The sequence below is a fragment of the Lactuca serriola genome, chromosome 2, assembly GCF_051521515.1.
Source record: "Lactuca serriola cultivar US96UC23 chromosome 2, Lser_US96UC23_V15, whole genome shotgun sequence".
Lineage (NCBI taxonomy): Eukaryota > Viridiplantae > Streptophyta > Magnoliopsida > Asterales > Asteraceae > Lactuca > Lactuca serriola.
Window position 1 is genome coordinate 197,893,348 of NC_136409.1, and position 72,089 is coordinate 197,965,436.

Sequence of the window (72,089 nt, forward strand, 5' to 3'; positions counted from 1 at the left end):
TCTAAATAATATTTTGTCAAAAATTCATTTTCGACCCCTATTATCTCTAAATTGACTAGCCTGGATCTACGGGCGTTACAGATCTAAGCCTTTAACTCGAAATAGCTCTTAATCATACAAAAAATGCCGCAAATTTCACATGATAATAGATCTAAATGCGAAAGAGCCCAAGAAACAGATTATTACCTCCAATATAAGTTCCAACTGAAGTAGATCCCGGATCTACACCCTTCCTTCGCAGCAAACCTCTTGATCTTCAAGCCCCTTTCCACCAAAACCACTTATCAAGGCTCCAAATTGCTTCCAAGGGCTCTTACTCACGATTTAGGGTTTCTGGAACTCAAAAGGGTAGCAAAGAGGCTGAGGGTGGGTTATAATGTGCTTTATATAGGGCATAACCCCTGGGATTAGGGTTTTCTCTCTTCAGCACTACCTCGTCGAGTCCAAGCCGCCGACTCGGCAAGTTGGCCACTTTAACCGCGACAGAATCCCGCTCCGACTCAGCGAGTAAGCGGACCTACTCGTCGAGTCCCTTTCCTAAATTTACACTTTTGGCCCTTCATTGAACATTAGAAATTTGGGGTGTTACTTAGACCCTTTGGCAATTTTGGAGAGCCCACTTATTAATTTAGTGCTCATCATTTTAGGCTGTCAGGGTGGTCGGTGATATAGCGGCGGGAGACCCAGTTCAGTTATGTAACGACGTAAATTTCAAAACAAATTTTCACTTTTTAATAATGTAATTTCATTCATAAAAATTCTCAATTCTCAATGTATCACATAACAATTCCATAAAATCACATCCCAATATCAAATGTATGAAACTCTGTAGTGTGTACTGGTCATGTCGCCGCCTTCCCGCGATCCTCACTGGTACCTAAAACACATCACACAAACACTGTAAGCACAAAGGCTTAGTGAGTTCCCCAAAATACCACATACAACACATACGCCACTCGAGGCTACAGTACGACCCTCCGGTCGATGTATCTCAACGGGACCCTCTAGTCCCGTAGCTCGTTGGACCCTCTGGTCCGGTCATAGCTCGTCGGACCCTTCGATCCAGTCTGTATCGTTGGACCCTTCAGTCCGGTCTATATCGTTGGACCCTCCAGTCTGGTCTATACAACATACCGCATACATACAACCAAAATGCACATAATCTCAAACATACACATAGCATACAAGACCCTTCGGTCTACACATAATACCAATCTAGGTAATGTATAGTGAGAATACTCACCTTGGGTATCTCAGATAATCTCGCACACGAACACACTGGTCTAGCCCCCACCTAAACACATAACTTAGCATCTGGTTCTTGGTATGTATTCTGTTATTAAATCTTTAATTATTTTGCATTTTTGGCATTGGACTCGGCGAGTCGAAGGACTGACTCACCGAGTAGAAACGGGATGAGACGTGGAGTTTAAGTTACGGACTCGGCGAGTTGGGTCCCGGACTCGGCGAGTAGCCGCTGTCTGGACAAAAACCCTAATACAGGGGTTTATGCTCCCAAACACCCTAATACAGGGGTTTGCACCCTATTTAAACGACCTTATGCAGCCTCCATTCCCCCCTTTATGCTCCCAAACACTTCTCATAGCAAACCCTAGCCGTTCTTGAGAAAATCTAAGGCTTTTAAGTGATTCTTGTGAGTTTTGACCTCAAGGAAGAAGGAAGAGCATAGAAGGATCAAGAGGAGACTAAAGGATTCAAGTTTGGTTCATCATTTGCAGTCTACAGAAGGTATAAAGTCTTAACCTTGCTCATTCATTTGTTAGATCCCTCTTTGAGGTGATTTAGGGCTTTTATAAGCCATTTTTGGTGGCCAACCATGTTTGCAAATATGGTTGGGGGTTTGAGCTTCTGGATCATGTCATTATCGGAGTCACAAGACAGATTTGGGTTGCTTTTGCACCCAAGGAAGGCCCCATGCACCAAAAGAACCATTTTAAAGCCTTTTAAGCTCAAAAGTCCCATGCATGCACGTAAAGTTTGTAACTTTACGTGCTAGATCGAGTTTAAGGGCTTGGATCTATCTTTTGGACAAGTGTTGTACATCAGAAATTGAAGTTTTAAGGAGGGGATGTGACCGACTCGGCGAGTCCAAGGGTTCTGTCCCATATAGGGATGCAAACGGGGGCGGATATTTGCGGAGATGGCAAAACCCGCCCCCGTACCCGAATTTCAATCCCCATAACCATCCCCATCCCCGCCCGACATAAACCCGATGGGTTTGGGGTCAGAAATCCCCACCGGGTATGAGAAACCCGACGGATACCCATTTACTAAGCAAATCCAAAAGGTTAGACTATTTTTTCCAAGCCAATTTATTTTAAATTATTTTGCTTTATAATTTTTAGCTACGCAAAGAATTTATCAAAATACTACGAAATATTAATTCACAAGTAAATTGAAGCGTGAATGGTAGTATAAATATGTGAATGAATGGTAGTACAGATATGTGGTATGGTTCCATGATACTTATAAAGGCTTCTTACGTGGTCTTTTTTTTGTACAAGGACCAATGTGGGATGAGTTTTTATGATTTGTTATTATTTCTTACAATTTGTTTATATTCATAGTAATCCCACATCGTCATACGCTTAAAACTAAAAGGTGGACAATTACATTATAAGAGAAGCATTGCAGCGCCACTTACACAAGTTAAACTCAATGCACTAATTAAACCTATATATAATGTTGTTTGTTAATCATGTTATAGTATAGTTTTGTTAATCGTATCTTTTTTTAAGAAAACGAGTGGTGTTTATATATATATATATATATATATATATATATATATATATATATATATATATATATATTCGGGTATTAAATCGGTGGATAGTATCATACCCGTCCCCGCCCCATATCCGCTTCGGGTATGAAAACTAATCCCCGTATCCACCCCATTACCCATCAAGGCGGGGAATCCCCACCCCGTTAGGGTCGGGTAACCGCGGGTATCCGAATCCACGGGTCAAAGTTGCATCCCTAGTCCCATATCAGTGAGGGTCAAAAGGACCAGATGAATGTGGAAAGGTTTTAGGGAGTCCCGGGGAGTGACCCAACGTTCTGGACTAAGCAAATTGTTCTGGAAATGCATGGTACTCGACGAGTGCATGAACGGAATCGGTGAGTCCAAGGAAATCTTCATAGAACTCGACGAGTTGTTCATCAACTCGGCGAGTCGAGGACATAACGTGTTCATCGGATGAAGATTAATTCGATGAGTTGTTCATACAACTCAGCGAGTTGGATGAAGGACCATTGAGTATCAGTTAGGAAGTGAACTCGTCGAGTCAATGCCTAACTCGACGAGTAAAGACGGGAGTAAAGACAATCGAATGGATATGGACTCGACGAGCTGGCAAGCCAACTCGGCGAGTCGGGTCAACCGGAAGTTGACTTTGACTTGTCTTTGACTTGGAGGTCGGGTCATTTTACCCTAGGAATAGTATCAATGTCTGATTAAGTGTTTTATGGAAATATACTCGGGGGACCGCCGGAGCAGTTGTCAGACATTTGTGGATCAGCTTTTCATCAGCCAGCCTTTGAGGTGAGTTACCTTCCAGTAGCGGTGGGTCCACGGCCATAATTTCGGCCCACCAGTAGGAGTTGTATGTTAGATGATTGTCTTTGTGATATTCATCTAGGTTTGCTACCACTTGATATGTTTATTTGCTAGCATGTTATTATGTTATGTGATAGTCGTAGTAGTAGGGGTGAAATAGTCCCCAGTACCCGGTCGAAAGGACCGAAGGGGAGGCCGACACCCAGATATGCGAGGCAGTGTCCGGTTGAAAGGACCGAAGGGGAGGCCGGAGCCCATATATGCCAGACAGTGTGCGGTCGAAAGGACCGAAGGGGAGGCTGGCACCCAGATATGCCAGGCAATGTCCGGTCGAAAGGACCGAAGGGGAGACCGGCACCCAGATATGCTAGGCAGTGTCCGGTCGAAATGACCGAAGGGGAGGCTAGCACCCAGATATGTTAGGCAGTGTCCGGTCGAAAGGACCGAAGGGGTAGGTCGGGCACCCAGATATGCCTGACAGTATTTGTATGTTATGTGATTGTATGGTGTGTGGTATGATGGGGGAACTCACAAAGCTTCGTGCTTACAGTTTACAGTTTTGTTTTCAGGTACCTCTTCTTCGAAGGGGAAGGAGCTGGCGCGGTAGCGGCACATCATACACACACATTGTTTTCCGCACCATGAGTTATTCTGGGATTTGTACTCTGAAATTATGGTTGTTTTTATGTTTTGGTTTTGGGACACGAAATATGTTTATGAAATGATAGGATCAAACGATGTTTATTCACAAATGTTTTCCAAAGTATTGATTAAAAAATGAAATTTTTGGACGTGAAAATTGGGTCGTTACAAGTTGGTATCAGAGCCCTGGTTTGAGGGATTCAGACACACCTCCGGGGGTGTCTGAACTCAAATCAAGGGATTAAAGGATTTCGAAAAAGAAAAAGTTTTCTAAAGGATTAAGTAAAGGGTTTTGAGAAAGAACGAAGTGTGTGATGTGCATGACCAGCCGAGCTCAAGTAAGTATTCCCCAAAGTACCCATACAATGTTATATTATGTTCATCAGATTCAGTAGAACAACATGCTAGAATAGGACTAAGGATCTAGGAATGATGCCTTATGTGCCTTCTTTATGTGCTTCAGCTTATGAGAATTGCATGCTAGTATTGAGTAGGCAGTAGTAGGATAGACTAATTAGGTTATGTCTGGTAGTATGAGCTTAACATTATATGCTAGTTCAGCTTCTCATTTTGAGGACAGATTTGCTTGAGTAGTTTTCCTCCGTCCGAATGCTGCTTACTTTGTGCTACGTGGGACTCTGCGTGGTGGAAGTTAGTAATTAGGTGAATACATCACATTACATGTGATCAGGGTTGAATAATCTCAAAGTACTGGATTTGGCCCTATTGCGCAGCTCTTGTTTGAGTTTAACAGTTGTAGGGACGAGTATGTTACTCGAAGGATTATCTGAGCCTCATCACATGTGATGGTATTCAGGTAATGGCTAACTAGCATTACAAGGAGGCCTTCAGCGGCTGAGGATCGGTTTGGGTGGGTCAGAGATTTCCCTAGGGCAAGCCTAGAATGGGAATAACAGAGGATCAGTAGTGGAGAAAGGGATCTGGTGGAGTCAAAGCTGTCCTTGAGGAAGGTACGGATAGATGTGGAAGGTAGTATGGGCCCATACTACTGAAAGCAGAGGATCCGTACCCGAATTAAGGAAGGCTGAGGAAAGACCAGGGAACTTGTAATAGATGTGATCCCTTAGAGGTATCAGTATCACTAATGGTTGCTTGTGTGTATTGCAGAATGGTGGTACTACGTTAGAGGCCAGCAGGTGGCAGTTCTGGAGAGGCATCGGGTTCGGGATCAGGATCCGAGCCAATAGATGAGAGGCTATGCGAGTTCATCGCGTCAGAGATCACCAGAGGCATCCTTGAGTCGACCCCCATCATTTTCGGGTCGATCAAGGAAGGGATAGTTGAGCTGATGGAGGACCGCCTCAGGGAGTTCAGGAGTGACATGTCATCTGGCCAGTCAGGATCTCGCACATTGTCATTTAAGGACTTCAGGGGAAGTGGTGCGTCGTACTTCCATGGGGCGAAGGACCCCATTGCTGCCAGACGATGGATTGCGGACATTGAGTCCGCACAGCTGACCAGTTTCTGCCCCGAGGGGTCGAGGGTGAGATACGCAGCAGGGTGTTTGAGAGACAGAGCTAGAGACTGGTGGGATTCTGTTGGTGACTCATTGGGAGCCTCGGCTGTTGAGGCTATGACATGGTCGGATTTTGTGACCCGGTTCCGAGCAGAGTTTGCGCCAGCGGTAATGCTTCAGCAGCTGGTCAGGGAGTTTTTGGACATGAGACAGACTACGGAGACTGTGGCGGAGATCACCGCCAAGTTCCGGGAGAGGGCATTACTGGTGCCCTAGTATGCGGGAGATGAGGATATGAGGAGGACCCGCTATCATGACATGCTATGAGCTGACATTCGGGAGTATGTTAGTTTTTCAGCTTGCCCTACCCTGGATTCCATGATTGCCAGGGCTAGGGAGAGGGAGATTGATCTGGAGCATATCCGGAAAAGGAAGGCAGAGGAGGGACAAGTTATAGGGGCTTCGGGAATAAGCCCAAGGGAGCAGATGCTGGGCCAAAAGGCCAACAGAGCCGAGGCCGCTGTAGGAAATGCGGCAAGGCACATGAGGGAGCGTGGAGGTTGGGGATCGTCGGGCTGCTACAAGTGCGGCAAGACGGGGCATATTAGCAGGGATTGTACCGCCCCTACACCTGTCTTTTCGACGTTTGAGTTGCTGTGTTTCCACCGCAACCAGAGGGGCCATAAGAAGGCCAATTGCCCCCAGTTGACAGCACCATCAGCGCTAGTGAAGGCACCAGCTCCAGCGACCCTGAGAATCACAGATGGCCGGTAGGCCAAGTCGGAGGCTCCAGTGGTGAGGAGTCGGGCCTTTTAGATGACTATAGAGGAGGCACGTGCCACACCCGATGTGGTGACGGGTATGATTTCTTATTTATGCTTTATGTTATGTTGCTGTAATTTTGATATGTTATATGTATGTGCTTTGTTTAGGATCGTTCCATGTGAACGGTATCCCAGTTAAGGTGTTGTTTGACTCGGGGGCTACCCAATCGTTTGTTTCTCTTGCGCTCAGCAAGAGATTTTCCGAGTCTTCAGGCATGTTGGATTGCCCTCTAGATGTAGAGATTGCAGATGACCGTTCAGTGCGAGCATCGGCGGTGTTCCGAGATTGTGTGCTGAGGTTATTTGAGGAACGTTATCTAGTGGATATGGTTCCCATACCTTTGCGGGGGAACAAGGTTATTATCGGTATGGATTGGCTAAGCCCCAATGGGGCAGTGATCGACTGCGCGCAACAGTTGGTACGGATCAGGACCCCAAGTGGAGGAGAGCTGGTGATTCAGGGCGAGAGGCCACATCGAGGACCAGCCCTATGTTTAGCAGCGAAAGTTAGGCGTTACCTCCAGCAGGGTTGCGCAGGTTATGTCGTGTATGTTATGGATACCCAGGAGGCGGGTAGAGCGACGGTGGGCGAGGTTCCCATAGTACGAGAGTTCGCGGACGTATTCCCCGAGGAGCTGCCTGGGATACCTTTAGAGCGCCAGGTGGAGTTCAGGATCGACCTAGTACCTAGTGCGGCTCTGATAGCCAAGGCACCCTATCGGGTGGCTCCTCCCGAGATGCAGGAGTTGTCTACGCAGCTGCAGGAGCTGCTAGACAAGGGATTTATCAGGCCAAGTAGTTCGCCTTGGGGATCCCCGATTCTGTTTGTGAAGAAGAAGGACGGGTCACATTGTATGTGTATAGACTATAGGGAGCTGAATAAGGTAACGGTGAAGAACCGTTACCTACTCCTGAGGATTGATGACCTCTTTGACCAGCTACAGGGAGCATCTTGGTTCTCCAAGATTGATCTGCGTTCAGGATATCATCAGATGAGGTTCAGAGAAGAGGATGTGCAGAAGACTACGTTTCGGACGCGCTATGGCCACTACGAGTTTGTGGTTATGCCCTTCGGGCTCACCAATGCTCCTGCCACGTTCATGGACCTCATGAACCGTGTGTGTAGACCGATGTTAGATCGGTCAGTGATAATGTTTATCGATGATATCTTGGTTTATTCCAAGACGCAGGAGGAGCACGAAGAGCACCTGCGGGAGGTGCTAGAGACTTTGAGGAGGGAGAGCTTGTATGCCAAGTTCTCCAAATGTGAGTTTTGGTTACGCGAGGTGTAGTTTCTTGGGAACCTTGTCAACCAGAACGGGATTTCGGTAGACCCGGCCAAGGTGGAGGCCGTGATGAGATGGGAGGTTCCGAAGTCTCCATCCGAGATTCGGAGTTTCCTGGGATTAGCGGGCTATTATCGGAGATTCATCCAGGATTTCTCCAAGATATCCGTACCATTGACCAGGCTAACAAGGAAGGTCGTGGTCTTTCGTTGGGGGCCTGAGCAGCAGGCAGCGTTTGAGACACTAAGACAGAGATTGTGCGAGGCACCAATCTTAGCCATGCCAGAGGGCATGGAGGATTTTGTTGTGTACTGCGATGCGTCCATCTCAGGTTTCGGTGCGGTGTTGATGCAAAGAGGGCATGTCATCGCCTACGCGTCGAGGCAGCCAAAGCCTCACGAGGCGAATTACCCGACGCATGACTTGGAGCTGGGGGCTGTTGTGTTCACCCTCAAGATTAGACATCATTACCTCTATGGGGTTCGCTGTACCATTTACACGGACCATAAGAGTTTGAGGTACCTCATGGATCAGCCGAATCTAAACATGAGGCAGCGTCGGTGGATGGATGTGGTAAAGGATTACGATTTCGAGATACTTTATCACCCGGGTAAGGCCAATGTGGTGGCCGATGCGCTTAGCCGCAAGGCGGCGCCGATCAGGGGTATCTGCATGTGGATGACAGTGGTGACTCCGCTATTGGAGCGGATTCGGGGGGCCCAGCAGGAGGCCATGAAGGAGGAACATCGGAAGAGTGAGCGCATAGTGGGTCAGGTTTCCTCCTTCGACTATGACAGCAGGGGATTATTGACATTACACCACAGGGTGTGGGTGCCATACCTCGGAGGCGTGCGCCAGATCTTGATGGAGGAGGCGCACAAATCCCGATTCTCCATTCATCCCGGAGCGACGAAGATGTATAGGGATCTTCATCTGGACTATTGGTGGCCCTGCATGAAGCGCGACGTTGCATGGTACGTGGAGCGGTTTGAGCATCAGAGACCTCACAGCAAGGTGCAGCCGTTGGACATCCCGCTGTGGAAATGGGAGGATATTACGATGGATTTTATCACCAAGCTTCCCAGGACCGCGCGGGGAGTGGATTCGATATGGGTCATCGTGGATCGATTGACCAAGAACGCCCATTTTATCCCAATTCAGGAGAGCATCTCGGCCGAGAAATTGGCCGATATCTATATCAGAGAGGTGGTGGCCCGGCACGGAGTGCCAGTTTCGGTGATTTCGGATAGGGATGTGCGCTTCACATCCAGGTTTTGGAAAGAAATTTCACGAAGAGTTGGGTACTCTTCTGCATTTCAGCATCGCCTTTCACCCGCAGACAGATGGCCAGAGCGAGCAGACCATCCAGACTCTGGAGGACATGCTGCGGGCATGTGTTTTAGACTTCAAAGGTAGTTGGGATACCTACCTTCTGTTGGCGGAGTTCTCGTATAATAATAGTTATCATGCGAGCATCGACCGTCCTCCCTTCGAGATGTTGTATGGGATGAGGTGCAGGACCCCGATATGCTGGGGCGAGGTTGGCCAGAGGGTCATGGGGAACACCGAAGTAGTGCTCAAGACGACAAAGAAGATTCAGCAGGTCCGGAGCAAGCTTCAGACTACTCAGAGTCGGCAGAAAAGTTATGTCGATAAGCGTCGATCCGACCTGGAGTTCCAGGTCGGAGATATGGTTCTCCTGAAAGTGTCGCCTTGGAAAGGCATCATTCAATTCAGGAAGCGGGTCAAGTTGGGCCCAAGGTATACTGGACCGTTCAGGGTTATAGCCCGAGTGGGCAAGGTGGCATATAGGCTGGATTTGCCAGCCGAACTCAGTCAAATACACGGGACTTTCCATATCTATCAATTGCGGAAGTGTCTGGTGGACGACTCATCAGTAGTACCCTTGGAGGACATTCAGGTTGATGGCAGCCTGAATTACATCGAGCGACCTGTAGCGATCCTCGACCGGAAGTCAAAGGATCTGAGGAACAAGAGGGTTTAGCTGGTAAAGGTGCAATGGCAGCACCGGAAGGGCTCAGAATTAACATAGGAGCCGATGGATGAGATGATGGAGCATTACCCAGAGCTGTTCCAGGATCGACCGCAGACTTCGAGGACGAAGTCTAAAATAAGTGGGGGAGATTTGTAGCACCTGATTCTTGGTACGTATTCTGTTATTAAATCTTCAATTATTTTGCATTTTTGGCATTGGACTCGGCGAGTCGAAGGACTGACTCGCCGAGTAGAAGCGGGATGAGACGCGGAGTTTAAGTTGCGGACTCGGCAAGTTGGTTCCCGGACTCGACGAGTAGCCGCTGTCTGGACAAAAACCCTAATCCAGGGGTTTGCACCCTATTTAAACGACCTTATGCAGCCTCCATTCCCCCCTTTATGCTCCCAAACACTTCTCATAGCAAACCCTAGCCGTTCTTGAGAAAATCTAAGGCTTTTGAGTGATTCTTGTGAGTTTTGACCTCAAGGAAGAAGGAAGAGCATAGAAGGATCAAGAGGAGACTGAAGGATTCAATTTTGGTTCATCATTTGCAGTCTACAGAAGGTATAAAGTCTTAACCTTGCTCATTCATTTGTTAGATCCCTCTTTGAGGTGATTTAGGGCTTTTATAAGCCATTTTTGGTGGCCAACCATGTTTGCAAATATGGTTGGGGGTTTGAGCTTCTGGATCATGTCATTATCGGAGTCACAAGACAGATTTGGGTTGCTTTTGCACCCAAGGAAGGCCCCATGCACCAAAAGAACCATTTTAAAGCCTTTTAAGCTCAAAAGTCCCATGCATGCACGTAAAGTTTGTAACTTTACGTGCTAGATCGAGTTTAGGGGCTTGGATCTATCTTTTGGACAAGTGTTGTACATCAGAAATCGAAGTTTTAAGGAGGGGATGTGACCGACTCGGCGAGTCCATTCCTGGACTCGGCGAGTCCAAGGGTTCTGTCCCATATCAGTGAGGGTCAAAAGGACCAGATGAGTGTGGAAAGGTTTTAGGGAGTCCCGGGGAGTGACCCAACGTTATGGACTAAGCAAATTGTTCTGGAAATTCATGGTACTCGGCGAGTGCATGAACGGACTCGGCGAGTCCAAGGCAATCTTCATAGAACTCGAGGAGTTGTTCATCAACTCGGTGAGTCGAGGACAAAATGTGTTCATCGGATGAAGATTAACTCGACGAGTTATTCATACAACTCGACGAGTTGGATGAAGGACCATTGAGTATCAGTTAGGAAGTGAACTCGTCGAGTCAATGCCTAACTCGACGAGTAGAGATGGGAGTAAAGACAATTGACTGGATATGGACTCGACGAGCTGGCAAGCCAACTCGGCGAGTCGGGTCAACTGGAAGTTGACTTTGACTTTGACTTGACTTTGGTTTGGAATCGGTCAGGGGTAAAGTAGTCATTTTACCCTGGGAATAGTATCAATGTCTGATTAAGTGTTTTATGGAAATATAGTCGGGGGATCACCAGAGCAGTTGTCAGATATTTGCGGATCAGCTTTACAGCAGCCAGCCTTTGAGGTGAGTTACCTTCCAGTAGCGGTGGGTCCACGACCACAATGTCGGCCCACCAGTAGGAGTTGTATGTTAGGTGATTGTCTTTGTGATATTCATCTAGGTTTGGTGCCACTTGATATGTTTATGTGCTAGCATGTTATGATGTTATGTGATAGTGGTAGTAGTAGGGGTGAAATAGTCCCCAGTACCCGGTTGAAAGGACCGAAGGGGAGGCCGACACCCCGATATGCCAGACAGTGTCCGGTCGAAAGGACCGAAGGGGAGGTCGGCATCCAGATATGCCAGGCAGTGTCTGGTCGAAAGGACCGAAGGGGAGGCCGGCACCCATATATGCTAGGCAGTGTCCGGTCGAAAGGACCGAAGGGGAGGCTAGCACCCAGATATGTTAGGCAGTGTTCGGTCGAAAGGACCGAAGGGGTAGGTCGGGCACCCAGATATGCCTGACAGTATTAGTATGTTATGTGATTGTATGGTATGTGGTGCGATGGGGGAACTCACTAAACTTCATTCTTACAGTTTACAATTTTGTTTTCAGGTACCTCTTCTTCGAAGGGGAAGGAGCTGGCACGGTAGCGGCACATCATACACGCACATTGTTTTCTGCACCATGAGTTATTTTGGGATTTGTACTCTGACATTATGGTTGTTTTTATGTTTTGGTTTTCGGACACAAAATATGTTTATGAAATGATAGGATCAAACGATGTTTATTTACAAATTTTTTCCAAAGTATTGATTTAAAAATGAAATTTTTGGACGTGAAAATTGGGTCGTTACACATAAATAGCACTCACAAATAAATAATGGCTCTCAAAGGCTAGATTAAATCCACTCCTCCAATTCCACAGAAGGGTAAAAGAACATTTTACCCCTCCCTGACCCAAAAGTCCAAAGGTTGACCAAAACCCTAAAAGTCAACGGAAGTCAATAGGAGGCAGTACGTGGCGCGTACCTTCTCTGTACGCAGGGTGTATGCCGGCGAACCACAATCGGGGTCTCAACCCCTTACGCTGCGCGTACTGAGAGTTACGCCCAGCGTAAGTCTCAGTTTCAGCCTTTCCTTGGATTTTGGTCTTAAACGGTTAAGACACTCATTCAACTTGCAGATCTGACTTACCCTAAGCCTCTTATCCCATAAAGTCGGAACCTTTAAGCCTTTGCATGGCTGTAAAGGTCCTTACACACTCTAACACCTTTCCTTCTTCCTAAAAAGGTCTAGATCTCATGCATGGCTCAATATTCACGTCCAAGATTGCATTTTTATGAACATACAACTCTTATAGTCCTTAAATATGGTAGATCTAGGCCAATGGAGACCATTTTCTCATAAAGTCTCCACCTTGGGACCAAAAACCCTAGAAATTGGTCCAAGAAGCACACAACACAAATGACAAGGAAAGTTTTGAGCTTTTTACCTCAGAAAGAAGCTCCAACCTCTGAAAAGCTCGGGTCTACTCTTGTCTACAAACTCCTAGCTTCCAAAATGGCCTCCTCTTCTCTTTCACCACCTTGAAATGGCACTTTGAAGCTTAGAACACAACACACTAGCTAGAAACGAAGGAGGACTCTCTATTAGGGTTTCACTCTCTGAAATGGTGGTTGAGGATAAGGCCTTAACATTCCTTTTATAGTGCACAAGCCACAAATTAGGGTTTACATTTGGGCACGATACGCCCAGCGTAACCCTAGGTACGCCCAGCGTACCGAGGCGAGTCCGCGTCCAACTTAAGCGCACGAGTACGCGCAGCGTACTCTTCAGTACGCCCAGCATACTCACTTGCCTAACATTTCATTTTAGGGGATTAACTTGACAACTTGGGAAAAGGAGAAGGGTTTAAGAGACACACCTGAATTCGGGATGTTACAAGTTCTGCACTACTTGCGATGTGAGTTATCCTCACTATATCAACAGGGTATAAGGCACCAAGGCTAGCCCTTTATGGATTGTATTCGGATTATTATGTGATATGCCCACTGATTTATATCCTGTAGTTAGTATGCTATGTTAGTGACCTGTTAGGTTGGTATCCTAGTTTAGGATTGTAACAACCCGATATTTCAAGTCAATGTAACTATCTGAAGCCAAGTATTGTTACATATGTTTGGAGATAATAAAAAAATAGCTTCAAAAATGAAATGTTCAAAAATCCCATTTGGATGTACTAAGTGGTAGATATCGTAACAAGGTTTTAAAAAATATAAAGAACACAAAAATCTGAGTTATAACGAAGAAGTTATGACCAATCGAAGATCCGCAACAAAACCGGTAAAACACTATTAAGCATAAAACGCGAATTTCAATGAAATGCTTTTGAGCCTTAGGTATCTAAATGAAAGTCGTAGATATCATTAAACCGTAAACGTATATAAAAAGAATGTCCAAATCTGACTCCGTATGAGGAAGTTATGATTTTTCTAAGTTTCGGATATAACATTAGACAACTAAAAACTCAAATTAGAGATCGAGTGACTTTTAGCTGGCACAACCTAAACGAGAATCGAAGATGTCGACAATAGTAGTACAATGGTAAAAAGACAGACGAAAATGAACGTCGGATGAAGAAGTTATGAATTTTTAACGGACTTTTCTTGTCCCGGCCTGTTAAAAATGTAATATTAAAAATAAAATTCAAAATTAGCCGACGAAGTCTAAACGAGAGTTGTACGCTATATTCTCACCTACGCGTGTATATAAAGAACGTCAAAATCGAAACTTGTATTCGAGAGATATGAATTTCCGAAGTTCGGGACACGAAACCCCACATTGTCAGGCGACTCACGACGTGAGCCAGTGATGGATGGGTTCCAGAGTCGGGTTGTCAGAATTCAAGTCAGCGGATGGATAAGATCAAACTCACGACGTGAGCCACCCCATGCTCACGACGTGAGCTCCAAAATTACACCCAATAAATAGAAACCGAAGGTGTCGGGTTTAGGCTGCTCAATTCTACTCTCCTTTCTACTTTTACTCTGTTTTAAGCATCCCGAGACTACCCCGACGCCCCGGTTACGTATCCAAGCCCCGACGGAAGCCCGAAGTCCCGAAGTTCCCGAGAAACTTGCTTCTTTCCAGTCGAAGTGTTATCTGAGTTAAACATCGTCTTCTTCAAACCGTCATTCTTACCAAGTGAGTTCATACTCCTATCACTACACTTTGAAATGCTTTTAAATGATTTTAAACACTTTTAAGGGGGGGGGGGGGGGGGGGAGAGATACAAGTAAACACATGGTTAAACTCGTGTGAAAAACATCAATCTTTTGCTATACTTTTCATACTATTGTTATAACTATCTTATAAAGTTGTTAACATGCAAAACATCACACATCACAACTTTACCCTCATGGGATACAATATGTTTTATAAATAGAGATATGATTTATTTATTTTCTTGCATAACATATCATGACAAGGGTAATCATTTTGGACATAAACATATACATTTCAAAATACGTGACTTAATTGAGAATATGTGAGTCATTTGTCTTCATCGTACCTATCAAGGTATACAAGAAAGCCCTGTTTTATAACCAGAGTCTCCACCCGGAGAATGTGATAAATGTGTATAGATCTATACGGGACTGATGATCCCGCACCCTGACTGTTAGCTACAGTCCGCGGGGTGACAAATATCATAACGCTTCAACGCCTGAAGAACGTCGCCGCAGACAAATCCATCATAGTACGGTTATGAAAACTCACAGGATAGCCAATTATTATGGTATTATGTTATTACGGGAAAAGTAATATTACAGTTATTTTTACGTGAAACTACAAGCTTCCTATAGTTTTGTTTACTAATAAAACTATACATCATTATTTTAAGTATGACATATTTACTTACAAGTTACAGTCTTGGGCATTTAAGACTGCTTCCCACTAAAATATAGGTTTTTCCTGGTTCAATACATTCATTTCATACAAACAACGATTCATAACTCATTTTATAAGAAAATATCAGATTTTCTGGAAAACAAACATGAACTTTCGAATGGCATACATTTACACAAATATCTACTTATGAACTCACCAACTTAATTGTTGAGACTTTTTCTTTGAAATAACTTGTATTCTCAGGGAATCGCTAAACACCGGGTTAGCAACTACTTTTGGGGACTAATGCTCTGGCGTTAATAACATCTTTTGGAGCTTCATATTGTATTTGACTTTTGAAACATGCAATACAACAATCATATAAACTTTTCAAATATATATTATGGTGGTGTGTACTTTCTTTACTATTCATTTGTTATGATACTGTACACGACGTCCTCTACCCCCCGAACGTTTCCGCCGTTCAGGTTTGGGGGTGTGACAAGGATCATTGCTATGTTTGTGATGTGTTAGATTGGTTGATTGTCATATGCATGTTATTGTTTGTATGTTATCCATGTGCACATGATTGTTTGTTTGGGGGTTGGGTTGAGGCGGTCATGCTTCGTGTTGTAGGCCAACATTCTCGGGGTGGTTCGGATAGGTTGTAGGCCCTGAGGAGGCGGTCCAGTCAGGCCGAAGGCCCGACGGGTGGTCCGGATAGGCTGTAGGCCCTGCGAGGCGGTCCAGTCATGTCGAAGTCTCGGGAGCGGTCCAGATAGGCTGTAGGCCCTAAGGAGACGGTCCTGTCATGCTGAAGGCTCATTTTACATGATGTTTGTTATTATTTTACTGGGTGGTATATATTGGTATTTTGGGGGTAACTCACTAAGCCTTCGAGCTTACATTTATTATTTTTGGTTTCAGGTACTTCAGGTGATCATGGCAAGGCGAAGGCGTGACGTACACATCCTCACATTTTATGATATGGGATTTTTGGGAACTCTGATATGAAAACATTTTGAAAACAATTTGTAAACTATGTTGATGTTTAAATAATTTTATTTACCGGATTGGTTTTGAAAAGTTTAAAATTTTAGTAAAATTTTGGGTTGTTACAATGACAAAGGAAACTGTATCGGAGTTGAAGTGGAATTGAAATAAGTTTGTTGGTATGATATTTGTAGTGAACTTTGAGTATTTAGTAGGTTGATATTAACCCTCATATTAAGTGAATATCATAGGAGAGGTTGTGTTCGAATGTGAGTTTGAATTTTGTGGAGGGGTGTTTGGGTTTTAATATAATTTTTATTTTTTGAGGTATGAAACTGTATAAAATAAATAGAAAGAAAAGAATGATGTAAAAAATTGAGTGGAATGATATGTTTTTATAGGTATTTTTTAAAAAAATCCAACCATTTGACCTACAGTCATATGATTGTTCACTTTTTCCTTGTGTTGAGCAGCATCAAAATTTCTATGAGAGTCACCGACACATTATGATGGGGAGGTGTTTCAATGGCCTCCATGGCGTTAAAGCTGGCAAACTCAGCCTCCTCCACATTGTTTCTGACCCATACCTAACAACCTTAGGTTGTGAGGAGTGGTGTCGGCATTGCCAAACACCACCTCATCTTCTTCCCCTCTCCACGTAGACTTCCAACCTTACAGAGGAGAGAGACTCGACAATGGGCTGCCGAGTTATGCGTTTTTTCTTTATTTGTCGAGTTTGGGGGCGGTGTGCCTTCGACGTGCCGAGCCCCACCTCAGCGACGCCGAGCTCTTTTCGACGCCTCTCCATGTAAGGTTATATTAGGCCATCAGGTATGTTCACATTGTAGTCACGAGTGAAAATGACTCCACATCATCATCATGTATTGTTCACAACACATTTGTTTGGGGATGGTGTTCACTAGTAGGGGTGCAAACGAGCCAAGCTACTCGAGAGCTACTCGGGATCGGCTCGTTAAAAGCTCGACTCGAAACTGGTTTTAAACGAGCTCGAGCTTAATATTAAGCTCATTTATTAAACAAGCTCGAGCTCGAGCCTATGTCACTAAGCTCGATTAGGCTCGCGAGCCTAAACGAGCCTTATATATTATAATTTATTATTATTTTAATATATATTAAAATAAAAACATATTTGGGAAAATATGGATTTCGGGTATTAGTAAACGAGCTTCTTAACGAGTTTGAGCCGAGCTTAAGCTTATTTAGGCACATCAAACGAAAAACGAGCCGAGCTCGGTAAAAGAAAGCTCGAATCGAGCCGAGCTCGAGCTCGAGTCTCGTATAACTTAAACGAGCCTGAGCTGAGCCTGGTCAGGCTCGGGCTCGGCTCGGCTCGTTTGCACCCATATTCGCTAGTGATCAAGAGAGAAAAACCAATGAGAGTTTGGAGCTAGCCAATCATAATCCCGAAAGAATCCGTAAAATTAACTACTTCACATAAAATTCTTACGCGTGAAAATACATCCCTACCTCTCATGGCCTCATAGAAAGATATTGTCACCAAAAAAAAAAAAGTACACAGCTAGCCCCAAGTGATATTAGCAGGACCAACACCAAGGCCAATGAGAAGGACACCCTATAAAGCCTTTGAACTGCAAGAAATAAATGACATTACATTGCTAGTTTTAGTTGAAAGAAAGTTAGCAATACCGATGTTGACTCAATTTTATATTGATATTTGGTAAAGGCCCCAATTATTACTTACCTGCATGGACCAATATCTAATTCAATTCTTCACATTGGCCCCTATAGCTTCATAAAGTTCTCATTTTGGCCGTCATGACTTAAGTTCTTGCCTTTTCTAGGACTATAATTTACATTTTTAGGGGGCAAGAATCGACATTAGGTACATATTGGATCCTAGGGCGGATCCAATAATTTTTTGAAGAGGGGGTAATTTTTGTTTATTATTTGGATCCCTTTACACTTGAGATTATGCAAGTTGACTTCCCATTACTATTGTTTTTCAAAAACCTATAGTAACACCATACTAACAACAAACAAAAATTGTTAAAAGTTAGTAAGCTTCATGAAACTAAAAATCAAGCTTAAAACATGATATTATTTGAAGCTTTTGGAGAGTTGAGCTTCAAACAACTAGGTTTGTTGCATGTGATTTTATTACAAGCAACTTAGTTATCTACCAGATGATTTGGTGTCAACATTGACGTAAAGGCTATAGCAAAACGGAGAGCTAGATCTTATTGATTTCTATTTGGTCATTGTCCATCTCTTTTATCAGCATCACAACCGTATACAACTACCTCATCCATTTTCATTTTGTTTTGGTCAAAATAATTATCAATCCAAGTTCATCATTATTATCATTATTACTATAACCATTTTCATCTTCTATCTAATACATACATGAATACATGATGATGTTCAAAGTGTAACCTTCCACACTCCAAATCTTTAAAATCGCACCTTGATAAAAAGAAGTACAAAAACACAATCAAAATCAAAGATTCAAATCATTTGATATCCATCTAATCAACTTATCTTCTAAAACTTTGCGACTTTATTGTAAAATCTGAAACTATAGGTACTATATTGAAAATCCCTTGAACCGTAATAATTGTATGTTTGAAATGAACAATAAACAAGTATTTCATTTATTCATGTTCATAAGGGTGGACCCAATCATTGTGTAGCACTATATTAAAATTGTATATTACTCAATTATCATTATAATATCTTGAGAAGACAGACGCTAACATTGTTGGATGATGATGTGTGAAATGACCAAAAAAACAATGTTTTGTATATATATATTTTTTCAGGAAATAATATTAGGAATCAATGAAAAAGCAAAATAGGCAGGAGGATTAGGAATGAATGAACGTGAGCAAGAGACTACACAAACAAACAATAGAAAATTCAGGACCGCCCGCCCATAATGGGCCCGGTTCATCCAATAACAACAGTGCCTATATTTATAATACAGAGCCAGCATATAACCAGACAAACCATCCTGACGCTTTCTCCATTGATACGCAACGCAAGGCTTGGTTTGGTTGCGTCTTGATATCTACCCAAATCTGCCAGCCAATCCATCCCTATTAGTATTAGGGGGAAGGATTGAATCTTTAAGAATCTATCTTGAATCTAAGATATAGATAGCTAGATCTCTGTTTCTCATTATTATGCTGGCAGGTTTTCTAGATTCGTGACCAAATAAACCAATACCGGAGAACAAAAAAGACTCAGATACCGTTGATAACCGAGCGTTGATTCCGATACCCAATTGTCTGTAATTGAGATTGGGTTTTCTATTTGATGGGTTTTGTTGCTGAGTCAAATCAGGGGGCTATTGGTAATGGAGGAAAGTCAGGGTTAAGAAGTTTGGTGAGGAGGAAACGGGTTGATTCGGTTCATTCGAAGTCATTAGAGACAGGCCATCATCAATTGGCTAAGGAATTATCGATTGCGCATCTCATCGCCATAGGTAAAACAAAAACGAAACAGAGAATTCTGTTATTTTATCGTACTTCAAATTCTGAAATCCTCTCGTTTTCGTTCCATATTGAAAGATCTGTATTAATATTGGGATTACGAAATTTATCAGGTGTTGGTTCGACAATCGGAGCTGGGGTTTACATTCTTGTGGGTACAGTTGCTAGAGAACATTCTGGCCCTGCTTTAGCCTTTTCTTTCCTTATTGCTGGTATAGCAGCTGCTCTTTCTGCCTTTTGTTATGCTGAGCTTGCAAGTCGCTGTCCTTCAGCTGGAAGTGCCTATCATTATTCCTACATCTGTGTTGGAGAAGGGTAGGTTCTTCATCTTCAAATTCTTAATAAGCTATGATATTGTAAAAATCTTGAATGCTGATATTACCATTTTCTAATTTTCAGTCTTGCTTGGATAATCGGATGGGCTTTGATTTTGGAATATACAATTGGAGGATCTGCAGTTGCTCGTGGCATTTCTCCTAATCTGGTATGTATATGAAAATAATAGGCAATGATACTACTTTCTGGACTTAATTGGCATTTCTCCTACGTTCAGGCATTGCTCTTTGGGGGCCCAGATAGTCTACCATTTTTTCTTGCACGCTATTCTATTCCTTCACTTGGTATTGTGGTGGACCCTTGTGCAGCTTTCTTGGTGTTTATTGTTACAGGGCTATTATGTGTTGGAATCAAAGAGGTATTCCTTCATTTTCTTCCAAAGATCTTTTTTTTCTTCTTCACTAAGTTGTGTTGGAACTGTTGTTGAACATGTTTGTTTCATGAAATTTGAATGTTGCAGAGCACTTTCGTGCAATCAGTGGTCACGACTGCAAACATATGTGCTATGATCTTTATTATTTTAGCGGGTGGATATCTAGGGTTCAAAAGCGGATGGATTGGGTATAGACTTCCTGTTGGGTACTTTCCATTTGGAGTTGATGGGATGCTTGCTGGAGCTTCTACTGTATTCTTTTCATACATAGGGTTTGATTCAGTTGCCAGCACAGCAGAAGAGGTGCTTGATCATCTATATATCTACTCCTTCCATCTCCCCCTGAAAATTGCAACATATATGACTAGTATTTGTCAAATGTCTAAACTAACCTTATGGAGGAATTGTACAGGTGAAGAACCCTCAAAGGGATCTGCCTTTGGGAATTGGAGCTGCACTATCTATATGCTGCATGTTATATATGTTGGTGTCTGCAGTGATTGTTGGTTTAGTGCCATATTATGCCATGGATCCTGACACCCCTATCTCTTCTGCGTTTGCAAGTCATGGTGTTCAATGGGCAGTGTAAGTAACGATCAACGTGCACAAAATAAATGTCAGATTCAATATGCTAATAATCAATTACTTCACAGGTATATCATAACAATTGGAGCTGTCACTGCTCTATGCTCAACTCTTATGGGTTCACTTTTGCCTCAAGTAAAATCATCTTTTCTTGATCATGAAATATAAGAACACTTGTTTCTATTGATTTTTGGTCTCCTGACTGAATTTTTTCTTTTTTTGAAGCCACGAATCTTGATGGCAATGTCTAGAGACGGTTTACTCCCATCATTCTTTTCAGAAGTAAATAAACGCACACAAGTTCCAGTAAAGAGCACGATTCTGACTGGTGTGATTGCTGCTGCCTTGGCATTTGCCATGGATGTTGAACAGCTGGCAGGGATGGTATGTGGCATCTTCTTTTTTTTTTTCTTGAAATGACTCCATAAGTAAAAATATTGAACAAGGTGTTTAAGTTCATTTATGTTGCAGGTGAGTGTAGGTACACTTCTAGCATTCACAATGGTGGCAGTTTCAGTGTTGATACTTAGGTATGTCCCACCGGATGAGGTCCCACTTCCATCATCACTACAAGCAGCAATAGATTCGGTGTCTTTGCGTTATAGTAACAACATTAGAACCGAGGAAATTGATGTTGAGATTAGCAAAAGTCAGACTGGGGAGAAAAATATATCTAAAAAAGGAGAAGCATCAGCTGAATATCCTCTAATTGCTAAAATATCAGCTCAAGGTTTATAATCCAGATTCCTTACTTGCTAAATGATGATGTTTCATTAAAAAGCTATATAATAAAATTATGTGAATCTTGCCAGCCAAATGCAAGGAAAGCAAGAGAAGAAATATTGCAGGGTGGGCTATAATACTTACTTGTATTGGAGCATTGATTCTTACATATTCAGCCTCGAATCTTGGCATTCCTAGGTTGGTTTATTTCTAATTTCTGTGTTATCAAAAAAAATCCCATATTAAAGATTTTTTGGGATTCTGGTCAAAAAGTGAGATCTGTGATGATGGATTATTGAGTTTGTTGGTTGTATGATATGGGCAGATCTTTTCGGTTGACACTATGTGGAGTTGGTGGACTTCTGTTATTATTGGGTCTAGGTGTGCTAAGTTGTATAGACCAGGATGAAGCCAGACATAATTTTGGGCACTCAGGCGGTAATATTTCTGTTACTTAATGATAATGTTGTTGGATTTAATATATATTTGACTTTTCATTGATGGTCAATAGATTTTGGGGTTGAATGCAAGAAATAGTTTCGTTATAGCATCTTACTTTCATTTCTTCATATTACAACATTCTACTATGAAAAAAAAAATCGTAGCAATTTCATTAAAATACATAGCAACTTTCACAGCTATAATCGAGTAGAAGTTGCCCAAATAAGAAAATAATTGGAAGTACAGTTGGGTAGATTTTTTGAAGGAGAATATAGAAAAAATACAAGTGTGTCGTTATTTCTTGCATTTAGCCATGTATGTATTCTAAGAATTACTTATTTGTGTTCAGGTTTCATATGCCCATTTGTTCCTCTCCTGCCTATCCTTTCGATTCTCATCAATGTATATTTGCTGCTAAATCTTGGGTGAGTTTATTTATATTAGTTTTTAAGAATGATATATTAAAAAAAAAAAAGTGTTTTTTGATATGATTGGGATATTTTAGGGCGGATACATGGATGCGGGTATCGGTGTGGCTGGTGATTGGAGTGTTTGTGTATGTGATTTATGGGCGGAGTCATAGCTCCCTGCAACATGCAGTTTATGTGCCTGCAGCTCATGTGGATGAAATTTACAAGAGCAGTGCCGAATCATTGAATTCTTAATTCAGATTGTTTGGCATCAAATAGGAACACTTGTACTTTAAAAAGCTTTTTGTAATATATGTGCCAAGGGAAATGTTTATCTGATGTAAATATTTATTTATATATACATATATGTATTTACTTATTGAATTATTATTATTATTACTAGGGTTTGTGGAATTAATTCCCTGTCGGGAATTCCAGAATGTAATGTATAATTTCTCTTTCTAATAATTCTACGGTAGTTGAAAGAATTGTAGTGTTTTTACCTTGACAAGATCTGTTAATTTATTTCTGTTGATAAAAATTCAGTTTACTTTCAATCAGGCTACATACATACAGATAGAGTCCATTATCAATCAGAACATGACTCCTGACACATACATACCATAACTAAACTGCAGTCTGAAGCCAGCAACCACCATCCATGTTCAACAACTGACAGTCTGACAGGCACCACTAACTAAAACTCTACAAGACATTTCTAGGGGCAGACACAGTATGGCCACTTGCCTCATTATCAACTCAATATCGTATTACATAAATCTTTCTTCATCTTATGTAATCAAATATCATCAATCATGTATTACGTGATGTTGATATTCCCTCATTAATTGCACTTCCCATCATTAATCCATAATAACTCATTATTATCAATCATTCAATCATCAAATCTGTTTTACATCCTTATTAAGTATTGTTATTATCTGAATCCATAAAATCTTGTTTTGATAGCATGTTTGCTACTTGCCAATATTTGTAGTGAAAAGATCCTCTTGTTTTAAACTAAATTCCAAATGTTAATAATACCCGTACACTGTAGTGCATCCTTTGATGCATTCCATTACCATTCATAAACCTTCTCTTCACTCAATTATCATTTTTCAACAAGTATCACAAAATGATCAATCCGTCTTCGAATTCACAAGATCACCTTCTCTGCGAAAAAAGTTCTTGAAAACATAGCGGACAAACTACATTTTTGGCTACGTATTTAAATGACCTTTATTTTTAAACAATTCGCTTCTTTGATAGAAAGTGTTAATGCTTGGCAAATTCATCTTTGTAGATTTTTTTTTTGGCTTTACTCCCTTTCAATACTTTTTTTTTTAAATTATTCTTTCCTTCTTTCAGTAGGTGAAAAAACACCGAATCCAACCTAATCCGAATCCAGTTTCAGGTGGATTTTGATCCGCTCCTAATCTGGATTAAAACCATTTTTATCCAATATGGGTGGATTTGGTGTTACGCCCCGGGATCTAGATCTCGTGACAGGACCTGTACTTGTACTTCCTACAACCGTGAGTATTACTAACACCTAATCCCCTATTGAGAGGAGACTAGGTTAAACTATTCTATGAGATTAAAAGCAATTGGCTTCAAGCATAATTTTATTTCATGAACAACTACCCTTTAAATAGGGAAAAACAAAAGACTCTACTAAGGAAACAAAGATCACCCAAATCGACTCAAATACTAAATGATCCTAATTACCAAATGTAAAAAATGAAACAAGATAATTCCCTAAAATAAGATATTTTACAGAAATTAAAAATACTTATTATCCATATGATTCATAACATTTGGATCCAGATTTGGGCCAATCCAGTTTCTGATCTGGGGTCAAATTCGGCTGCAATCGCAGAATATGAATCTGGTTATAATCCAACGGATCTGATTAGTACTATCCAGATTTGGCGAATCTGGTTTCGGTTTACACCAATTTTCAAATCGGATCAGAATTTTCTGCCCAATCCAGTTTTTCTGTGGATCTCTACTCTCTCTATCTCTCTCCATCATGCTTTTTCTCTATCTTTCAAAACCTCTTTTACACAAGTTTTTGTACAAAGGCCTCCAAAATATGGATGGTTGTAATATTTCTTTGTTTGTGATGATTGGGGGTGCTTCCAAATATCCAAATTCATTATTTTATGAGCAATTTGTTGACTTAATAAAAGTTGAATTAATATGACATCTCAAAATTCTAGCGGAAACAAAGAAATTTATAAACCAAACTTATCAGAAGAACACGATTTTAGTCAACACATAAAAGTCGCAATAGCTTACAACTGACATATAGAAGGGTTCTAACATTCCATTACAAAATCTGTTTCCTAACCTCAAAAGATGGTTTAAGTAGAAACAACATACCAAAACAAAAAGGAAGGGGGTGTCGATTGAAGTTTGAAGCATATGAGGTTCATAAAGCATGATGGTTGGTTGAGCTCAGCCAAATGTCGCAATTAGGAAGCCTTTGTAGATGCTCATGAACTTAGCCACAAATGCTGCAAATCACAAGACAGAAATAAAACATCAATCTTTTCACTTGAAAGTTGCAACATTTCCTTTTTCAAGAAGTTCTAGGGCTGAAGTTACATATTTACCCCTTATCACCATTGTAAATAAACTAAAGGTAATTAATTTGGATCCACAAGGTTTCTTTACTTTAACTTTACTAAAGGGTATTTTAGATATTTAAGAAAAAGTTAGTACAACAGTTTTGAGCTATATGTGTCAACCAAAAGCTACTCCCCATTTTATTATAAACACAAACAACCTTCATGAGCTATGACATCAAGGAAGTATAAAAGATAAAAAAAACTTAATCAACGCACCGATTCAATCTACTGCATGCATGGTTGATAGCAATCACTATAAATTATTATAAAATTCGTAAGAGAATATAGATAGATGTACCTTCAATGTGAAATATGGCTTTCTGTCCAAGGCGCATCCTATGTTCCTAAAAAGAAAAATAAAATAAAATATATCAATACTAAAAGAATAATGGTTTTAGAAAATCTTTCATGGGACAATAGCAAGAACAGTGAGCTCACATAATATGCTGCCCAATGACAGACCTCATGCTTCAACTCAGAATCTAGTTTCTTCAGCAATTCATGAAGCAGTCTCTGAATCATAACAACAAAAATCTTCAATTTCAATTACAGCAAAACCAAATTCAGACTAATTCTATGAGAGGAGAGATTATAACCTTCAATATAACTTCAGGAGGGATACAATTCACAAGTAACTCATACAACTTCCCTCGAACCTGGAACAACCTTTATAAACATATACACATAAAAATAAGTAAAAAAAATATATAATGAAAGCATATACATATAGTGTACAATATGTATAAAGATACAAGATATAAACCTTTTAGGGCTCTGCTCTTTCATAATGTCAGCTGCTATCTCAGATACATATTCTTCCCAGTCCATTGGGGGAATTACTTGATTATTAGTAAAAGGGTACCTATGAGAATAAAAAATCTCATATTAGCATTCTTTTAAATAACACCACAACAAAACACAAGAAAAAGTGCAAGATTGATCTTAACTGCTGGACACGACATGTCTCAAATGACAATATAGCCCTCCTTAAACTCCGACCAGATTTTTCTGCTATGCGAGCAGCAAATCCAGGAGGAAGTTGTAACCCCTCCTTTTTGCCAATAAATTCCAGAACCTTAACAATCTGAATAAAAAAACAAGTTTGGCATACATCCCTATTAATACTCCTATGTATGTATAATCAATCAGTTATCCATCCCTACTAAGACTGAAACTGCAAATACTGACCTGGTCTTCTTTTGGTGCACTTATTCGCACATTAAGACATCGAGAGCGAACAGCTTCAGTAACCTTTGATGAGCTGTCACAGCATAGGATCAAACGACAGGAGGCACTATACTTCTCCATTGTTCTTCTTAGAGAGTGTTGTGCTTCTCTTGAAAGTTTATCAACCTCATTGAGTACTAATACTGATACAGCATATATGAAACACCATGAGCATATTGGTAGGACAGATGTCACATATATAAGAATACTTGTTTGCAAACCTTTGAAACCCTTCTTTCCTTTAACGTCAATTGGTCTGTTCTTTGCCATTTCTTTAATGATTTCTTGAACAATGTACCTATCCTGGAACCCAGCATCACTTGGGTTCAGCTCCACATGGTGGGAGCTTGAAAGAGTCGTGAGTTCCAAATCAATAGTTCTACTTCCGGCCTGCAAAAGAGCCATGTTTCAACCTTGTTATATACTGCGTGATAGTTACCTCTGCATAATCAGGAATAAAAATAATTCAGAAGCGGGATACTTACATCAACTTTCCAGGTTTTGTTCTCCACTTTCACCTGTAAATTAACCAAATTCAGGAAGAACAGACATTTTCATCATCCGACTAGAGGGCCATAAAATTAAACAAAAGAGAGAAGAGATAGAATTTTAGAGAGACCTTCTCGGCACTAGCCCCAAACATCTGCCTGAGAAGGGCCATAATTAGGGTTTTCTTCCCGGAACCCGATGGGCCATAGAAGAGTAAATGTGGGCAATCCTGCTCGGTGACCTAATACATATATGATGAAAATCACAACGATCTAAATGAGAAACCCTAGTTTTCGGGGTAAACATCTAAATTCCAGAAAGTTAAAGAGGGTGCATTAAGGAGTACCAATTTCTTGAGATTTTGAGCGACATCTTCGTGTACAAGAACCTTGTCCAGAGATTTTGGTCTGTATTTGTCCACCCAAAGCATCTTTCAAGGAGACGGAGAGGATGCGTGCGTATGAATTGTGATAGTGAAGAACTGGCGGGAAATGATATGAGCAAGCCAGCAGTAAAGGGGTTGTTCTTGGAGCCATTTTAAAGGGGCCATTGGCAATGGGCCCAAATCGTGTATGTCGTCATTGTGATTTGTGTGTTCTAATCTTGATTGGTGTAAAATTTATGGGTGGATGTCAGGATGTGGATTGTTGATAATAGCTAAATGAACAATAGTTAAACAATAAACTTTCCAATAATTAAAGATTATGATAAAACCATTTTAATTATTTTTATACACAATGTCAAAACTACTATGACCATAATTAAAATCCTAGGAAGTTGACGTGTCTACAAACTTCTATTCTTCCAACTTCAAACTAATAATCTGGTTCGTCTTTTTAACTAAAACTACATTTCCTATGGTTCAGACATATATCCTTCCAACATTAATCTATCGGTTCAGTTTACGATATTTTTCTTTAACTTTAATTGTGTTTCCTTCAGTTCCGACTACATATCTTTCAACTCATTATGCATGTCAAGAAGCAAATCTTTATAGCTTTGTAAGTTAGTTATCCGTTTATCTATCTAAAATATTTAGTTTTTTCTTGTGTCATGTAAAAATATCACGTTAAATGTAGTTGAAATAAACAATAATATAGATCGATTACAATTACTACCAAGATATTTGTTATACAAAGACTGAAATTATGACATCCAGAAAACTTTCCATCAGATTTAAAGAAGTCTGAGAAGTAAATAATGGAATTTTGTCATCACAATAACACTTTTTGATTTCACCATTTCTGATCAACTGCATTCTCATTTGGTAGCTTCATACTAATAATGAAGAACATGACTATAAAGTAAATATGTTTACATCGTGAAAATATTGCGGCTACTTCACAATGGCCAACACATGCACGAGCTTTTAAGTGTTACATGTACACGTTAATAGCTTGTGTAGCTCACGAGGAGTTTCATTTAAGCATTTATTTCTTATGCATATGTTAATGGAAATCACAAATAATTCGCATAGTTCACCAGGTTGTTTATTAGTTGTTTGTTTCTCATGCAACTATTCTTATCACATATCATTACCATTGAAATGCAAACCCCGAATTGTCATAGAGAGTTCATGTGGTTCATTTTTTTGGCTTGACCGAGTGTTGACTGAAGATTATAGATTAACCAAACTTATGTGTAAATTATATCTTGATCAAGACATGGTACTCTCAAAACATGTGGAAATGTAGAATAACTACCAATGGGGGAATCCGGAATAGGTCAACAAACTCCCTGTTGTCCACCTTCTCTTATTTTCATTTTAAGTGGTTCTTTTTCATTAGGCACATCTACTTTGTCAAGCACAACTTTTAATTCCAACAAAGATCTATCAACTCTATCATACGCTTATTTTCATCAACATCCTAAGAGATCTATTAGAGTATTGAAAGAACTTTAGATGTTGCAAAAATAGATTTTCATGCATCTATACTGATGTGACTCGTCAACATTATTCTCAAAATATCCTTTTGCGGCTCACCATCAAACATTAGATCACACAACATCGAAATCAAATTTATGTATATATATCACGAAACGACGAGACATTGTCTCATATAATTCTATTTATTTGCTTTTAACTTATGCATCCTCATTTGACACCTTGTTTCATATGAAGTGTCAACATAATCAAATGTCATGTTTCTATGCATTAATAATCAAATTATCGTTATAAATTATTATTATTAGAATAACATTCTAATCTCGTGATATACTACGTATACGTTAAACAAAAATTTTAGAGCAACGACATGGAATTATAATGTTTATCTATTTATTTATTTATCTTGTGTATTTTGCTATTGAACTTTCTAACTTAAAAAAGTTTTGTTTTAGCTTTTGGTGACACAACATTAGGATGTCTCCTTAAAAGCCCTTTAGAATGTTTAGTATTAGAATTAGGATGTTTTTTATAACAAACTTTTAAGAGTTTTTATCTTTTAAGAAAATCTTCGATTCCTAACAGAATTTTACAATTTTAAAAACCAACTTCAGTAACCTATTAGTTTTGCCAAACAGACGGTTAATGTACAAGTTAATTGGATAATTAACGGGCCATGTCGCTTCTATAATCGCTTGTGCGCATGTACGGTCAACAATCATATCTTCATTTTTTAAAGTAAATGTAGGACATAGACAACAAAAATAGAAAATCTACAACTCTCCAGTTACATTAATTTCCTAGCTGGGATCGTGTAAATCAAAAAAAAAAAAAAAAAAAAAAAAAGAGTGCAAATGCATCCATATATTGTTGTATGACTACAATGATAATTAGCGGAAGTTGCAATACGCATGCACCAATACCAATTTGAATGAACACAATATAACAACAACAAACAGGCTTAAGTCAGTCACACTATTGGTTTCTGAGACAAAAATACAGCAGCGTCAGTAGCTGGTTTGGTTTATAACTAGAGTTTCTAGTATCCCCCACCCCAACTTTGGTCCTTGGATGGTGTTGTGAAAAATGTTGTTTAAGTTAGTTTATACAAATCCCCGCATCCCTTCTTGGCTGATGAATTGACACCTCAGGCTCCTCCCTCCTGGCAACATAAAATAATCAACCAGTCAAGCTTTCATTAACATTAACTCCTTACCATAACATTTCTATTTTGGGAAACTTTTCGTGTCACATTTCTATAAAATTAATGAGTTGGTACCTCTACCCTTTTAGTTTTAGAGAGCAGGTCATGATCCATAATAGCTTTCATGTGAAATTACTCTTTTACCAAATGTATTTGCACTTTTATCCATTAACTTGAGCCTCCCCATTAACTAGTGTATTTCCACTTTCATTAGATGCAGATGCAGCAGCAGGGGTATCAGGTTTGGTGGTGCTTGTTTTTTGCTCGCTTTTGCGGGACCCGGACCCAACATATCTTTTGATAAACACGCCTTCAGGGGCAGGGCTCTTATCTTTGCGTTGACCTGAAGAAGTCTCTTCTCCTGTTCCATCACCCATTCGTCTAAATTTGCTTCTCTCTGTATATTTCTGTGGGCTCCCACTCCCGCTCTCCTTTGTCGCAGCACCATCTGTACTCCCCTCTGGAACTGGAAGCAGTGCTTTTCGGCTTAGACGAAGTTGCCCTTTTTCATTGATCTGTAATGTATGTATATTATTGTTACAACTTTACTAATTTAAATATAATCATCCTTAGTTCTTACACACAATCATACAACCCCCAAGGAAACAAAACTCAAACCTCAATCAGCTTCACATCAACAATGTCTCCAACCTTAAAAGCCTGAAAACAAAATTAAAATAAAATCAATCATACCACCAACACCAACACCTCATGAATATTTATTCGTTATAATAATAAAAGGAGGTGATATATATATATATATATATATATATATATATATATATATATATATATATATATATATATAACCCTTACATCTTCTGGTTTTGACAGCCAATCTGGACTCAACTCACTAATATGGCAAAGTCCCTGAAATGGAAGGGACAGGAGTGAAATTCCATTTCAATTTTCAAAATTAAAATAAATAAAAAGTTACTAATTAATCATGTAAATTCACACTACCTCACGCCCTGGTACTATTTCAACGAAAGCTCCATAAGGAACAATGGATGTGATTTTACAATTCCTGATAACCAACCAACACAAAATCAAATACATAATCCTGTAGAAACTAACATAATAAATTAATGCCAACCATTCATTTCCAGACCTATATACATCACCAACAATCGGAACCATGGTCAAGTTACTGATAATAGCTTTTGACTTTTCTAAGCTTGCCATATCTCTTGCAGTTATTTTAACCTGCAATAATACATACATACCCATTCAGACATGTGAGAAATGAGATTTCATGAAACCACTAGGCATAAAAAGCACACTATGTCATGCTTATCTTACTATTCCATTATCTTGTGTGTCAATAGAGTCCACACCAGTCTCTTCAATAATACTCTTCACCTTTTTACCCCCAGAACCAATAATCAGATTAACCTTCTCAGGTTTAACCTTCATTACAAGAATAAGTGGAGCATGCTTGGAAAGCTTCTTTGAAGGAGGAGGGGAACATTTCAACATCTCAGCTGTAAACATAAAATACAATCATGCTAAATGACAACAAAAACATATCATCATTTAAAAAGATAAAGATTGAGTATCTTTTATAAATTTTACCAAGAATACGTTTTCGCCCTTCCTTTGCTTGCATTAAAGCATGCTTCATTGTTGATAAAGTGATCCCTCCTACCTTTATATCCATTTGGAATGCAGTTACTCCATCATCATTTCCAGCAACCTGCAATCATTAAAGTCAGTAAGTTCATAAACCCTATCCTTCCTTTATTTTATTTATAAAAAAATAGACCTTGAAGTCCATATCTCCAGAAGCATCCTCAGAGCCAGTGATGTCAGATAAAATAAGTGGGGTCCCATCTCCCCCAAATTCCTTTGTGTCCAAAACCAGTCCCATTGCTATACCTGCAATAGGACTCTTTAATGGCACTCCAGCATCTTGTAATGCTAGGCATCCCCCACAAACTGATGCCATACTATCCAAGACCATCCATCATACACAACAAATGAATGTCAAATAATGTTCTGGAAATATTTATTTTCATGGAAATGCATTTCTTATATATGTAGCACCTTGAAGATCCATTACTTTCTGTTATGGTACTCTCGACACGTATAGTATATGGAAAATCCTCTTCAGAAGGCAATACAGGTTCAAGAGCTCTTTCTGCAAGGGTACCATGACCAATTTCTCTTCTACTTGGTGCACCAATTCGCCCAACTTCCCCAACACAAGATGGTGGGAATGAATACTGTTGTATAGTGTATATTCAACAATTTGGAAATTTGTCAAACTAAACTGCTACAGAAATTGCAAAATAAGATTTATCCAAGACCTAAAAAAAATAGTCATACTGATACATACCTGAAGATAGAACCTTTTCACATCTTCTACACCTGCAAGGATGTCTATTCTTTGAGCCATCTGTCTATCCCCAAGGGTAACCACTGCCAACGACTGTATTGCAACACAAGAGACATGAAAAAAAATAGATTATGAAGAACAGATGAGAAAAATTACAACACTTTGTGTTTTTAGCACAAACCTGTGTTTCCCCACGTGTAAAAAGAGCACTTCCATGTGCTCTAGGAAGCAATCCACATTCTGAGTCAATAACACGTATCTCCTCTGAACTTCTTCCATCGCTTCTTTTTCCTCCCTTAATCAAGAAAATACAAAATATAAAAAAGATGGCCGATTTGTAAGCTTTTGTAATATAAAAACATGGTCAACGCGCATACCTCCACTATTCGTTTTCGAAGGTATTTGGATGTTACACTCTTGAACACCAATTTCACATCTACCTCTGCGTAAAACTACATAGGAAAGAGGGATAATTAATAATCATGTAGGTGATAAACTAGCAAAAAGAAAGGGTAAAAATGGTAATGAAATGATACCAGGGGAACCGGTTTTTTAGAGACAGGTTTTATGTGAACATCGCCTTCATCAAATTCACCATCAACAACAAATTCCTCTTCTTCATCCTCATCTTCCAACATGTCTGGAGTTATTTCAGTACCAACACTAGTTTCACTTTTACTAACATAACCCTCTTCAGTAAGTATACACATAACTTTTTCCTCTAACAATGAGAGTGCTTTTCTTCTTGGTATTTTGCTTTTAAGTTGCAGCACTTTGACCAACTCATCACCAACAATTTCCTGAAGCATTATAGTATCAGTTATATAAAATCAATAAAAATATATATATATATATATATATATATATATATATATATATATATATATATATATATATTCAAAAAGATGAAAAGAGACACGTACTTCCACATGTTTATACAGCTCAGGTGGAGGTAACTTAATTGAGTCAAGCATTTTGGGTTTCCCACACTTCTTTACCAAATTGTCCACCTCTTTGCATATGCCTCTTACAGCATCATGGCCAATTTCTATTGCTTGAAGCAACTTCTCTTCAGGAAGAAAGTCACAGTAACCCTAAAATTGATAAAAATCCAGAAATATAACAGACTAGTGTCAGAATGAGTAACTATCAAACTGACTATCTATTTAAATTCAAATGATGAGGAGTTAACAACAACCTCTATCATCAATATCCCACTTTCTGATCCTGCTAACAATAAATCTAGTTTTGAATTTTCCATCTCCATGGTTGTTGGATTCACAACAAACTTATCATCAATTAAACCAATTCGAACTCCTGCTATAGTGTTTGTATTTGGCACTTCTGACAAAGCTCTGTTTGTACATAATATGGCACTAACTATAATTAGGTAGCTGAAATTATAAAAACTGATGATGTGATCTAAGAGAATCAATGCTAATTTGTTGATGAATCTTACACTGCAATTCCAGCTGCTGTAACAGCTAGAGAATCTGGGGGGTGCAGACCATCATAGCTCAAAACCTACAAATTCATTAAGTATTCTCAAAAAGAACAAAGAAAACTGATATTTTAATATTTGACCATTTGGAAAGTACATACTACATACCCATGATAGTATTTGAGTTTCATGATAGAAGCCCTTGAGCATGGTTGGGCGTAATGGTCTATCAATTAGTCTACAGATAAGTACCTGTATCCCAGTAATAAATACCATTCAGAATAACTAAAATGTAAATACAAAAACTGAAAACAAATAGGGTCATTCTATTGAGGGATTTAAGAACAAACTAATACCTCATGGTCCTTTGTCCTTCCTTCCCGCTTGAAAAATCCTCCACTGGAAGCAAGAAATAAAGATCAGAATATTTGTATTAAATGATATTCAACAGTAACTTTAGGCATTGCTAGTTAGTTTTGACACATTAAAAAAGCAAACAAGCATGATATACTTGCCTAGTTCTACCAGCTGCTGAAAAACGTTCTTGATAATTTACAGACATAGGGAAAAAGTCAGAAGGCTCACTTGGAGTATCAGACAAACAAACAGATGTATAGAGAATCTGCATAAACAAAATAATCCATTTTTCAGAGACGTATTTGAAATGTACATGACCTATTTGAAAAGGCATTGTTTCTGCAATCCCGTGGCATAACATGATACAAAGCAAAATATAAACACATTTATTTCCCTGATACTTACAGTTTCTCCATCTCTTACAATAACAGATCCACTAGCTTGTCTTCCTATTTGACCAGTCTCAACTATTATCTGCAAAAGTAGGAACACATATGACAGCTATAAGAGACAATGAGAGATACTTGTAAGCTTTACAATACAACCATTGCTGCCACCATGTTTACACAATATGATTAATATGAAGTTCATCTACCTATGAACCAACAACCTAAAATAACTTCTAGCACTTTCAAGACAGTTCACACTGGATAGAGATATATGTACTAAAATCAAATACATTTCTACCCTACCACTATGAAACCAACCCCTCAAATTGCAAAACTGACAAGTATTAAGGCAACTGTTAGCTATATCGCCAGTTCACCACATTGAAATGCAATTATTTCCACCTATAAGCGTGGGCATCTTTTGATTGATGGAAAGATTGGACCTTGATGGCCATTTGCAACCGAAAATGGTAGTCCCTTTTCATGGAACTCACCAATCAATTCCTCAGATACCATCAAAACTGGTTTCCTACAAATTTAAACAAACTGGCAAAAATATAAAATCCTACGCAGTTGGGACCTTGGGTGTTCAAATCTCGTAAGACACACGGTCGTGTGAGTGTGTCACATGAAAGAAAGGAAATGCTTGAGCAGGCAAAAAATAGAGAACAAAACACAATACTACACCACCACCACACACCGGAAAGTAATTTCACCTTGCTAGTATCTACCGTCTAAACCTAGCAATCCAATATATTAAATTCATTTCCGAGAAAATTCACAACCCTACGCAATTCGAAAATAACTTAAAACCATAACTGAAATGGCCAACTTACGTGTCTATCTCCGACGGGAATTTTAACGGAATGGCGGTGAGGGAAAAACGGTATTGCTTCTTTTTCTGCGACTGAGTCGCCATTAGACTCGCGATTTAGAGCCCGTATTTTGAACCGATTCGAGGTTATTCTTCTTGACAAAAGGAAAGCACAGACAGAAGGAATAGAGTGGGGTTTTGTAAGGGGGAAGTAGGAGGAGATAGGGGGTTTGTTGTCTCTACTAGTTGTTGAGTGTGCGAAGTGAGAATAAGGTCGGCCATGGAAGCTACTGCTTGCTAGCATTTCGACAGCAATCAGTGTGACAGTGTGTGAGAGAAAGAGAGATTGGTGAAGACGATGGTGATGGAGGAGGAAACTCTTATCCGTTGTTGCTGGCGCGCGGCATGTGCATAAAATCTACTCGCCCCGGCCCAGCCCAGTTTATGGAAAAGATGGACTAACGGGTCTAGACAAGTGACTCTTTCACTTGGACCCTATCTATCATAGTAATATAAACTTTTTATTATTATTTAAAAAAAAAACATCTGATCCCTCTGGTTACCCAAAATCAGAAGTTTAGTCCATGTGGTTTAAAAACCTCATAGATGGTCCCTGTGTTTTCAAAACTTTTGATGATTGGTCCTTATTGCTAACTCCGTTAATAGATGGGCATTTTCGTCATTTCACTTCTACAGGGACTAATTTTAATGTTTTCTCTTATTTTAAAAAAAGAAAAAACTAAATATAAATATTTAATATATAATCTCTCTTTCTCTCTCTCACACACACACACAGCAAGCCTTAATCCCCACCCAAACACCATCCCACGAGAGAGACGGTAGGTTTTAAGAGGGTGGTTGCCCCTCTCTTGCCAATACACAATCCAATATCAGATCATGAAAGAGTAGATGATTTCATCCCCTATTATTCGCTAATAATCAATAGTCCTTGAGGAATGAATTTAAAAACGGAAGATTAACTGCCATTTCTTTATTAAATTGTAGATGGATGTCTGGATAATGATGTTTTATGTTGCTTTTTGGTACTTGTTTCTTGAGGCAGTGATGACACTGTTATGGATCCAACTTTTTCGAGCTTTAGTTTCGGCGTTGGGTGCAACTCGACCCATAACTTGGCGGAGCAACACCAATAATGTTGCAGGCATGACAGTGTTTGATCCCCTTTCTTTGATTCCAAATGTACATATCTGAGCCTCTCATTCAAAATGAAACCATATTCTCGAACTATAAAATGCAAAACAAAGGTAAGATCTGTATTTCGTAACTTGTAAACAATTCCACTCAGAAAAGATGAGGTAATTTCAGAGGGGACGATGAATATGGGTTCTAAGGATGGTTTCCCTTTCCCCACTCTGTTCAAATCAAAATCCAATTTCGACTTTTTCTGTCAAAGATTGTTTTTCTAGGCCGATGATTCTCTTCATAAACCAAAAACCCTTCAAATACTTCTCTTGATCTTATTATTATTATTATTATTATTATTATTATTATTATTATTATTATTAGGGTTAATATCATATTTAGGAAACAAACAATTCTCAATTGTGCAAAATTTATTGTTCTTCACGTATAATTTTGTTACACCCATTAACACAGGTGACCAATTTGAAATGGGTTTTTTTCATGGAGATTTGCAATGGGTTCAATAACCCTAATTTCTTCTTCATGTCAAAGATGATGGATATGTAGAGGGTTCAATTTTAAGAGAGTGTGTATGTTTGATTTTCTTCAAGGAGGAAGTTTGGAGAAGAGAGAGACCATTGCATACTATTTCATTTTTTATTTTTTTAAAATAAGAGAAAACATAAAAATTAGTCCCTGTAGAAGTGAAATGACGAAAATGACCCTCAATTAACGGACAAAAATTAACGGAGTTGGCAATAAGGACCAATCGTCAAAAGTTTTGAAAACACATGGACCATCTATGAGGTTTTTAAACCACGGGGACTAAACTTCAGATTTTGGGTGACCACAGGGACCATTTATGATGTTTTTTCTTATCATACATACTTATAAAGCTAGCATTTTTTCTTGAATCCCATGCATTTGAAACTCCCATTCATTTTTTCTTTAACCACATTCTTTTGAAACTCCTATGACTTTTCAATTTCTTTCTAATAATAATTATAAGCTGGTTAATAAGCTTAAATAAATATAAAACCTAAAGTGTAATCATATATAAACTAAATTTCAATATTAAAAGAATATATTTTTTTCTACTTATAAAGTTATGTTTTTAACATTTAACATATTATACTTAATTTATTAGGTCTAATATGTTGTTGTATGTAAACCATTATCATTTTAAAGCTACAACTTTTGAACAATTTGTATAAAACACTTAAATTGTTATTTTAAATATAACCTTATAAGATCAACTTAAATATAAATTTTAGTTCAACTTAAACAATCTAAATAATATTTTGTAAAATAGTTAAAAGTGATAAATTATAGTATCTTTCTAATAATGATTATAAGTTGGTTAACAAGTTTAAATAAGTATCAAACCTAAAGTGTAATCATAAATAAACTAAATTTCAATATTAAAATAATATTTTTACTTCTACTTAGAAAGTTTTGTCTTTAACTTTTAACATATTATACTTAATTTATTAGATTTAATATGTTGTTGTATGTAAACCATTCTCAATTTAAAGCTACAACTTTTGAACAGTTTGGACAAAATACTTAAATTGTTAATTTAAGTATAACATTACAAAGTCAACTTCAATATAAATTTCAGTTTCAATTAAAAACTCAAAGAATGTTTTGTGAATAGTTAAAAATGAAAATTTGTAGTGCTAAATGCAAAAACTAAATTGTAGTATCAATTTAACTAAAATATTTCCTAAAGATATTCTTATAATCGTTAAAAGTTTTTAAATAAGTAGCTTAAAATAACTTACAATAGCAATAGTTAAAAATAACTCTATATAAATGATTATATTGTTACCTTTAAAATAAAATAAAAATTGTTTGATGTTTTAAATAATTACAATGATAGAAATTAAAACTTTAAGAAAATAAATTTTAAAAAATAATTAACAATAACAGCAATTATAAATAACATTAAACCATATATTATATTTAATTTTATTCATGAATAACCCACGGATAGAAGTCATTCAAAAGATTGAGATTATGCGGTTTTAATAGATGTATATATTATCATATAATTCAAATTAATCAATATTTTATATCAACTTAGTAAACGAATTATTATATCAAATTTAATAACCACAATATTGTTATATTTAAAAAAAAACATATATTGGTAAATATTTCAACTATATAGATGCTCCTACGCAACGCGCGGGCATTCGCCTAGTTTAAAACTAAAATAGAACAAAGAGTAAGGTCATTCACGTCACTGCAATACCAACTCATCTTTCAATTAAGCAATTCATTTTTTTTAATTATCTCTCACATCAATAATTAAGAACACTTTCAAAAATGGCCCCCACTAACACCTCAATAATTCATTTATATATTATTAGTTATTTAAAAAACTAAAAATACTAATATATATATATATATATATATATATATATATATATATATATATAGAGAGAGAGAGAGAGAGAGAGAGTTAGGTTCAAATGTTTTCAATATCTATTGTGTGTCTGTATAATTGATTATGGACCAATAATTTTAGTTATTTTAAGAAAGTAATTAATGCATAATAAATGTTGAAGATGTAATTAATACCTAGTATATCTTGAACATGTAATATGCATTAATTAGTTTCTTAAAATAACTAAAATGATTGGTCCAGAATCAGTGATACATGCACACAATAGATAGTGAAAACAAAATAACCTAACCCTATATATATATATATATATATATATATATATATATATATATATATATATATATATATATATATATATATATATATATATAATCTAGTACATAAATAAATAAACACAAAGATTGTCGGGTTTTCTTAAAAATAGATAACTTTTACTTTAGTTATGTATACAGCAGTTTTGTTAAAATATTTGAGGAATAAAAATTATGTCAATAGAAGGTTGTGATAGTTGGCGGTAAGGTCCACACTGCAAGGCTTTCACAGAATGAAAGATCTATGTATATGTGGCATATTTTTAAGTTGATCTGACATTTGTAATACCATCTGCAAGACCTGATGCAGATAGTCTAATATGTTATCCTATTTCACTTTTGGTGTATTTTTTAGAATAAAAAAAACTTATAAAAATTATTAAAAGAATACTTCAACTTATTAATCTTTCTATATATTTATTAAATGTAATATGAATTTGATACAAACATATTAAACTTTATATATATAGTTAATTAGTAACATTTTAATTCCAGTTATTTGATTAAAACAAAATAAAAACTGATAAATTTAAAATATAAAAGATTAAAATTGAAAAATAAAGTTCAACTCTATTTTTTTAAAAATAAATAGATGTATTGCCATTTATTTTCTCCAAAATGGAATTAAGTTGAAGATGTTTTACCTCCATAATGAGTAAAAGTTGTTTCCAAAACATAATGGTTGCAAACTATTTTTGAAGTTTGAAATATTTATTCTATAAACTTGACAATCAGTTTTTGTCATTTTTTAAAACATTAGTTACGAAAATATGATTTTCTTGTGGTATATGTATTGGTAGGTTTTATAAGTGAACTTTCCTCTTTTCAATATCTTGCAACACATTTTCCATAATTTTTTAAATACATTAAAAAAGAGTTGTTAATATGAGATATTTAAAGTGCCAGAAATAATCAACGACCCAATACCATGAATAACATCGTATTGGTGATATGAAATTTATCTTTTTATATATGAACTGTCATGTTTTGGTTTATTTGTAGGGTCGTTCCAATGCATGGGCGGTAATCCAGGGCATCAATTTGTTAGGGGATAATTCTAAGCCTAGTTATTGTGAGTATATGTTAAATCTTCAGCGCGTTCTTTTAATTTTGTGGATCTCGTGTCATAATTCATAGGGGAGATTGAGTTGAAGGCGACAAGCAAAAAACTAGGAGGAATGGACGTGTATGGTAGAACAGAAGACGAGGAGACATGTCAATTCATTCTTCACATCCTCAACCGATCGACAGTTGGAGATTCCCTAGAATGATGCGACTTCCGGGTTGTCTTTTTGGCAATATAAATCACAAATTAACAGCTTTGATCTCCTTTGACAACAGCTCTCACAATTCTGGTCAGCGGTCTACATTTTTGTTTTATGTTTCTATAAATCTAGTTATGTTTGTTATTGTTTTCTCTCTACAATTATGGATAATTGAGGTAGTTTTCGATTGTTGTAAGTTATTTTTTAGTTATGTGAGCTTTATAGATTGAAATCAATTTTAGTTATTTCTTTTAAATGGTTTTACAATTCCCGATTCTATTATTATTATTATTGTTATGGTCATTGATTAACTTATTATAATCAAATGTTTTTTTTTTGTAATTTATATAGAGTGTGATCAATTTTTGTTTTTATAATTTATAACTTGTTGTGCTACTTTTGGTTCTCTTATTCTATAACAACATGTAGGAACTAAAGCTCAAATTTATGTAAAAACATTCTTTATAATCAGTCAGGTTCATAGATTTGGATTTTCAATGTCTGAAAGTAACCACACACTCACTTTATCAGAAGATGATCGGACAACACTATGACTTGTAGAAGTAGTATTCTTCGGTGAAACCAGGAGATCTTCACAAAAATCGGGCTTCTCGCGGGCAGAGCTTTGGCTAGCCAACTATTTTTCTCGAGATCTTCGGGGCTCCGGGACTTGTTTCGGGTCTCGGGATTGATACCGGGGCTTCGGGGGGTTAAAATAGGGCTTAGAGAGAGTATCGAGAGTGGGAGAGTAAGAGATGAGCAACCAAACTCGGCTGCCCCTTGAATTCTATTTATAGGGCAAAAATGCTAGGTTCACCTCGTGAGCTCGACACGTCATTGCGTTCGTCATGGCCACTTGCCCTGGAAGACGTCCATCATCTATTTACCTCGTGAGCTCTGACACAACCTTGGGGTTCGCGCCCCGAACTTCAGAAATTCATAACTTTCGCATACGAGCTCCATTTTCGACGTTCTTTATATCCACGCGTAGGTGAGATTATGCTCTAAAACTCTCGTTTGGACTCCGTTGGCTAATTTTGACTTTATTTTTATTATATTATTTTTAGTAGGCCGGGACAAGAAAACTCTATTATAAATTCGTAACTTCTTCATCCGACGTCCGTTTTCATCTGTATTTTTACCGTTGCACTACCATTGACGAGATCTTCGATTCTCTTTTAGATTGTTTCGGCTAAAAACCGCTCGATCTCAAATCGAGTATTCAGACTGCACACTGGTAAGTCGAAACTTAGAAAAATCATAACTTCCTCATACGAAGTCAGATTTGGACGTTCTTTTATGCACGCTCTCGGTTTGACGTATTCTACGACTTTCTTTAGATCGCTAAGGCTAAATATTGCTCTAACATAAATTCACTTTTTACGTCATTCAGTGTCGTGTCGGTTATGTCGCGAAACTTCGGCAGGTCATAACTTATTTGTTATAACTCGGATTTCGGCGTTCTTTATATATACGGAATCCTTGTAACATATACTACAACTTAGTTAAGATTATTCATTCAAAATAATCTTCTATCAAAAGGTCATTTTTGACGCTTATCGTCTCTAAATTGACTAGCCCTGATCTACGGACGTTACATTACACCAAAAGAATGTTGTAGTGCTCAAAACCCATCAGTCTTAGTCTATTATCCTAAGGTTTTAAATTCTTCAGTAATACCAAAGTTTACTTCGAGATCAAAATAACGAATAACCAGGTGGATCATATCAGAAGTAGGGTCCATTTGGTCTACAGAGTATACTATTTGGAAATCCCACTTTAAACACCCCATTAAATCCAGCTTAGACATCACTCCCCTAATTAGATCAGACAGTATAACGATTTGGATTCATGAATAAATCTTACATATAAGTTCTTATAAATTACACAGAGGCGTAGTAAGTGTATCTCACTTATAGATGAGAACCGGGAATTAAGCGGGCATAATACTGACTTGGGATCTCCTACTCGAAGGCTACTACTCAGATGAATACTCAGGGACATCGCAGGGCTTCATCGCAGAGCATAAATGAAGGAAAATAGGCAAAGTAACGAAAATTTTAGAGAGAAATCAATTGTAACATCCCGGAATAGCAAGAGTATAGTTGAAGGACTAAAAGAGTAAAATTGGAAGGGGAACTCGGCGACTAGAGTCGCGACTTGGTCGCGTGTTAAGTGGTCGACTCGGCGAGTCAATAAGATGGACTCGGCGAGTAGGCGCTGAATGGAGAAAACCCTAAATTCGGAGGTTGAGCCCTATATAAAGAACATTATGTTTCCTCCCCAGCCTCCTTATCATCCCTTGAGTTCCAGAAACACTAATTTCGTGAGGAAACCCCATTGTTGAGTGAATTGGAGCTTGGAGAGGTGGTTGTTGAAGAGATCTTGAAGGAGAAGAGACTTGGATCAAAGGGCTTTGCAAGGATTCGGGTTAATCTTCTCTTGGGGCTTCCTTTTGAGGTATCATTTCATTGTTTGAGCTGCTATTGTCTAGATTCTTCATTTTGGGGGTGTTAGAGATCATATCTCTTGGTGTTTTGGAATTTAGAGGTTAGATCTGAGGTTGTTACCTCAGATCTGGAATGGAGAAGGGTTGGAATGCCTGAAAGTCCCTGTGTTTGAGTGTGTAGTGAAGCTATCATGTCCCAAACCCTAGCCCTAAAGTGTAAAAGGCCTAGATCTCTTTGGATTCACGTAAAGTTTGCCACTTTACGTGATGGATGGGTTGTAGGAGGCTAGATCTATGTTTTGGATCAATTACATGGCCTGGAATGCTTCTGTATGGATTTAAACCGGTGGTACTCGGCGAGTCACATGGGTAGACTCGACGAGTTGGATGAAGATGGCCGGGAACTCGACGAGTTGTAAGAACAACTCGGCGAGTAGGTTGAAGATAACCTTAGACTCGACGAGTCTGTTCTTGGACTCGGCGAGTCTTATCGAAGAGTCCCAATCTTTTCTGGTTGAGCCGTGAATCGGTGAGTCAAGGGATGACTCGGTGAGTTGTGTGTGAGTGGACTCAGAGTTGTTGCACTCGGCGAGTCTCGGGGTGACTCGGCGAGTTGAGTCGCGGATTGGGGGAATTCTGAGCATGGGGACTCGGCGATTCACCGGGTTGACTCGACGAGTAGAGTTAGTCAGGGGTTGACTTTGACTTTGACCAAAGGTTGACCAGTGGTTTCCAGGGGCATTTTGGTAATTGTTGGTTATTGTTTTGAGTTCAGTGCCTTGGTGGTTGTCCAGTGGTGGAGATCTTATCAGTGATCGGGGCAACTTGGGTTATCTGTTCAGTCGGCAGTATCGAGGTGAGTTATCCTCACTATATCAACAGGGTCTAAGGCACCAAGGTCGGCCCTTATCGGATTGAGATCCGGGTAGTTGTTGTTATGTTATTGCTTTGATATGTTTGCATCCTGATAGCTAGGATGGTATATGTTAGAGACCTGATTGAGATCGGTATCCTGAGAGATAGGGTGATGCTATGCTAGTGACCGGTTAGGTCGGTATCCTGGTTAGGATGATGATATGTTATGTGATCTGTTTGATCTGCTTGTTGACTGTGAATTTCTATATGATTGTATGTATATGTGCACATGGTTGTTTGGACTGGAGTTGGGTTGAGGCGGGTCCTGCTTTGTGCTGTAGGCCAAGATACCCAGGGCGGACCGGTTGTCCCGAAGGCCCAGCGAGCGGTCCGAATAGGCTGTAGGCCCCAAGAGGGCGGGCCAGACGTGCCGAGGCTCGGAGAGTGGACCAGGCCGACTGAAGGCCCGGTGCGGGCGGACCAGTCATATTGTAGACTCAGAGAGTGGACCAGGTGGATTGAAGGCCTGGTGTGGGCGGACCAATCACACTGCAGACTCGATGTATGTGGCTAGATTCGGAGAGTGGACCAGATGGACTGAAGGCCCGGTGCGGGCGGACCAATCACACTGTAGACTCGAGGTATATGGCTAGACTCGGAGGGTGAACCAGGTGGACTGTTGGCCGGTGCGGCAGACCAGTCCCACAGTAGACCCGAAGTGCATGGCTGTTCTGTGATCGGATATGTTATGGCATGTTATGCATGTATGGTATATGTGGTTGGTATTTTGGGGATATCTCACTAAGCTTTCGGGCTTACAGTTGTGGTTTTATGTTTTTCAGGTTCTTCAGGAGACCGTGGCAAGGCGAAGGCGTGATCGTACCGCTCCTCATGTCTATGTTGTGATGAGATTCTGGGAATACTTAAAATAAATTGTACTGAAAACCTTTTTGTAATAACTTTAATGGAATCGGGTTGTTTTCGAAAATTTTAAATTGGTTGAAATTTTTGGTCATTACAAGTTGGTATCAGAGCCTTGGTTTGAGTGAATTGGAGGAACATTCGTGTGACTCCAGTCTCAAATCGAGGAGAGTTTTCAAAAGAGTATTTAAAATGGTTTTCAAAATGAGTAAAGGAGGACGCGGAGGTACGATCAGCCAGAGCCAGTAAGTAACCCCAAAATACCATACATGATATTTGTTTTGAGCTTTGTTAGAACATCATGCTAGTGCTAGGCTAGGGATCTTCAGGATTTCATGATAATGTTGCCTGATTTGTGATGCATGTAGCCTAGGGTTTCCTTATGAGAGACTTCCAGTGTTCCTATAGTTGTGAGGGTTGAGCGTTGTTATGCATGTTTTCACTAGGGTGTTGTGGTAGTACTTCATACAAATATAGGTAGGTGTGGAAGGTAGTATGGGCCCGTACTACTGAAAGCACAGGACCCATACGCGTATCAGGGAAACCATGACCTCTAGGGTTGGGTTGAGAGAGTTGGTTCCCGGGGTAGTGGGAAGGGCCTGAGATTTTGTGTGGTGTTTTTCAGTATGGAGATCCCGAGGCATGCTGGGAGTGGATCCGGATCAGGATCGGGAGCAGGAGAGGGAGTTCCGGGCGGGTCGGTACCGCCCGAGGTTATCGGTCAGATGAGCACGTGCGAGTTGGATGCGAGGATTCGTGAGATCCTGCGTGATGAGATTGCTGAGTTGTTCCGGGCTGAGTTGTTGGATCTGTTTGGGTCGATCAAGACCGCTATGGTTGAGTATTTTGATGAGCGCTATGCAGCTCTCACAGAGACGGCTGCCGCGGCGGCTACAGCGGCTGTAGCAGCGGCAGGGGGAGGAGCTGGTCGGGGCTTTCAGTATCGGGACTTTGATAATACGAAGCCTCCCACCTTTGATGGGGTTAAGGACCCGATTGTTGCTATGAGATGGTTATCGGATGTGGAGGGGTGTTTCTTCACGTGTTCATGCCCTGTTGATCAGAGGGTGAGGTGTGCTCTGAACTTGTTGAGGCTCGGGGTGAAGGATTGGTAGAGATTGACCATGGGGTCATATTCGGATGCGCAGAGGGCTGCGGTTTCATGGGATCGGTTCAGGGAGATGTTCAGCACTCGCTATGTTCTACGAGTTGAGAGGGAGAGATTGGCTCAGGAGTTCCTTGAGCTGAAGCAGGATTCGGAGTCGGTGACTCAGATCACCAGGATGTTCACTGAGAGGGCGATGTTCTGCCCTGAGTTCGCTTCGGAGCAGGCTCAGATGTCTCGATATCTGAGCATGTTCAAGAGGGATATCAGACAGTTTGTGTCTACGCAAAGGTGCGAGACCTTGTTGGAGTTGCAGGAGGCCGCCAGGCGGCGTGAGTTAGAGATTGAGTTGCAGATGCGTGAGTTGAGGCAGGCTCCAGTGCAGTTGCAGCCGGCGCCAAAACGGTCCAAGGCCGTTGATTCTAGAGTGGGGGATTTGAGTAGCCACACTTGTGGGAAGTGTGGAAGGAGTCACACCGGAGTTTGTAGATCCGGTGGTGCATGCCGCAAGTGCGGAAAGGAGGGGCACCATGCGAGGGATTGTCGGAAGACAGCGCCGGTTCGGGATTTGAGGATTTGTTACCATTATCATCAGGTTGGACATTTGATGGTCAACTGTCCACAGCTCGCTGTAGGACCGGTGCAGGCCCCAGCACCGGCCACTTTGAGGATCACGGGCACAGGGTCGTGCTTTTCAGCTTGCAGCAGAGGAAGTCGGAGCAGTGTCGGATGCAGTTGCAGGTATGTTTCTTCCTTGATGTCTTGTTATCTTATGATTATCGTGGAGTATTATTTATGTGCTAGTATCTTTGTGTGGTTCTTGGTGTGGTATTTGTTGTTTTTGAGAGTTATTGTATGATTATGGTCTAGTGTTGGGAATTTCGTTGGTTATCATTCATGGGGTTGTTAGTGGGAATCTGGCGTTGGTCTGAATGTCGGGCAACATCTGCCTTCTGAGGAGTGGTTAGCTGTAGATTGAGTTTCTTTCGAGCGGGAGGATCAGTGTGGAATTGTTATTTTGTGAAGGTTGCTAATGCTAGTGGGAAATCAGTCCGCGTGTAGGTGCGGTGTTGTGCAGGGTTGTTTTGGGAGGTCGGTGATAGCGACCGGTGGTTGATAGTCAGTGCCCTAAGTGGGGGAGAATTGGAAAATTCTCCGGATGATCGATGAGTATGTGAGATTGTTGAGCTGTCTGGGATTCAACAGTGTTCTGTCAGCCGAGAGCGTAGGCTGGCATGAGTAAGTGGCAGGCATGCGGGGCGGGATACAGACCTAGGGTACTTATTTGCGGAGGGTCTGGGATCAGGCCGGGATTGAGTTGTGTGATGGAGATAGAGTTCGGAACTCCTAGAGGGCTAGAACGGTATGCACGGGAAGATTTCCTGGAGAGATAGCTCGGAATGATGAATGTTAGTTGAGCGGTCCGGATAGACTGAAGGCCGGTAGGCGTACCAGTCAGGCCGAAGGCTCGGAGAACGGTCCAGCTAAACTGAAGGCACTGAGAGCGGTCCAGATTGGCTGAAGGTTCTGAGAGTGGTCCAGATTGGCTGAAGGCCTGGTGAGGCGGTCCAGCCATGCTGAAGACTCTGCAGGTATTGTTGGATCGGTTCGGGGATATGGATTGTGTATGTTGCAGTGTGATAGCATTAGAAGGTCTGCCCCCGGGTAGTGATCTTGATTAGTTGAGATAGTGCATGGGCTTGAGAGTCCCTGCGATTAGAGTCAGAGTATGTGTGTTGGATGGATAGTGGTTACGCTATGAAGGAGTGGTGTAGTGTTGGGCGAGCGTTGTGGCACTTGTGGTAGTGTCAAGGCAGCCAAGTGGTTTTCCTTTGGTAAGGAAAAAGAGAGGAGTGTAACTCCGAGAGGGAGTGCAAGTTCACGGAAGTGAAAGCGGCGGAGCAGAGTTATGATTAGAGTGATCCAAGTATGGTTATCGAGTAGCGTGTTTGCAGTAGTGGAATGGAAGCACATCCGGTTTGGGATGTCTGTTGTGGTCGCGGAAGGAATTTCGCGGATGTAGAGCCAAGAGGCTCGGAAGGGATGCAGGGAAGGAGTCTTGGGCTCTCAGTGTGATTCTGATCAGGAATTGTGTATGTAGTAGTGGTTCATCCTGGGGGATGTTTGAAGATGTCATCAATGTATCGGGTTTTCCCAACCTACGGGTACTAGAGCTAGTTCAGCATGTGTATGTGATTGCGAGAGGAGAACTCATGGGGGTTGCTTTGAAAAATGTGTCTTTATGTAAACAGAATGATTAGAGTTGGACTCGGATCGGGAATCCGGTGGTGCATAGTTATTTTCTAGCTCATATGGGTCGAGTGATGGTTGTGAATTGGAGCAGTGTTGCATCATGGGTAGTACCTGAGGGTTGAGTATGATTATCAGAGGGTAAAGCCGGTGGTCAGGACACCGCAAGGAAAGAGAAAGTGAGTTCGAGTTTCGATGGTTATGCCTTGAGGAATCTGGTCCGGTTTAGGCCAGGCGGCGCGTTGTGGGAGTGTTTTTGGAGATGAGTTGTCGTAGGCTTCGAGGACGAAGCCTAATGTAAGTGGGGGAGAATTGTAACATCCCGGAATAGCAAGAGTATAGTTGAAGGGCTAAAAGAGTAAAATTGGAAGGGGAACTCGGCGACTAGAGTCGCGACTTGGTCGCGTGTTAAGTGGTCGACTCGGCGAGTCAATAAGATGGACTCGGCGAGTAGGCGCTGAATGGAGAAAACCCTAAATCCGGAGGTTGAGCCCTATATAAAGAACATTATGTTTCCTCCCCAGCCTCCTTATCATCCCTTGAGTTCCAGAAACCCTAATTTCGTGAGGAAACCCCATTGTTGAGTGAATTGGAGCTTGGAGAGGTGGTTGTTGAAGAGATCTTGAAGGAAAAGAGACTTGGATCAAAGGGCTTTGCAAGGATTCGGGTTAATCTTCTCTTGGGGCTTCCTTTTGAGGTATCATTTCATTGTTTGAGCTGCTATTGTATAGATTCTTCATTTTGGGGGTGTTAGAGATCATATCTCTTGGTGTTTTGGAATTTAGAGGTTAGATCTGAGGTTGCTACCTCAGATCTGGAATGGAGAAGGGTTGGAATGCCTGAAAGTCCCTGTGTTTGAGTGTGTAGTGAATCTATCATGTCCCAAACCCTAGCCCTAAAGTGTAAAAGGCCTAGATCTCTTTGGATTCACGTAAAGTTTGCCACTTTACGTGATGGATGGGTTGTAGGAGGCTAGATCTATGTTTTAGATCAATTACATGGCCTGGAATGCTTCTGTATGGATTCAAACCGGTGGTACTCGGCGAGTCACATGGGTAGACTCGACGAGTTGGATGAAGATGGCCGGGAACTCGACGAGTTGTAAGAACAACTCGGCGAGTAGGTTGAAGATAACCTTAGACTCGACGAGTCTTATCGAAGAGTCCCAATCTTTTCTGGTTGAGCCGTGAATCGGTGAGTCAAGGGATGACTCGGTGAGTTGTGTGTGAGTGGACTCAGAGTTGTTGGACTCGGCGAGTCTCGGGGTGACTCGGCGAGTTGAGTCGCGGATTGGGGGAATTTTGAGCATGGGGACTCGGCGAGTCATCGGGTTGACTCGGCGAGTAGAGTTAGTCAGGGGTTGACTTTGACTTTGACCAAAGGTTGACCAGTGGTTTCCAGGGGCATTTTGGTAATTGTTGGTTATTGTTTTGAGTTCAGTGCCTTGGTGGTTGTCCAGTGGTGGAGATCTTATCAGTGATCGGGGCAACTTGGGTTATCTGTTCAGTCGGCAGTATCGAGGTGAGTTATCCTCACTATATCAACAGGGTCTAAGGCACCAAGGTCGGCCCTTATCGGATTGAGATCCGGGTAGTTGTTGTTATGTTATTGCATTGATATGTTTGCATCCTGATAGCTAGGATGGTATATGTTAGAGACCTGATTGAGATCGGTATCCTGAGAGATAGGGTGATGCTATGCTAGTGACCGGTTAGGTCGGTATCCTGGTTAGGATGATGATATGTTATATGATCTGTTTGATCTGCTTGTTGACTGTGAATTTCTATATGATTGTATGTATATGTGCACATGGTTGTTTGGACTGGAGTTGGGTTGAGGCGGGTCCTGCTTTGTGCTGTAGGCCAAGATACCCAGGGCGGACCGGTTGTCTCGAAGGCCCAGCGAGCGGTCCGGATAGGCTGTAGGCCCCAAGAGGGCGGGCCAGACGTGCCGAGGCTCGGAGAGTGGACCAGGCCGACTGAAGGCCCGGTGCGGGCGGACCAGTCATACTGTAGACTCAGAGAGTGGACCAGGTGGATTGAAGGCCCGGTGCGGGCGGACCAATCACACTGTAGACTCGAGGTATATGGCTAGACTCGGAGGGTGAACCAGGTGGACTGTTGGCCGGTGCGGCGGACCAGTCCCACAGTAGACCCGAAGTGCATGACTGTTCTGTGATCGGATATGTTATGGCATGTTATGTGTGTATGGTATATGTGGTTGTTATTTTGGGGATATCTCACAAAGCTTTCGGGCTTACAGTTGTGGTTTTATGTTTTTCAGGTTGTTCAGGAGACCGTGGCAAGGCGAAGGCGTGATCGTACCGCTCCTCGTGTCTATGTTGTGATGAGATTCTGGGAATACTTAAAATAAATTGTATTGAAAACCTTTTTGTAATAACTTTAATGGAATCGGGTTGTTTTCGAAAATTTTAAATTGGTTGAAATGTTTGGTCGTTACATCAATATGATGGTGTGAGGAGGAATGAATGAATGAGTTTCTATCTATAGGCTGAGTTCTTGGGATGCGCGCCATGCATCATGGTCGTGCGTCGCGCTATTGGTTGGTACATAGTGACGTGGCTAAATACTGGCCCGACACGTGTCGCAAAAGTGGGTGGGGTTGCGTGGTTTTGTCGGGCGCGCCGTGAGCTGTACACGTACCATTTTTTAGATTTTCATAATTACGTATCTACTTCATACTCAATCTGTTTTTGACGTTCTTTATATCTCCAAAAATCCCTCAACGAGATCTACAACTTTTGTTTAGAATCCGTTAGCTACTTTTGACTTTATATTTTTCACACAGGCTTAGACTGTTAAAGCTTGTATAAAAAGCATAACTCTCTCATTCGGTGTCTGTTTTCGACAAAGTTTTTATCGTTGAATTCCGATTAACAAGATCTTCAACTCATGTTTAGATTATTTTGGCTAAAATTCGACCGATCTAAATTTGATTTTTAAGTGGAATACTACTATGGCGAATCTTAGAAAAAAATCACAACTTCCTTTCACACAGTTAGATTCGGACGATCTCTATATGCACGCCCTCGATTTAACGATTACCACGACTTTTGTTTAGATTACTAAGGCTAAAAAGTAATTTATCAGAAATCTACATTTTACGATATGAAGCGTTGAACTGGTTTAATCGCGAAACTTCGAAGAAAAATAAATTGTTCATATGTAGTTAGATATGAACTGTAACGACCCAAAAATCACGACTAAAAATTTCTTTTAAAACATTACTAAAAATAGGTTTATAAACAACGTATCATAAATCAAACATAACTTTTGAGTATTAAATTCAAAACATAATAGCATTATCAGAGTCAAACATTCCCAGGCTAACTGACTATGGTGTGTGCTCTGCAATCTTCCCGAGCTCCTCTTTTGAAAACCGAGTACCTGAAACCAAAACTAAAAACTGTAAGCACGAAGCTTAGTGAGCTCCCCCAACTACCACATACTACACAAAAACATATAAAGCACATATTGGGCCTTGCCCACTGCATCGGACCGAAGTCCGGACTAACTGGGGCCTTGCCCCCTGCATCGGACCGAAGTCCGGAAACTGACTGGGACCTTGTCCCCTGCATCGGACCGAAGTCCGGGCTAACTGGGGCCTTGCCCCCTGCATCGGACCGAAGTCCGGACTAACTGGGACCTTGTCCCCTGCATCGGACCGAAGTCCGGGCTAACTGGGGCCTTGCCCCCTACATCGGACCGAAGTCCGGACTAACTGGGACCTTCTCCCCTGCATCGGACCGAAGTCCGGGCTAACTGGCAAGAACATAACATAAACATATCAACTAGCATGAACACACGTATACTGCATACTACTTCGGGCCGTAGCCCGGAACACATAACGCATAAATCCTGTCTGAGCCACGAAGGCATCAAACATACTATCTACTATATCATATCAACATCCGAAAACTACTGCTAGCTAAACGGGCCGGCATTGTGGCCTTAGACCCGTTCCTACTGGAAGGAAACTCACCTGAACTGCTGAGCCCTGCTGATAAACCTCTGGCTGCTACTCGACAATCCCCTGAACCGCTGCTCCTCTAGCTCTCCGAGCTATCAATATACATATAACACTTAGTCTGACAGTCAACTAGGTCAACTCTGGTCAAAGTCAAAATCCTGGTCAAAGTCAACCTTCCAGGTCAACCCTACTCGCCGAGTCTACCTACTGACTCGCCGAGTTCATACGCTCAGGGTCTTTCTTATTCGCGACTCGACTCGCCGAGTCAGTCTATGACTCGCCGAGTCCAACTAGCTCCCAGTCCTGACCTGTCCAACTCGTTGAGTCACCACCCGACTCACTGATTCGAGTCTCAACTCGAAGGGTTTGAGGTTTCACGATCTGACTCGCCGAGTCCAAGAACAGACTCGCCGAGTCCAAGACCATCTTCAACCAACTCGTCGAGTTGTTCATCCAACTCGCCGAGTCCATGCCTAACTTCAACTGACTCGACGAGCTGTTCATCCTACTCGTCGAGTTCCTCCTCATCTTCAAGTTACTCGCCGAGTCCACTCGAAGGACTCGCCGAGTCTATCCAGTCTCCAATCCATGCAGTGGCTTTTCGAGCCAAGCAGAACTTCCAACTCATAGATCCATACTTCTAGGGTCTATTCCCCACGTAAAGTGGCTAACTTTACGTGTAGATTGGGAGATCTATGCTCAAAACACACTAAACTAGGGTTTATGGCAAACATGCTTCTTCAACATACCAAGGGCTGATACTTTAGGGAATTCAAGACCAAAACCAACATGGATCTGAGGTAGCAACCTCAGATCTGAACCTCCAACTCGAATTGGTTACAAAACATACCAATAATGACCAAAACTCACACATAAGAATAGATCTAGATGCAAAGAGAGTCCAATCAACAGCTTATTACCTCCAATTGATCTGAAATGTCTTCTAAATCTCGGATCTACAGTCCCTTCTTGCACTTCCAAGGCTTTTCTTCCTTCTCCAAGCTTATAGTGCTCTCTTCAATGCAAGATCTAGCTCAAAAACGGATATGGCGGCTAGGGTTGATGTTCTGGGGTAAAGAGGCACTAAAGGAACCCTAGGAAAGAGAATGAGACGCTTAAATAGGCTCCACGTCCCGGATTTAGGGTTTTCCTCGTTCAGACCCAACTCGTCGAGTCTCCTTGGCCGACTCGCCGAGTCGGTCGCTTTCACCACAACCCGGATCCCGCTCGGACTCGCCGAGTCCCTCCATGGACTCGCCGAGTCTCCCCTAAACTTGAGGTTTTCTTTCTTTTCTTGGCTTTCCAAACTTTGGGGTGTTACATGAACGCTTCTTATATCTCCAGAATCCTTATGGCGTGTATTATAACTAGGTTAAGATTACTTGTACTAAGTAATCTTTTATCTTCGATGCGTAATTTATTTTATTATTAAATATACCTAATACCCTATAGAACACATTGTAACGCCCCAACCCTCAAGTGAGAATTTTATGGCTTTGATTTTCATAAGTTGCAAGGTCTACTCGACGAGTTGGATGTCCTGACTCATCGAGGAGGAGCGGTTTGGGTCACGTGTTTAAGTGACCTACTCGCTGAGTCCAAGATAGGACTCGACGAGTAGGAGCTGAAGGATGAAAACCTAATTTTCGGGGTTTTGCACCCTATTTAAAGGATCATAAGCCTCCTTCAGGCTTCAGCCCCCTTACAACCTCTTGAGAGTCCAACAAACCCTAATCCGTGTGTGTGCTTCATTCTTATGTGTTTTAAGCTTTGGAAGGTGGATCTTTGTAAGAAGAGCTTGGAGAGAAAGTGGCTAGAAGCAAGGGACGTGTGGGGATCTGATATCTACCTCAGTTAACATCTTTTGGAAGGTATCAAGTCGTTACCTTAACCTCATTTCACTATAGATCTCATTTAGTTAAAGATTAGGGTTTTTCTAGCATAATAAGAAGTTATTCTTGGGTATGAGCTAAGATTTGAAGTTCTAACTTTTGATCTGAACTCTCTTTGGTCTCTATGTCCACAAAGCTCTCAGCTTTAGCAAGTATGAACCTCTCCTTAAGTGTGAAACTCCATTTCAAGCTTGGTTTTGACATTATAAGACTTTAGAGCCTTGCATGCACGTAAACTTTGCAACTTTACATGATAAACATGCCTTGGGAAGCTGGATATGCTATATGGAACCTTAAAATGGCTTAAAAAGCATCTAAATGGATAGTGAAGTGGAGGGACTCGGCGAGTTGCATGGTCAACTCGGCGAGTCCGATGAAGATTGTCGTGCAAGGACTTCTGCATGGACCCGACAAGTCAGTGGGGTGTCTCTACGAGTCAGCTTGGGTTTTCCCGAAGTTTGGACACGCTTGAACTCGAAGAGTTGCAGGAAACTCGACGAGTCAGTGGGGGGGGGGTTTCCCAACTACTCGAGTTATGGAAGGACTCGACGAGTCAGTGGCTGCACTCGACGGGTCGGGTCAACATGGATTGTTGACCTTGATCGTTGACTTTGACGTTGGGCAAGGGTTGTCTATTTGACTTCTGGGGCATTTTAGAAATTTGGAAATTTATAAGTATGGATCATTGGTGGTTATAGGTGTTGGAGTTTGGGGCAGCGTTTTGGGAGCCTTCCCTCCTGAATGAAAAGCTACCTGCCTAGCTATCCTTACAGATCACTTATACTCGGCAAAAGGCTCAACTGATCCTGCTGAGAGGTACTTGCCATTTCCAAATCAACCAACTATACCGTCAGCACTTGCATTCCTACACAAATACACTACTGACCCAAAACCCTGAAACCTCCCAAACACTAAACTGCCTGCAACACTGAGCTGGCTGAAACACTAAACTGCCTAAACGTTGAACCGACTGAAACGTTGAACGGCCTGAAACACTGAACTGACTGAAACATTGAGCTGCCTGGAACACTGAACTGACTGGAACATTGAGCTGCCTGAAACACTGAGCTGCCTGAAACACTGAACTGGCTCAAACACTGAGCTCCAACCCAACTGTGGAGTCAAAGGACTCCTCACTTAGTCGCTTCCATAACTTCTAAACGAAATCTTCCCCTGAGACTAGTTTCCACTAGTTATCCTGTCACTGTGGCTCTAGCAACCTTCCGATCCAACCGATCGGGTCCAAACGTCACATCCTGACATCATCAATTCGACGAATAACAACATGATTCTGGGAATACTTAAAATAAATTGTATTGAAAACCTTTTTGTAATAACTTTAATGGAATCGGGTTGTTTTCGAAAATTTTAAATTGGTTGAAATGTTTGGTCGTTACATCAATATGATGGTGTGAGGAGGAATGAATGAATGAGTTTCTATCTATAGGCTGAGTTCTTGGGATGCGCGCCATGCATCATGGTCGTGCGTCGCGCTATTGGTTGGTACATAGTGACGTGGCTAAATACTGGCCCGACACGTGTCGCAAAAGTGGGTGGGGTTGCGTGGTTTTGTCGGGCGCGCCGTGAGCTGTACACGTACCATTTTTTAGATTTTCATAATTACGTATCTACTTCATACTCAATCTGTTTTTGACGTTCTTTATATCTCCAAAAATCCCTCAACGAGATCTACAACTTTTGTTTAGAATCCGTTAGCTACTTTTGACTTTATATTTTTCACACAGGCTTAGACTGTTAAAGCTTGTATAAAAAGCATAACTCTCTCATTCGGTGTCTGTTTTCGACAAAGTTTTTATCGTTGAATTCCGATTAACAAGATCTTCAACTCATGTTTAGATTATTTTGGCTAAAATTCGACCGATCTAAATTTGATTTTTAAGTGGAATACTACTATGGCGAATCTTAGAAAAAAATCACAACTTCCTTTCACACAGTTAGATTCGGACGATCTCTATATGCACGCCCTCGATTTAACGATTACCACGACTTTTGTTTAGATTACTAAGGCTAAAAAGTAATTTATCAGAAATCTACATTTTACGATATGAAGCGTTGAACTGGTTTAATCGCGAAACTTCGAAGAAAAATAAATTGTTCATATGTAGTTAGATATGAACTGTAACGACCCAAAAATCACGACTAAAAATTTCTTTTAAAACATTACTAAAAATAGGTTTATAAACAACGTATCATAAATCAAACATAACTTTTGAGTATTAAATTCAAAACATAATAGCATTATCAGAGTCAAACATTCCCAGGCTAACTGACTATGGTGTGTGCTCTGCAATCTTCCCGAGCTCCTCTTTTGAAAACCGAGTACCTGAAACCAAAACTAAAAACTGTAAGCACGAAGCTTAGTGAGCTCCCCCAACTACCACATACTACACAAAAACATATAAAGCACATATTGGGCCTTGCCCACTGCATCGGACCGAAGTCCGGACTAACTGGGGCCTTGCCCCCTGCATCGGACCGAAGTCCGGAAACTGACTGGGACCTTGTCCCCTGCATCGGACCGAAGTCCGGGCTAACTGGGGCCTTGCCCCCTGCATCGGACCGAAGTCCGGACTAACTGGGACCTTGTCCCCTGCATCGGACCGAAGTCCGGGCTAACTGGGGCCTTGCCCCCTACATCGGACCGAAGTCCGGACTAACTGGGACCTTCTCCCCTGCATCGGACCGAAGTCCGGGCTAACTGGCAAGAACATAACATAAACATATCAACTAGCATGAACACACGTATACTGCATACTACTTCGGGCCGTAGCCCGGAACACATAACGCATAAATCCTGTCTGAGCCACGAAGGCATCAAACATACTATCTACTATATCATATCAACATCCGAAAACTACTGCTAGCTAAACGGGCCGGCATTGTGGCCTTAGACCCGTTCCTACTGGAAGGAAACTCACCTGAACTGCTGAGCCCTGCTGATAAACCTCTGGCTGCTACTCGACAATCCCCTGAACCGCTGCTCCTCTAGCTCTCCGAGCTATCAATATACATATAACACTTAGTCTGACAGTCAACTAGGTCAACTCTGGTCAAAGTCAAAATCCTGGTCAAAGTCAACCTTCCAGGTCAACCCTACTCGCCGAGTCTACCTACTGACTCGCCGAGTTCATACGCTCAGGGTCTTTCTTATTCGCGACTCGACTCGCCGAGTCAGTCTATGACTCGCCGAGTCCAACTAGCTCCCAGTCCTGACCTGTCCAACTCGTTGAGTCACCACCCGACTCACTGATTCGAGTCTCAACTCGAAGGGTTTGAGGTTTCACGATCTGACTCGCCGAGTCCAAGAACAGACTCGCCGAGTCCAAGACCATCTTCAACCAACTCGTCGAGTTGTTCATCCAACTCGCCGAGTCCATGCCTAACTTCAACTGACTCGACGAGCTGTTCATCCTACTCGTCGAGTTCCTCCTCATCTTCAAGTTACTCGCCGAGTCCACTCGAAGGACTCGCCGAGTCTATCCAGTCTCCAATCCATGCAGTGGCTTTTCGAGCCAAGCAGAACTTCCAACTCATAGATCCATACTTCTAGGGTCTATTCCCCACGTAAAGTGGCTAACTTTACGTGTAGATTGGGAGATCTATGCTCAAAACACACTAAACTAGGGTTTATGGCAAACATGCTTCTTCAACATACCAAGGGCTGATACTTTAGGGAATTCAAGACCAAAACCAACATGGATCTGAGGTAGCAACCTCAGATCTGAACCTCCAACTCGAATTGGTTACAAAACATACCAATAATGACCAAAACTCACACATAAGAATAGATCTAGATGCAAAGAGAGTCCAATCAACAGCTTATTACCTCCAATTGATCTGAAATGTCTTCTAAATCTCGGATCTACAGTCCCTTCTTGCACTTCCAAGGCTTTTCTTCCTTCTCCAAGCTTATAGTGCTCTCTTCAATGCAAGATCTAGCTCAAAAACGGATATGGCGGCTAGGGTTGATGTTCTGGGGTAAAGAGGCACTAAAGGAACCCTAGGAAAGAGAATGAGACGCTTAAATAGGCTCCACGTCCCGGATTTAGGGTTTTCCTCGTTCAGACCCAACTCGTCGAGTCTCCTTGGCCGACTCGCCGAGTCGGTCGCTTTCACCACAACCCGGATCCCGCTCGGACTCGCCGAGTCCCTCCATGGACTCGCCGAGTCTCCCCTAAACTTGAGGTTTTCTTTCTTTTCTTGGCTTTCCAAACTTTGGGGTGTTACATGAACGCTTCTTATATCTCCAGAATCCTTATGGCGTGTATTATAACTAGGTTAAGATTACTTGTACTAAGTAATCTTTTATCTTCGATGCGTAATTTATTTTATTATTAAATATACCTAATACCCTATAGAACACATTGTAACGCCCCAACCCTCAAGTGAGAATTTTATGGCTTTGATTTTCATAAGTTGCAAGGTCTACTCGACGAGTTGGATGTCCTGACTCATCGAGGAGGAGCGGTTTGGGTCACGTGTTTAAGTGACCTACTCGCTGAGTCCAAGATAGGACTCGACGAGTAGGAGCTGAAGGATGAAAACCTAATTTTCGGGGTTTTGCACCCTATTTAAAGGATCATAAGCCTCCTTCAGGCTTCAGCCCCCTTACAACCTCTTGAGAGTCCAACAAACCCTAATCCGTGTGTGTGCTTCATTCTTATGTGTTTTAAGCTTTGGAAGGTGGATCTTTGTAAGAAGAGCTTGGAGAGAAAGTGGCTAGAAGCAAGGGACGTGTGGGGATCTGATATCTACCTCAGTTAACATCTTTTGGAAGGTATCAAGTCGTTACCTTAACCTCATTTCACTATAGATCTCATTTAGTTAAAGATTAGGGCTTTTCTAGCATAATAAGAAGTTATTCTTGGGTATGAGCTAAGATTTGAAGTTCTAACTTTTGATCTGAACTCTCTTTGGTCTCTATGTCCACAAAGCTCTCAGCTTTAGCAAGTATGAACCTCTCCTTAAGTGTGAAACTCCATTTCAAGCTTGGTTTTGACATTATAAGACTTTAGAGCCTTGCATGCACGTAAACTTTGCAACTTTACATGATAAACATGCCTTGGGAAGCTGGATATGCTATATGGAACCTTAAAATGGCTTAAAAAGCATCTAAATGGATAGTGAAGTGGAGGGACTCGGCGAGTTGCATGGTCAACTCGGCGAGTCCGATGAAGATTGTCGTGCAAGGACTTCTGCATGGACCCGACAAGTCAGTGGGGTGTCTCTACGAGTCAGCTTGGGTTTTCCCGAAGTTTGGACACGCTTGAACTCGAAGAGTTGCAGGAAACTCGACGAGTCAGTGGGGGGGGGGTTTCCCAACTACTCGAGTTATGGAAGGACTCGACGAGTCAGTGGCTGCACTCGACGGGTCGGGTCAACATGGATTGTTGACCTTGATCGTTGACTTTGACGTTGGGCAAGGGTTGTCTATTTGACTTCTGGGGCATTTTAGAAATTTGGAAATTTATAAGTATGGATCATTGGTGGTTATAGGTGTTGGAGTTTGGGGCAGCGTTTTGGGAGCCTTCCCTCCTGAATGAAAAGCTACCTGCCTAGCTATCCTTACAGATCACTTATACTCGGCAAAAGGCTCAACTGATCCTGCTGAGAGGTACTTGCCATTTCCAAATCAACCAACTATACCGTCAGCACTTGCATTCCTACACAAATACACTACTGACCCAAAACCCTGAAACCTCCCAAACACTAAACTGCCTGCAACACTGAGCTGGCTGAAACACTAAACTGCCTAAACGTTGAACCGACTGAAACGTTGAACGGCCTGAAACACTGAACTGACTGAAACATTGAGCTGCCTGGAACACTGAACTGACTGGAACATTGAGCTGCCTGAAACACTGAGCTGCCTGAAACACTGAACTGGCTCAAACACTGAGCTCCAACCCAACTGTGGAGTCAAAGGACTCCTCACTTAGTCGCTTCCATAACTTCTAAACGAAATCTTCCCCTGAGACTAGTTTCCACTAGTTATCCTGTCACTGTGGCTCTAGCAACCTTCCGATCCAACCGATCGGGTCCAAACGTCACATCCTGACATCATCAATTCGACGAATAACAACATGATGGCTCCCTGACTGACGGTAGCCCTTAACATACCCGAACCCCAACGATCCACTGCTACTTTGATCTCATAACTGATGTGACGATCTATAGCCAAAATTGCTGACTCAGCCATAACTGAACCATTTGGTAAATCCGAAATCTAACCCGTGGATTCCCATATTCTCACTGCTGCACCCGAACGGGTGGGAACTACTGCTTTCCCGCGTCCAACAACGCACTCATGCTGTCTGCCAATCTGATAAAGGCCACGGCTACACCCGCGGACTTACGACTCTCTAATACTATCTGGCTACTAGTGAATGCTACGGCTACCCCCGCAGACTTACAACACTCTACTACTATCTGACTGCTAGTGAATGCTACGGCTACCCCCGCAGACTTACAACACTCTACTACTATCTGACTGCTAGTGAATGCTACGGCTACCCCCGCAGACTTACAACACTCTACTACTATCTGACTGCTAGTGAATGCTACGGCTACCCCCGCAGACTTACAACACTATACTACTATCTGACTGCTAGTGAATGCTACGGCTACCCCCGCAGACTTACAACACTCTACTACTATCTCGAGGACATCAAGACTATCCCTAGTTACCCGCTAGTGATTCCTCATCCTGATTTCTCATAACCGCTCTCAGTCTTGAACTACTGCATCATCCTCGACATCCTATATCCTTGAAATACTTAGCGCTTCGTCGAGGAACTCTTCGGCTTGGTTCCCAAACCAACCGGCTATTAATTCGGATACAAGAAGCTATTGTTGGGAAGTTTCCAAACTCCCAACTCCTGAATCCACGCTATCCTGCATGCTAACTCTGCCACTGGCTACTAATACGAAAACATCCCTTGTTACCCGTTCTCAGGATCTTCATTCCGACTCTCATGCATCCGACAGGTGGTCCTCCATTCCTGGATTCCCAACCAGCTTCTAACCATCTCGATTACATGAACCAGCTGCTGAGAAAAGTTCTCGAACTCCCAATTCTGAACTTCTCAATCCATCCATCACTGTGCTACTACCATTTCTTCTCGGAGGCTGCGCACTCATTCTGGGTCTACGTGTCTCTTATCCATGAATACTCGGAGGGTTCTCCCCCACTTCGATCCTGCTTACCCCTTGCTGCTTCACACTCAAAAGAGATCCTGATCTTCACTACCATTCCGGAACATCTACTAGGGAACCCAAGCCTGCCAGGTAGGAATTTAACCAATCCATCCCAATCACTAACCACTCCGAACTAGTGAAACGAACCAAATCTCTCTCAACCATGCTACAGTTGCTGCATCCTCCGAAACCTTCTCCATAAGAGCACATTCCCTAACTACCAACCAATTATCCGAGGTATGCAAATGGCATATAACATAATCACAAGCAAGCCACACTATAACACAACACTTATACCACAATTTGATGCAGAACCATAACAATATAATCATGACATAAGCTGACAGAAAAACAAAAGTTACGTACCTTCATTACTCAGTGCTGCTCGAATCCCTGCTGAAATCTACCGGAAAACTCGGCTCTGAGCCGTAGGCACCCTTGCCCGGCCTCGACAACTGCTGGCGGTACTCGAAGTCCCAAGGGCAGGAGCTGGCACCTGCCCTGCTGGATACAAACTCGGACAGTGGGCCTTCTTGTGGCCCCTCTGACTGCAATGGAAACATAATGGATCAAGCCCCTGGGCGATGGTAACAACACAGTCTCTGCTAAAATGACCAATCTGGCCGCACTTGAAACACCCAGCATCGCCACCACTCCTACGCCTACACACACCCATGTGCGTCCTTCCGCACTTCCCGCATCGACTGCGGCTCTGATAGTTCCTCGTCCTCAAATCTGGACCCTTGGGCCTCTTACCCGAACCTGTGGCTACCTGAGTCTCATCAATTTTCCTTTTCCCCTCTGACTCCCTGCCCGACTCTCGCTCCTGCGTTACCCCAACGGCAACGCCTGCTAACTGAACAACAGATGTCTGATCCTGAAGCCTCGCTATCAATCTATCAGTGATCCTCACGACCATGTCGGGCAGATCCTCGCGAATGGCTCGCGAAACTTCCTCAACTATCCAATCATGCAATGGTCTCTCTTGGAGACAGAATTCCCCACTCACCCCTGCCCCCTGATGGCATAAACCAGAAATGGGATCTTCCTCCCTGATGGATCCCTGAACTCCATAAGATTCGGGACCTAGACGAGCCCCAAACTGCCCTGAAACTAACCCGGGCCTAAAGGCCTCAAGATGACTGTCCATAAGCTCCACGATGGCCTCTCTAACTGAACCAAAAATCACTGGAGTCTGATCAATGATGCTGTGCACAATCTCTGCGGAAATGAAATCCCTCATCTGATCATCAAGCTGCCCGACTCCAAAACCTGAGCCAGATCCCTCCTCGACGCTTGAACTGCTAACTGGTAGCTCGCGCAATGTCACCATAAAAAATATAACAAAATCCTGATCAATTTACATACTACTGCTGAGGGACCTCTCACACACTCTACCATTCCCTGGTTTCGTCTTGGCCCCTCTTGAATCGAGTACGGATCCTCTGCTTTCAGTAGTATGGGCCCCTACTACCTTCCACATCTATCCGTACTTTCCTCAAGAGTCACCTCAACTCCACCAAATCCCATTTTCTCTACTACTGATCTTTGCTACTCTCATCCTAGGCTTGTCCTAGGGAACTTCTAACTCCACCCAACCTAGTCCTCAGCTGCTGAAGGCCTCCTTGTAATGCCAATTAGCCACCACCTGAATACCATCATATGCAATGAGGTTCGGATAATCCTTCGAGTAAAAGTCTCGTCCCTACAACGGTTGGACTCAGACGAGAGCTGCGCAGTAGGGCCAAATCCAGCACTCTGAGATTATTCAACCCTGATCACATGTGATGTGACGTATTCACCTAATGGCTAACTCCCATCACTCAGAGTCCCACAAAGCACAAAGCAAGCAGCATTCGGACAAAGGAAACGTACTCAGGCAAAACAATTCTCATAACAAGAAACTACACTAGCATATAATGCTAAGCTCATACTATCAGGCATAACCTACACAGGCTATCCTACTACTGTCTACTCATTACTAGCATGCAATTCTCATCAAGCTGGAACACATAAAGCAGGCACATAAGGCATCATCCTAGATCCTTAGTCCTATTCTAGCATGCTGTTCTACTGAAGCTGGAACTGAAACTGAAACTGAAACTGATACTGAAAATAATAACATAACTTGTATGGGTAAATTGGGAGTACTTACTAGAGCTCGGCTGATTGCATGCACCACACCCTTTTCTCTTTTCAAAACTCTTTTTACCTTTTTCTAAAACTCTTTTCTTTACACTTTTTTTTTAAATCGTTTTCTTTTCTCAAAATTCTTTTGTGACTACGATTTTTCTTTTGAAAACTCTATACCACTTCCTTAGTTTGAGTTCAGGCACACTCGGAAGTGCGTCCGAATCCCTCAAACCAAGGCTCTGATACCAACTTGTAACGACCCAAAAATCACGACTAAAAATTTCTTTTAAAACATTACTAAAAATAGGTTTATAAACAACGTATCATAAATCAAACATAACTTTTGAGTATTAAATTCAAAACATAATAGCATTATCAGAGTCAAACATTCCCAGGCTAACTGACTATGGTGTGTGCTCTGCAATCTTCCCGAGCTCCTCTTTTGAAAACCGAGTACCTGAAACCAAAACTGAAAACTGTAAGCACGAAGCTTAGTGAGCTCCCCCAACTACCACATACTACACAAAAACATATAAAGCACATATTGGGCCTTGCCCACTGCATCGGACCGAAGTCCGGACTAACTGGGGCCTTGCCCCCTGCATCAGACCGAAGTCCGGAAACTGACTGGGACCTTGTCCCCTGCATCGGACCGAAGTCCGGGCTAACTGGGGCCTTGCCCCCTGCATCGGACCGAAGTCCGGACTAACTGGGACCTTGTCCCCTGCATCGGACCGAAGTCCGGGCTAACTGGGGCCTTGCCCCCTGCATCGGACCGAAGTCCGGACTAACTGGGACCTTGTCCCCTGCATCGGACCGAAGTCCGGGCTAACTGGCAAGAACATAACATAAACATATCAACTAGCATGAACACACATATACTGCATACTACTTCGGGCCGTAGCCCGGAACACATAACGCATAAATCCTGTCTGAGCCACGAAGGCATCAAACATACTATCTACTATATCATATCAACATCCGAAAACTACTGCTAGCTAAACGGGCCGGCATTGTGGCCTTAGACCCGTTCCTACTGGAAGGAAACTCACCTGAACTGCTGAGCCCTGCTGATAAACCTCTGGCTGCTACTCGACAATCCCCTGAACCGCTGCTCCTCTAGCTCTCCGAGCTATCAATATACATATAACACTTAGTCTGACAGTCAACTAGGTCAACTCTGGTCAAAGTCAAAATCCTGGTCAAAGTCAACCTTCCAGGTCAACCCTACTCGCCGAGTCTACCTACTGACTCGCCGAGTTCATACGCTCAGGGTCTTTCTTATTCGCGACTCGACTCGCCGAGTCAGTCTATGACTCGCCGAGTCCAACTAGCTCCCAGTCCTGACCTGTCCAACTCGTTGAGTCACCACCCGACTCACTGATTCGAGTCTCAACTCGAAGGGTTTGAGGTTTCACGATCTGACTCGCCGAGTCCAAGAACAGACTCGCCGAGTCCAAGACCATCTTCAACCAACTCGTCGAGTTGTTCATCCAACTCGCCGAGTCCATGCCTAACTTCAACTGACTCGACGAGTTGTTCATCCTACTCGTCGAGTTCCTCCTCATCTTCAAGTTACTCGCCGAGTCCACTCGAAGGACTCGCCGAGTCTATCCAGTCTCCAATCCATGCAATGGCTTTTCGAGCCAAGCAGAACTTCCAACTCATAGATCCATACTTCTAGGGTCTATTCCCCACGTAAAGTGGCTAACTTTACGTGTAGATTGGGAGATCTATGCTCAAAACACACTAAACTAGGGTTTATGGCAAACATGCTTCTTCAACATACCAAGGGCTGATACTTTAGGGAATTCAAGACCAAAACCAACATGGATCTGAGGTAGCAACCTCAGATCTGAACCTCCAACTCGAATTGGTTACAAAACATACCAATAATGACCAAAACTCACACATAAGAATAGATCTAGATGCAAAGAGAGTCCAATCAACAGCTTATTACCTCCAATTGATCTGAAATGTCTTCTAAATCTCGGATCTACAGTCCCTTCTTGCACTTCCAAGGCTTTTCTTCCTTCTCCAAGCTTATAGTGCTCTCTTCAATGCAAGATCTAGCTCAAAAACGGATATGGCGGCTAGGGTTGATGTTCTGGGGTAAAGAGGCACTAAAGGAACCCTAGGAAAGAGAATGAGACGCTTAAATAGGCTCCACGTCCCGGATTTAGGGTTTTCCTCGTTCAGACCCAACTCGTCGAGTCTCCTTGGCCGACTCGCCGAGTCGGTCGCTTTCACCACAACCCGGATCCCGCTCGGACTCGCCGAGTCCCTCCATGGACTCGCCGAGTCTCCCCTAAACTTGAGGTTTTCTTTCTTTTCTTGGCTTTCCAAACTTTGGGGTGTTACATGAACGCTTCTTATATCTCCAGAATCCTTATGGCGTGTATTATAACTAGGTTAAGATTACTTGTACTAAGTAATCTTTTATCTTCGATGCGTAATTTATTTTATTATTAAATATACCTAATACCCTATAGAACACATTGTAACGCCCCAACCCTCAAGTGAGAATTTTATGGCTTTGATTTTCATAAGTTGCAAGGTCTACTCGACGAGTTGGATGTCCTGACTCATCGAGGAGGAGCGGTTTGGGTCACGTGTTTAAGTGACCTACTCGCTGAGTCCAAGATAGGACTCGACGAGTAGGAGCTGAAGGATGAAAACCTAATTTTCGGGGTTTTGCACCCTATTTAAAGGATCATAAGCCTCCTTCAGGCTTCAGCCCCCTTACAACCTCTTGAGAGTCCAACAAACCCTAATCCGTGTGTGTGCTTCATTCTTATGTGTTTTAAGCTTTGGAAGGTGGATCTTTGTAAGAAGAGCTTGGAGAGAAAGTGGCTAGAAGCAAGGGACGTGTGGGGATCTGATATCTACCTCAGTTAACATCTTTTGGAAGGTATCAAGTCGTTACCTTAACCTCATTTCACTATAGATCTCATTTAGTTAAAGATTAGGGCTTTTCTAGCATAATAAGAAGTTATTCTTGGGTATGAGCTAAGATTTGAAGTTCTAACTTTTGATCTGAACTCTCTTTGGTCTCTAAGTCCACAAAGCTCTCAGCTTTAGCAAGTATGAACCTCTCCTTAAGTGTGAAACTCCATTTCAAGCTTGGTTTTGACATTATAAGACTTTAGAGCCTTGCATGCACGTAAACTTTGCAACTTTACATGATAAACATGCCTTGGGAAGCTGGATATGCTATATGGAACCTTAAAATGGCTTAAAAAGCATCTAAATGGATAGTGAAGTGGAGGGACTCGGCGAGTTGCATGGTCAACTCGGCGAGTCCGATGAAGATTGTCGTGCAAGGACTTCTGCATGGACCCGACAAGTCAGTGGGGTGTCTCTACGAGTCAGCTTGGGTTTTCCCGAAGTTTGGACACGCTTGAACTCGAAGAGTTGCAGGAAACTCGACGAGTCAGTGGGGGGGGGGGGTTTCCCAACTACTCGAGTTATGGAAGGACTCGACGAGTCAGTGGCTGCACTCGACGGGTCGGGTCAACATGGATTGTTGACCTTGATCGTTGACTTTGACGTTGGGCAAGGGTTGTCTATTTGACTTCTGGGGCATTTTAGAAATTTGGAAATTTATAAGTATGGATCATTGGTGGTTATAGGTGTTGGAGTTTGGGGCAGCGTTTTGGGAGCGCGATTTCGTGGTTCAGTTCGGCATTGCAAGGTGAGTTATCCTCACTATATCAACAAGGTCTAAGGCACCAATGCTGGCCCTTATCGGATTTTGTATTCGGGTTTATTGCATGGTATGCTTTTATTGATTTACATTATGGTAGTTAGGATGGTGATATGCTTATGCTTAGTGATCTGATTAGGTCGATGTCCTAGTTATAGAATGAGGCTATGTTAGTGACCGGTTAGGTCTGTATCCCAGTTATTAGGATGTTGCTATGATTAGCGATCTGTTAAATCAGTTTGATTGTTATATGATATGAGTTAGCGTATGATATTTATGTGCACATGTTTGTTTGGTTGAGGGTTGGGTTGAGGCGGTCCTACTTTGTGTTGTAGGCCAACATACCCGGCGAGCGGTACAGATAGGCTATAGGCCTTGCGAGGCGGTCCAGTCATGCTGAAGGCTCGGGAGCGGTCTAGATAGGCTGTAGGCCCTGCGAGGTGGTCCAGTCAGGCTGAAGGCTCATTATGCATACCGTAGACTCAAAGAGTGGACCAAGTTGACTGAAGGCCCGATGCGGGCGGACTAGTCACATTGTAGACTCGAGATTCATGGATGTTCTGTTTACTTATATGTTATATGTTATGGTTATATTGGTATGACGTTGGTATTTTGGTGGTAACTCACTAATCCTTCGAGCTTATAGCTTTAGTTTATTGTTTCAGGTTCAGCGGATGACCGCGGGAAGGCGAAGGCGTGACCGTACACTTCCTCGATTGATGATTTTGATTTCTGGGAACTCTGATGTTTAACTATTTTGAAAACAAATTGTAATAACTAAATGGTTTTAAATGATTTAAAAAGTTTAAATTGGCTCGAATTTTATGGATGTTACACACATAAACACATAAATATATGAATAGTCATTTCTTATTCATTCATATAAAGATTACAATGGTTAACTAAAGCGATTACAAACTATGACTTAATCCAGCAAGAAACGTGGATGTTACACAAAATCTCGATGAAAAGAAAAAGGAAAAGCGACATCGTCATATTCTTGAGTTGGAACGGAGCGGTTAATTAGATCGGAGGAAATGAGGGCACAAATGACACAATTGAATACAACTTTGGAGAAACGTATGATTGAAATGGTTTGACTCACAAAATGTTCGTTGTTGATGTAAGATGTGAGACACCTCGACCCCGATGATCAAGAGGCGGCCAAATTGGTGAATGCTTCAATTTGTGAAAAATATAAACTCACACACAATTTAAATTTGGATGTTATGTTTGTTTTTTAGATTTTTTTATTTTTCACTTAGTGTTTTTTTTCTAGGTTTTTAATGTAATTTTTAATTTTATGTTTTTTTTTTGGATTTTTAAAATGTAATTTTTAATTTTAGTATGGTTTTTATTAAAAAAATGATTTTTTTTTTTAAATTCATAGATAAAACTATTTACCACACTCTAATTTATAGATAACTTTGTAAAAAATATTAAAGATGTACCAATATCAAAAAATACATTACACCCTTTGGACTTATAAAAAGTGTTCAAATTATTTATATAAAAAAGTTCACTTTATTATTTTGACTACCAGAAATATCAGCTTTCGTCTTTAGCCCCATAAATGTTTGTCGTCATGGTCCACCTAAATGAATCGTCTGCTCCAAATAAACTCAAGTTTCTCCTGTTTCTTTGTAAATTGCAATGGCGATGTCACCTTCAAAACTCAACACAGCTATTGTCCTCTTCATCACCATCTCCTTCCACCTCACCTCCTCTGCATATCCCTTAAGCAACACCATAACCACCACCTGCACCAACGTCCACCACCACAACTCCTCCCTCTCCAAATGCATGTACGTACAAACACACGCCGATTGCCACCCAAAAGGCTACATCAACTACCTTAAGTTCTTCTACTGTACTCTATCCAGATTTCCTCAATTGGGTTTCCTTCTCCTCCTCCTATGGCTCCTGATACTCTTTTATGTGTTGAGCAACACCGCCTCCGATTACTTCTGCCCTGCCGTAGAAAACCTGTCAGAATTCCTCAACCTCTCCCCCGCCATCGCCGGAACCACTCTGCTTCCGTTAGGAAACGGCTCACCGGATGTTTTCGCCAGCATAATCTCCTTCACTGCTTCCGGCGACGGCGGAGATATCGGCCTTAACAGTATCCTAGGCGGGGCAATTTTCGTTTCAACCGTCGTCGTCGGAATTCTCAGCTTATTAATCTCTTACCGACGGAAAGTCGTCATCGTTGATAAACCCAATTTCATCAGAGACGTTGTTTTTCTCCTCTTTTCCCTTTCAAATTTACTCGTAATCATCCTAATTGGGAAAATCAGCTTCTGGGCATCCATTCTTTTTGCTTCCACATACATCATTTACATTTCTTTAGTCTCTTACATGCATTTCATCAGCAAGAAGAAACAAAAAATCCCAAATGACCACCATCATCATCAGGGTCCCGGACTACCATTACTGGCTTCTGTTAATGCTCAAGAAAAACGAAAACCTTCTGCAGATAAAGTTGTACCCCACAGAAAAGGTGTCATCATATTGCTTCTGTATGTTGCCGCGTTGCCACTTTACTTGCCAAGAAAGCTTACAATTCCATTGATAACACAGGATAAATGGTCCAAGCCTTATGCTGTCATTTCGGTGGCGTTAGCCCCAGTTACGTTGGCTCTTATTTTGAGCACACAACAAGGCTTAATTGTCACAAAAGCTAACATGGTCACATGGTCTATAGCATTGGCAATCGGGCTTGCTTTAGGGACTTGTACATTCGCTCTCACAAATAGTGCCATGGCACCACAAAAGTGTTTGTTCATTTGGCATGCAAGTGGGTTTCTAATGAGTGTCATATGGACATACATCACAGCTGAGGAATTGGTCTCTTTGTTGGAGTCACTTGGGACAATTATTGGGATGAATCCTTCAGTTTTAGGGCTCACTATCCTAGCTTGGGGTAACTCACTTGGTGACTTGACATCAAATGTTGCTATGACAATGCATGATGGGCCCGATGGGGCCCAAATTGCCATAGCTGGATGTTATGCAGGACCAGTGTTTAACATCTTTGTGGGATTAGGGTTTTCGTTTGTGATTGCTTGTTGGTCAGATTATCCAGTGCCTTATATGGTTCCGGTGAACCCTCATTTGTGTGAGACCGTAGGGTTCATGATATGCGGTTTGTTATGGGCTCTTGTGGTATTGACCAAGAGGGAAATGCGACTCGATCGAACACTAGCGGTTGGTCTTTTAGCAATATACTTTTGTTTCCTGTTTGTTAAGGTTGCTAGGGTTGTTGGATTGATTGATGTTTCTGAATCTAATCCATTGAAAACCTTATAAAAAGTCATGTTGATATATTAGTTAGTGTTTCACAATAATTCTGTTTGTATTCATTTATGCATAGATGTTTATAGTTTGATTTTGTAAACACGGGTCCCTTCTTAGACAAATTGATATGTTGTTAAAAGACCGTTTATTTCAACACGTGAAAATAACCTTTTCCTATATATTTTTTTGACTTCTTTATATGACTTATTTACATCATCCTTTATTTAAAGCTTTTTAGCCTAATTATTTTTAATCTAGTAATAGTAATTAGATACAACAAGTACTTCACGTTCTCTTTTCAGCTGTTCTTTTCCCATTGAGATGTTCCCTTCCATTGTTAATCTCTACAAGTAAAAACAAAATAAAAAGACAAAACTAAGACGATACTATATCATGACTTTGCCTACATGATACTGATTGTTCTTTCTATATATAGATTTCACCATAAAAATAAAAATAAAAAATGAACCGATCGAAAATCTATTTCCATTTGAACTTTAGTGCAGAAATCATTACACGAGGCTTATTAGGTATTTTTGTTTTATTGAATATAGGGTTTTGTGGAGCTTGTTGTCCGTGAAAAGAAAATGGGTTATTAAAAATAGTTTTTATGTGAAATTGTGCACCTCTTTCTTTCGTCACTGATTTGAATTGGTCTCATATCATATCAGTGTCCAAGATTTTGTCATCACCAACAATGTGCCTAAGTTGATGTTGACATTATGGAGGCAAACGCATGATGTGTTAGGCATATCCGGATATGTGTCCATTCAATTTCCCTTCATAAATTTTACAATTGTGAGTTTGTGACAAACATTTTGATATATGCATTTTATTTGGTGAAATAAAAATTAAGAGATTGATTTATTCATGTTGGCATTGGAATAAAAAAAGTATGGAGTATGGTTTGAATTTTAAGGACTTATCCCACTTACTAAAAAACTGAAAACATCCGTGTATACATATTATCTTACGGGTTATGTAGGTGCACAAACTGGATCCGGGTTTTTACATACCGAAAATAAATTTAAACTGAATTTTTCATAACCAGGTATAAGATAGCTGGATGTCTTAAAAAACTTGATGCCATTTTTCTATTTGGATTTTTTTATCCTGAAATGTATATGTAGTTAGAGTTACATTTTTTTTTTCTTTAAAATGAAAGTTGGATAATCCAAATTTTCAAATCATATCCTATTATCCTATCAAAATCCAGTTATACAGATACAAAAATTTAAGCCAATATCCGGATAAAAACGTTCCCAATAATCCAAAAATTCAATATGAACTTATCCAATTTTATCTAATTCAAAAAAAAAAAAAAAAAAAAAAAAAATTCAAAACCAGATTTAATTCACACTTTTACGTAATTATGATTATATGGTTAACAAAAATCCATAAACACTTTATGGGCTAAGTAGCGAGTTTATGCATCATTAAGGTAGGTTACTTGACCTACCTTTTTTTTTTATTTTTTATTTTCTAATAAGAGATATATATAAATAAAAATTGTGACCTATCTTATTAAAGTTTAGTGAACTATCTTAATCTTTTGGAAACAAAACATATGAATAAATCAAGATTTTTAAAGCTCACATTTTATATTTTTAATAGTCAAAATAAATAATCTATCCAAAGTAGAGGTGCACGCGTTGGTTTTAACCAAAATAGTTTTGTTTTGTTTTTTTTACTATCTAATTTTTAAATAGTTTTTTTTTTTTTTTTTCTTTTAGAGCGGGTCCGGTTTTAAAGTGTTCTAGTAATGATGCAATTGTTAAAATACATCAATATATAAGACCTTGTGTAAAAAGTTTAATTTTATATTTTGCTTGTACGGACAGACTTGATTCGGAACCGCAATTAGTATTTTTTCTTTATTT

At 41.0% G+C, this 72,089-nt stretch overlaps 3 protein-coding genes and 1 pseudogene across 4 annotated transcripts; 2 read left to right on the top strand and 2 right to left on the bottom strand.

Moving 5' to 3' along the window:
- The first annotated feature begins 19,119 nt into the window (after window positions 1-19,119).
- On the top strand, window positions 19,120-22,972 carry LOC145088031 (cationic amino acid transporter 2, vacuolar-like). Its single transcript, XM_079026221.1, has 13 exons — window positions 19,120-19,609; window positions 19,730-19,931; window positions 20,016-20,100; window positions 20,170-20,310; window positions 20,413-20,628; window positions 20,738-20,910; window positions 20,979-21,045; window positions 21,136-21,294; window positions 21,382-21,640; window positions 21,723-21,831; window positions 21,959-22,071; window positions 22,424-22,499; window positions 22,580-22,972. The coding sequence occupies exons 1-13, from the start codon at window positions 19,441-19,443 to the stop codon at window positions 22,737-22,739; spliced, it is 1,929 nt and encodes a 642-aa protein (XP_078882347.1). The 5' UTR covers window positions 19,120-19,440; the 3' UTR covers window positions 22,740-22,972.
- A 1,728-nt stretch (window positions 22,973-24,700) lies between these two features.
- Window positions 24,701-27,361, bottom strand: EMB2775 (ATPase family associated with various cellular activities (AAA)). Its single transcript, XM_079026222.1, has 11 exons — window positions 27,180-27,361; window positions 26,964-27,074; window positions 26,830-26,862; window positions 26,566-26,734; window positions 26,306-26,487; window positions 26,065-26,201; window positions 25,881-25,979; window positions 25,714-25,783; window positions 25,556-25,630; window positions 25,416-25,461; window positions 24,701-25,003 (listed from the first exon to the last, which is right to left on the bottom strand). The coding sequence occupies exons 1-11, from the start codon at window positions 27,261-27,263 to the stop codon at window positions 24,945-24,947; spliced, it is 1,065 nt and encodes a 354-aa protein (XP_078882348.1). The 5' UTR covers window positions 27,264-27,361; the 3' UTR covers window positions 24,701-24,944.
- A 2,224-nt stretch (window positions 27,362-29,585) lies between these two features.
- On the bottom strand, window positions 29,586-35,660 carry RIF10 (polyribonucleotide nucleotidyltransferase). Of its 2 annotated transcripts, none has more exons than XM_079026224.1 (22): window positions 35,284-35,660; window positions 34,464-34,532; window positions 34,217-34,323; window positions 34,058-34,100; window positions 33,870-33,953; window positions 33,720-33,784; window positions 33,459-33,615; window positions 33,184-33,354; window positions 32,797-33,060; window positions 32,638-32,712; window positions 32,442-32,555; window positions 32,261-32,353; window positions 31,969-32,147; window positions 31,688-31,871; window positions 31,498-31,618; window positions 31,225-31,406; window positions 31,034-31,128; window positions 30,886-30,949; window positions 30,739-30,792; window positions 30,541-30,582; window positions 30,004-30,437; window positions 29,586-29,880 (listed from the first exon to the last, which is right to left on the bottom strand). In XM_079026224.1, the coding sequence occupies exons 1-21, from the start codon at window positions 35,563-35,565 to the stop codon at window positions 30,084-30,086; spliced, it is 2,799 nt and encodes a 932-aa protein (XP_078882350.1). In that variant the 5' UTR covers window positions 35,566-35,660; the 3' UTR covers window positions 29,586-29,880; window positions 30,004-30,083. The 2 variants fall into 2 exon arrangements, with proteins under 2 accessions (XP_078882350.1, XP_078882349.1); XM_079026223.1 differs by having other exon boundaries at window positions 29,998-30,437; window positions 35,284-35,659.
- A 32,824-nt stretch (window positions 35,661-68,484) lies between these two features.
- Window positions 68,485-70,373, top strand: LOC145088034 (cation/calcium exchanger 1 pseudogene; annotated as a pseudogene).
- The last annotated feature ends 1,716 nt before the right edge of the window (window positions 70,374-72,089 follow it).

Coding starts and splice junctions, on each gene's coding strand:
- LOC145088031 (XM_079026221.1), top strand. CDS start 19,441: ATGGGTTTTGTTGCTGAGTCAAATCAGGGGGCTATTGGTAATGGAGGA. Junction 20,311..20,412: donor TATGTGTTGGAATCAAAGAG/GTATTCCTTCAT, acceptor TGAATGTTGCAG/AGCACTTTCGTGCAATCAGT. Junction 21,641..21,722: donor TGCTAAAATATCAGCTCAAG/GTTTATAATCCA, acceptor GAATCTTGCCAG/CCAAATGCAAGGAAAGCAAG.
- RIF10 (XM_079026224.1), bottom strand. CDS start 35,565: ATGCTAGCAAGCAGTAGCTTCCATGGCCGACCTTATTCTCACTTCGCA. Junction 34,324..34,463: donor TTGTAAGAGATGGAGAAACT/GTAAGTATCAGG, acceptor TTGTTTATGCAG/ATTCTCTATACATCTGTTTG. Junction 31,407..31,497: donor AGGGCGAAAACGTATTCTTG/GTAAAATTTATA, acceptor TTATGTTTACAG/CTGAGATGTTGAAATGTTCC.
- EMB2775 (XM_079026222.1), bottom strand. CDS start 27,263: ATGCTTTGGGTGGACAAATACAGACCAAAATCTCTGGACAAGGTTCTT. Junction 25,784..25,880: donor AAAGAGCAGAGCCCTAAAAG/GTTTATATCTTG, acceptor ATGTTTATAAAG/GTTGTTCCAGGTTCGAGGGA. Junction 25,462..25,555: donor GTCATTGGGCAGCATATTAT/GTGAGCTCACTG, acceptor TTTTCTTTTTAG/GAACATAGGATGCGCCTTGG.